Source organism: Mastigoproctus giganteus, chromosome 3 (genome assembly GCF_048544385.1).
Source record: "Mastigoproctus giganteus isolate SK-2022 chromosome 3, ASM4854438v1, whole genome shotgun sequence".
NCBI lineage: Eukaryota > Metazoa > Arthropoda > Arachnida > Uropygi > Thelyphonidae > Mastigoproctus > Mastigoproctus giganteus.
Genome location: NC_143577.1, coordinates 128,349,635 through 128,421,723, shown reverse-complemented (window position 1 = coordinate 128,421,723; position 72,089 = coordinate 128,349,635).

The following is a 72,089-nucleotide window of genomic DNA, read 5'->3' as shown; positions in this document are numbered from 1 at the left end:
GGATCTATCCAGTTATAATAAAGGAGGCAGCAAAGGAAGTAAGCAAACCCTTAGCCATAATTATGAGAGCTTCTTTGGATTCAGGAGAGGTACCCATGGATTGGAGATGTGCAAATGTAATCCCAATTCACAAAGAAGGATCAAAGGCTGACACAAGTAATTATAGACCTGTGAGTTTAACTTCTGTGCAGGGAAAATTAATGGAGGCACTGGTTAAAGAAGCACTGCCGGATCATCTAGACAAAACTTCAGTTATAGCTCGGACACAGCATGGTTTTGTTAAGGGAGAGTCTTGTTTGACCAATTTGATTGGATACTATGATGTGGTCACAAAGGAACTCGATGCATGGAATAAATTTGATATCATATACTGTATTTGGATCTTAAAAAGGCTTTTGATATTGTCGCATGGAAGAATGCTAAATAAATTGGAGCAGTATGGCATTCGAGGCAAATTGCTGCTACGGATAAAGGGATGGTTGAGTGGGAGAAGACAAAGAGTGGTAATCAATGGACACTGCTCATCGTGGACTAATGTTATTAGTGGAGTCCCTCAGGGTTCATTGTTGGGTCCATTCTTATTTTCTGTATTTATAAATGATATTGATGATGGTATATCAAAGTTAATATCCAAGTTTGAAGACGATACGAAGGTTGGCATTGGGTGTTAAGCACACTAATGACAGTATGCTGCTGCAGCAGGGTCTAGAAAAGTTGAGCAGATAGGCTGAGAGGTTGCAAATGAAATTTAACATTGACAAATGTAAAGTACTACATATGGTAAGCAGTAACCCCAGAATAACGTATCAACTGTGGTACTACACTGACAGTGGTAGAGAAAGAGAAGGACCTAGGGGTAATTCTGCAGGCAGATATGAAGTTTTCGGAGCAGTGCAGACGGTGTGCAAGAGTAGCTCACGGTGTCTTCTCAATGATATACAGGAATTTTTCTAGGATAAGGTGGTGATTATCCCCTTGTATAAGGGTATAATCACCACCAGGCCACACCTTGAGTACTGTATACAGGTCTTAGGCCTCATTTTAAGAAGGATGTAGAGCTGTTGGAACGAGTACAGAGCAGAGCAACAAGATTAGTGAATGGAACAAATGGACTTGCTCTTACGAAGAAAGGATTAAGTTTTGCAAATTACAGTGTCTGGAGAGTAGGCACCTGCGAGGTGATCTGATTGAGCTGTATAAAGCCTTGAATGGTTTGAGCATGCTCAATGCTGATGGGACTCGTCCTCTTGCTCAGAATAATCACTTGAGAGGGCATTTATTCAAATTGACGAAAGACAGATGTAGGAAAAATGTGTGGAAGTTTGCCTTTAGCCAGCGGGTGGTGGGTTGGTGGGATAGACTTCCATCCTTTGTGGTGGATGTTGATAGCTTAATAAATTTAAGGCTGAGCTGGACAGGTATTTGGAACGAACGGAGAGGTGAAATGGGAGCAATTTTTTTTTTTTTTTATGGCTGATGCTGCATAAGCTTGCTTTCTTGCATCATATACCTCTACTAATGCTAATGGTCAAGGAACTCTTTGACTGTCCTACAGGTGTTCAGGATTGCGACTTTCTGGAGTTCCTTGTAAGTGTTTTTTTGGACACCTATTGCTGCTAGACTGCTATGTAGGGTCTTTGGCACCATACCGGTGGTTGACACGATGATCGTTACTTCTTGCATATGCCACATCTCCTCCTCGTGTCTCAGTTTCGTGTACTTCCTAATTTTTCCTCATGGGTTTTCTGGACATTGCTAGTGTTGGGCACATCTATGACAATCAGATAGGTAGCCTTTCCCATCTTGTCCACAAGAGTTATGTCTAGTCTGTTGTGCGGGATGGTCTTATCCGTTATTATGGGGCGGTCCCAGTACAGCTTGTGGTGGGGTCTGTAGTACTACCTGGGGTTCGTACTTTTTTTTTTTTTTTATGTAAACCCCAAACACGAGAGGTATTAGAACATATAGTACTTAGTACCGTGCTTGGGTAGGAGGTTGAGAAGACGAAAGAAGATAATTGATGACATTGGACTTGAACTTCTGTAGACTGTAATTTTCAGGAAATACGTATGAAGGAAGGTTTTTCCAGAAAACGGCAGTTGAATGAATAAACGAGGAAGATGAAAAGTTGTTTCTGTGAGTTTGAAGTTGGACAGTAAATGGATGTTGGCTGGTGGCGGCACGTGTTCGGACTGTTTTGAAAGAGAGAGCGGAAATTATAGAAGCCAATTCAGAAGAACAGTGCCCATGGAAGTATCTGTAGAAGAGGCATGCAGCAGAAACAGTATGTCTATGAGAGAGCGAGTGGAGAAACTCTGTTAGAGATGAATCATAAATTAACCTAACTGCCCTCTTCTGAATGGAATCAAGAAACCTGAGAGAGGTTTTGGGGACACCACCCCAGATGTGGGAACAATATTCCATGACAGGGTGGATTTGCGATTTATACAGAGTGAGCAGCTGTTTGGAAGAAAAGTAACGCCGAGAGCGAAAGAGAAAACTAAGCTTTTTAGATGCAGAGGAAGCAATATTTGTAATGTGCTTGTGTCAAGAGAGATTAGAAGTCAGAGTAATCCCCTAAAGGGATATATCATTTTGCCTAGAAATCGCAGTGTCACTAATGATAAGCATAGGAGCAGAAGAATCCTTTTTGCGAGATATAAGACAAGACTGAGTTTTAGAAGGGTTGAAATCAACTAAGTCGTCTTTGCCCCACTGGAGAATTACCTGAAGATCGGCATTTAAGGAATTGGTATCTGGCTGGTGATATTCTGGCTTACGTTACCCATAAATGGGTAACGTAAGCCAGAAATGGGTAACGTAATGGCTTACGTTACCCATAAATGGGTAACGTAAGCCAGAATATCACCAGTGGATCGACACTGATGGAATCCGTACTGGCGATCGTTGATCAGACGGAAGGTTTCTAGGTAGTTTAAGAGTTGGCGGTTAATTGATTTCTCCATTACTTTAGAAAGAGTAGAAGTAATTGCAATGGGACGATAATTGGATGGGAGGGATTTGTCACCCTTTTTAGGAACTGGCTGGCTGGATATGAGCAAATTTCCAAACAGAAGGAAAAACACCTTTGGAATAAGAAAGTGAAAAAAGACGGCAAAGAACAGGAGTAAGTTCAAGTGCACAGGTTTTGAGAACAAGTGGAGAAATACCATGGGGACCTGGAGCTTTCTTAGCATCAAGATTCGTCAAAATCCTTCTGACATCCTTTTGACGGAAGACCACAGGAGGCATTGAATGGAGCGTGTTGGGAATGGTAGGAGGTGTTTTACCAAGATCATTAATACATGAGTTGGAAGAAAAATGGGATGTTAGCAGGACAGCTTTATCATTGGCTGAAGTGACAACAGAACCATCTGGTTTGGACAGAGATGGGAGCAGAGATGGGCAAAAGTTGCGCCCAGTAGCTTTCGCAAGAGACCAGAATGCTAGGCTACCATTAGGGCCAGAAGCAAGTTTTCTACTCTTAGCCTGTTCAAACTCTAGTTTGGACTGATTAATAACTGCTTTACAATTGTTGTGAGCTTTGGTGTAGGCAGAAAATGAAATTGGAAAAATAGAAACACACCATTTACGATATGCAACATTCTTCTCTTGAACAGCCTTAGCAAATTTAGTGGAAAACCAAGGTTTAGATTAAGGACGAGATTTTAAAGTGGAGTGTGGGATAAAGGATTCCATTCCTGCAAGAATAATTTCACTGACACGATCTGAGCAAACGTTGACATCAGAAGTTTTGAAACAGTAATCCGACCAAGAAAAAGAAGAAAAGAAGTCTCTCAGGTCATCCCATTTTGCATTCTTGTAACGCCAAACAACACGAGGTTCGGAATAGCCATCAGATAAAGGTTCCATTGGAGAAGAGACAATCACCAAGTTGTGATCTGAAGTGCCTAAAGGACCTCTCACTTCGACCGTGTAGAAGGATTGTTTGTGAGAAAAAGATCAAGCGTATTGACTGTATGATTAGGATTGTCCGGTATTCTTGTAGATAAATGAAAAATCTGTGCAAGTTCATTAGTAAATGCAAAAGCCTCGGCATCTCTCCCAGCTGGGTCGGTGTGACTAGAAAACGGAAGCCAGCTGGAGTTGTGAACATTAAAATCACCTAGGAAAATTACCTCACTGTTAGGAAAGTTGGACTGGAGAAAGTCAAGTTGCAAAGAGAGGAAGTCAAAGAGCTCCAAGCGATTATGGAATTGGGAAAACGGTAGTGACAAGAGATGAATTTGACACAATGAGGTAGAGAGATTTTAAGCCAGAGAAGATCGAAGAGAGGAGATTCCAAATTGCCAAGTCTCTGACAGGGAATATCAGAACGGAAATATGCACAAGTACCACCTTTGAGGCGAAAGGAATCATAAAGCGAATAATTTGGGCATCTGAGATGAGCAGTAGTTGAATCAACCGATAACTGAGATTCTGTCAGAAAAAGTACATGAGGTTTGGCAGACTGCAAGTGGAAATGGACATCGTTGAGATTAGAATTGAGACCATGTATATTTATGAAATGAATTAAGAAGTGCTTGGAAAGTTTAGATCTTTTCGCAGATAAGCTTGCTCTATTAGTTTGACAATTCATGGTGTATTCAATAGTAAGAAAAAGTGGGTGGGACATGCTGTATGAAGTAATTAAATTTTTGGATATGGCGTACATGTGGTAAGAATATACCCAAATCCTTGACATAACGTGGCGTCGACAATGCTCACCGCATACACACTACTCGGACTCCCTCCAGTCACTCCCTCCTATCTGGCAGAGTAGAGGTAGCAAGATTATACACTAGCTGATCCGGAAGCCTCCTAGAGGGTTACTAATAGGTTCGGTCCGGTGTACTAACTAGTGGCCGGCCTGCGAACACCGTTTGAGCTGTACCCTCGAAATGTAAGGACATTGGATCTCGCCACGATGTTCATTAAAACCTCAAATGTCATCAATCATACTGCATGATGGAAGAGATAGGGAAGGGTTTACCGGAACTTAGCTCTAGAGACTAAACATGGGTTCCACCACTTCAGGCCTCCAATAAGCAAAGTGGTGGTATTGCACCAGTTGATGAGAGTCGTCTACCACCTAGTACTGCCTGGGAACATAGAGGGGCGGCGTTCCTCCATCTGGTGTGGGCACCACACTTCGACCCCTGCTTACGTTGGTTCGCACTTGGGTAGTCACCCACCATGTACTTGTGCATGGAGGTTATACCCAGGATTACTAACAGTCATATCATAAGAACTTTCCCCTCCTACCAATATAGTTTGTAGGAGGGGAAGGTTTTGATGATATGACTATTAAAGCGTGGGTAGAAAAGTTGATAGAATCCCCCTCCACTCCACACCGGGTGGAAAAGACAGTTCGAATCTCCTCGATGACGGGAGGAGCGTGGCTGGGTTAGTCGGGCGAGGGTAGCATGGGTTTTTCTCCCTGAAACTCGGGTTTTTCATCCAGAAAATCGACCTCAGAATACACACAATTTATAAACAATAAACACAGAGTAACTGACCGTAGTCGACGGTGCTCCTAAAAAAAAAAAAAAAAAAAAAAAAAAAAGATATGATTACTGAAGGCGTTTAATAATTGGTAGAAAACTGGTAATAACTGGTAGCAAAAGTGGCTGGCGAACGGATTTGGTAGAAATGGCATCTGAGGTAAACCAACCAAATCAATTCAGAGGATGATAGCGCAGATGAAAATTCTAAATTCCAAATTTACACTAAAAAGCATATGAGAAGGCTCCTTTCTGAAGAAAGAAAGTTAGCCGAGCAATCAGAATCTTATTTTTTTAATGCAGATTCTTGAATGAAAGGAGCTTAAAAAATGCTTAAATTACAATGAAGAATTAAATTACAAAGATTTATCGAACAAAAGCAAACAAACCCAGATTACTGATTTTTTAAAGAGAGCAGAAGATACACAAAATCTAGAATGTTTTGTTAGTTTTTTAGTTAGTTTTTAATTTTTGTTAGTTTTTTAACGAAATAATGTATTTTTGTTAGCTTTTGGAACGTATCCCCCCTTTTTGTACTTTAACTGTTAGGAATGTAACTGAAAATGCAATGAATTATTTTATGCAAGGCAAATTTAAATTACAAATGTGAAAGAGACTTCTTAATGTTTCATAAATAGCTCCAGAGGAAAAAATTCTAAAACAGTGTATAAAAAAGATGAAGGAAAGAGTTGCAGATACCTTGTCAAAACCAGTATGGATACCAGGCAATTTGAAAAGTTCGTGGCCTGAGTATGAAACAGTAGTGGTGCAGTGTTAATCTATAACACTTCAAATAATAATGCAACAAGTTTCATGCAGTCTCAATAAAGCCTTTTCTTTTTTAATTATCTGGCGTGAATGAGGAAAGATAGGTTATTGATCCAATATTTGGGAAAAAAAAGAACCAATGCCAAAGGCAATTCATGGGGATATAGTTACAGTAATGGATGAGGATATCCCTTCCTATTCTACTGTTTATAAAGTGGGCAGCAGAATTTAAAAGAGAAAGGGAGAACCTGAAAGATGACCGACGCTGTGGAAGACTCGCATTGTCGATCACTCCAGAAGTTGTTGACAGTGTGTATGCTTGTGAGTTGAGTGATCGGCGAGTGACAGTTCAGTACATTTCCAGCGTCTTGCGTCTGCACGTGTGTGTACCACAAATAAAAGAGGTTCTCGCTGTGAAAAAATATGTCAGCACGATGTGCCTAAAGTTGTTGAGAGCAGATCAAAAACACAAGAGTTATGAAGTCAAGTGAACATTTGCATTGTTCTCAAGCAGATCCAGCATATTTTCTTGCAAAGTTTACGACCATGGGTCCATTACCTTCGGCTAGCGACGAAGGAGCAGTCCAAACAACCGCAGTTCTCCTCTTCCAACTCGATTCCTTCTGCTAGCAAGTTGATGGCATAGTTTTTTTAGGATGTAGTAGTAGTAGTAGTAGTGGCATGTGATGCAAGAAAGCAAGTGTATGAGCTTATGCAGCATCAGCAAAAAAAAAAAAAAAAAAAAAATCAAACCATTCCCTCCAAATGCCTGTCCAGTTCCTCCTCAAATTTATTCAACCTATCAACTTCCACAACGACAGATGGAAGTTTGTTCCAGCAATTAACCACCCGCTGGCTAAAGGCAAATTTCCGCACATCTATTCTACATCTGTCTTTTCTTAATTTGAATTTATGCCCCCTTAGGTTCGTAATCTGAAAAAGTGGAAGGATCCCATCAGAATTCAACTTGCTCAACCCATTCAAGGCCTTATACACCTCAATCAGATCACGGCGCAGGTTAGGCACCTGCGCCTTGTAGCAACTTACCCTTAATACCATTCTGCTCCAATTTGTACAATAGTCTTCCATGCGCAACAGTGTCAAAAGCTTTCCTGAAATCCAAATATATGATATCAAAATTATGTTTTGCATCCAGTTCCTTTGTAACCACATCATAATAACCAATCAAATTTGTCAGACAAGACTTTCCCTTAACAAACCCATGTATGTCTGAATTATTGCTGCAGTCTTGTGGATGCATTGCAGGATCATAGATGATCCTACAATGCATCTTTAACCAGTGACTCCATTATTTTACCCGGAACAGAAGTTAACTGGTCTGTAATTACTTGTGTCACCCTTCGATTCCCCTTTGTGAATTGGGGATACATTTGCACACCTCCAGTCCGTGGGAGCCTCCCTGAGTCCAAGGATGCTCTCATAATTATGGCTAAGGGTTTGCTTAGTTGCTTTGTCGCCTCCTTTAATATAACTGGATAGATCCCATCCACACCAGGTGTTTTTCTTATGTTTAACTTCTACGATTTCTCCTCCAATTTGTCTCAGTTATTACAAAATCATTAAGTATCCTGCTACAATTTGATAACCTTCTGCCATTTTCAAACCTTAATAATTCCTCATGTGTGAATGTAGATGCAAAATACTCATTCAGTTTGTTTGCTGTCTGAGCAGGATCATCAACAGTCGAACCATCGATGTCATGTGGACCAATCAGATTCATTCCTTTCCTTTTAGAGTTTATGTAAGTAAAGAAATCCTTGCTGTTTTTCTTAGCATCTTTTGCCAAGGATTTCTCGTAATCTGCCTTCGCCTACCTAACCTCCTTTGTGACCTGATTACAGACTAGTGATTGAGTATTTCTAGTGAGATCCTTCAGAAAGATCAGATAGTCATGGGGGCATATTACCCAGACCTTGTGGGACGTTTGCATGAAAACAACAAAGACAAATGCCTAGTAAAACTCAGTAAAGGAGTCTTCTTGCACCAGAATGCGCCTTCTCACAAGTCTGTCACTGCCATGGCTGCACTGCATGAGTGTGGCTTTCAAATCTTGGATCATTCCCCATTTTCACTAGATCTGGTACCATAGGACTTACTTTCACTTATTTACTACTTCAAAAAATTACCTGGCTGAAAAAATCCATTTTCCAACCAACAGTGACGTCATTGCTACAGTGGATGCATTTTCTGCAGTCCTAAGAGAAGACTTTCTTTGCAGCTGGAATCAAAGCATTGCAGCATCGGTGGCAAAAGTGTATTTACCCCAAAAGGGACAATGGTAAAGTGATCAGAAGTCCCGGATTGTGCGGGACAGTCCCGGATTTCAGTCGTTTGTCCCGCATTGCAAACTGTAGCTTCAATACTTAATGGCAAACATAATGCAAGTCATTTGTATTATGTTTGCCGGGAACCAATGGTGCAACGGAGTTTTTTCGATAGTAAATAAGTTGTGTACGTCAACAAAAAAAAAACAACTGACCTTAGAAACGCTGAAAGCGTATTTAATTTCTCTTGTTTATATTGTTAAAAGGAGTATTTATTTTTATTATTATTTCACAGAAAAAACATGACCCCCTCCAATAAGTGTTTTTTTTTTTCTCATTCTAATTACAACTATTTTTCTCAGTTCACGTCCATCACGCAACCTTCTGTTTGTTACGTAGCGTACCACGATGGATACCGTATACGGAATTTCAGCCTTTCTGCGGGGGAGAAAAAAAAAAGCCAAAGGTAAACCTTCTATATATGCGATTAATTCGTGCAACGAGTGTACCGTATATCTCGAAACTGCATATATCGAAGTTAAAAACCAATGGGAAAAATTCTAATTCATCCATGATGTTTTGGAACATTCGCCAGAAGACTTAATTTAGGCCTTTAACAACAAATTATGGATTTAGATCCGAATTTGGAAAGAAGCATGCTAGTTCGCCGAACTAGCATGCTTCTTTCAAAAATGAGTGAAAAAGAAAATGGAATTAGAGGCTATCAAGAAGGCTACAACTATTCAAACGATGCTTGAAATATATTTTTCTAGAAATAGCATATCCATTTTTCACTCATTTTGTAGCCATTTCTTTTAATAAACGTTTTTTTAGCTTACTTGTTTTTCATTATTCTTTATATTTCTATCTATGTACACAGTTAAAACGTATTTTAACAGTTTCCAAATTTCAAAACATCTGCTTGAGATGAAATTTCTTTAGAGAAACACTCCTCTCATTCAGCCGCAATTTCTTCTTTCTCGTTGTAAACACGCTGTTGCTCCAATTCTAGAAGATCCGTGTCAGTGAGTGGCCGTGAATGCGAATCCAGGAATTCTCTGACATTAGGGGAATCAACATCTTCAAAGTCAAGAACCTTTCCAATGACGCCAATTATTTCTTCAATAACAGCGTCACCTTTTCGGGCATCTTTTTTTTTTGCGTTTTTAAAAATGTTTTGTTTCATAATCGACTGCACTATTCGAAATTTTAGAGGGTATATATAGAGGAATGGTATCACTGTTTGTGACCGTATTAACCGAAACTCGCATTGATAGAGGTTTACCTGTGTTATACTGGGTGTGTGTTTATTATACTTCTTGCTTACTTATTAATTACTTACTTTCGTTCGTTCGGACTTCTCTGGACAACACATCTGTATGGCGGGACGTTTTCCTTCCTTAATCATTTGTTCAATGATAACCCCAGTATACTCATGTGATTGTCTAGTGGTTTTCATATTAGGACAATGATCTCGGCCCTCGGTAACCTATTCAAGGGAATAGGAACTGCAGCTTCGATCAGGCGTTGTGAAAATACTCAAACTCTTTCCAATTATAGGTAGAAATTCGAGTACCCGCGGTATCAGTTCTATTATATAATTCTTTACTTACTCATTCGTGTGAATAGAGGATAGGCCTGAGGCATATGTTTAAAACAGAATATGGTTTAATATACTCCACTATAGAATTGATACATGTATGAAAACTACTGCCCTAGCGGCAGTGACAAGCAAATCCTAAATCATTTGGTTACAATAATATAAACTGACTTTATGGAAGTATTTAAGAGTTCTTAGCATTTATTGATGTTTTGGAAATTAATGGGTTCTTCACATAGGTGTTCTTCGTGTGGATACTTCATCTCAGGCAAGGACTAGCATATGACATAGTGGTTGTACAAACATGATGGGGTCAATACTAAATATTCTGCACTATTTAGGATAGCATGCTTAAGATACATCATTTACCTATTGTTAATTTGTGAAACTGACAGTCTAAGTGATGCGCTATTTAAGATAGCAGTATTAAGACATTTTACAATTTATCAATGCTAACATAATTAATTATATTATTGAGGAGTAAGGTTTATGCATAGCTGTGGGATAACTTACCTAAGTAAGGATGACTCATTCTACGGGGGACGGAACTCGGCGAGGGGATTCTGTGCTTTCGCAGTCTTCCTTCGGAGTGTTATACTCCTATCTTCGCTCGCTCATCCTGTATCTTCTTGCGCTGTTCTTCAAGCTTCGCTCTGTACAGTCATTCTGTAACGTAATTCCCGTTTCCAAAAACTTACTGTATTTTTTCACTCTCTCTCATACAGACTAGCTAACCGACTGCTTCTACCAAAAGCCACCACAAAAAAAACTCCCGTCTCTCTCGCTCTGTCGTCCACCGGGTATATCCTGCTTATCGCGTGAACTTTCACCTCCTCCTCCTCAGAGCTTGGTCACGGGTGGGACACTTTACTCACGCGGTTGACATCGGACAGCTGAACAGTGTTTGTCAGAGAGCGAAAGTTCGTATTTTCCTGGACTTGTGAACTTACTTCTGCGTGTAGCGACTGTTATCTTGAGTTAAGAAAATAATGGCAAAGGGAATTTATAACTGAGAAAGCAACTGGGTCGGATAAGAGTCTCACTAGCGAATTTTAACCATCCTATATTTGGCAGGAAACAGATAGCGGTTAGTCATGGTAGACTAGTATTTATATTTTCTGCTGAAACGGCCAAAACAACTCTTTAGCAAGAAGGGGCACAGCAAAGGGGGGGGGAGGGAAATGCATGGGAAATATCTGTAAATTAATATGAAAAATGTGGGCATTTTACACTCCTCGCCACTACCGCTGAGGATTTCAGTCGGGGTACACAACTAAGACTGAAATTCTCAACGTCCCTACTGGGGCTTTGACTTTTGTCAGGGGGGGACAACATAAACATTCCTCCTCTTACAGTATGTAAAAGAAACTTAATTACTAACATATTATATGGATATAATCAAATAAAATACAAGACAAACAAAACAAAGCGTATAGCACTTAGTTCACTGTGTGGACTTAATGTATTCACACTTCTCAATGCTGTTCGCTCTCCACATGGAGGCCATTGTCTGCACCCATCTGTTGAGAAATTGTTTTTTTTTTTTTTTTTTTCTCACCACTAAAGTCCGTGCTTCAGTTAACAGTTTCCCTGGTTTAAATAAGTGAGCATTTTGAAGCACAACAGAAAAACAGATCTGGACTTCCAAGCTGAGGTTGTCAGGTGGTCAAGGAAAAGTTCTTCCGTAGTCCATGATTCGGCGAGGTTATTCTTCAGCAGGCTGGAGACACACTAAGGGAGCTTATCCCTCCAAGGAATGTTCTGGGCGCTGCTTCTGTTCATAGTCCTCACTTGTCTCACAGACACGACATAAAACATAAACAATCATACAATTAGTAACTGTCCTCAGGTCATGGACACAAAGCATCTGAGGTTAATTAAGCAAGTACATTATAATTGTATACATGTATCTAAACATCACAATAATATAAACATGAACTAATAACTAAAATGGATCATTGCAACATACATAAAAGAAATATCATATATGTAAGGTTGTGCAAGAATACTAAAGTTAGGTCTATTTTTGACTATTGTAGACATTAGCAGTATCCTTACACAGAAATGAATGGAATTGCAATCTCTTCTGTCTCCACGCTTCATGTTTTTTTTTTTTTTTCTTATGTTTGGTCTAGTCTTCCTTGGCTGTTACCACACGGCCTGGTGGTAAACCACTTTCACTATTCAGTTCTGAGGAAGAGCTTTTCTTTCCTTTACTAGGCCGATGAATTCCAGCCACTGGGTGCAAAGGTTCACTGTGCGGACTGCACAGTGGTCCGCCAGGTGGTTCCAGGGATAATGAAAGGGATTGTTTCTTGCATCAGGCAAGAATTCTGGATTGGGACAGGAGAAGACTTTAACATCCACCACAGTCCGGAAGGGAAGGGTCTTTTCCAGGCTTCGTGCCTTTCTTTCTTCTATAGCTATCATTGTTTGGTATGGCTTTGTAAGGATGCTTAACCATGATCCGAAATGCCGAGACGCAAATGCTCCTGCCTTTGGGGTTGATGCAATATACTGATGGTCCCAACTTACTAGGGCAATCTCCTCTACTTTGAGTGCACTTCCTTGGTTCCTGGCAAAGAGAAAATCAATGACGATCCACTTCGAGAAAGGAGGAAGTGATCCAAGGGGGCGTGTCGTTGGTGACCGGGGAAGGGCAGGTGTGCTCCAGGTCGGGTGGAAAAGGTGTTCCACCATCCCAAGTCCACGTTTAGAAACCTGCACCTCACCTTTCCAATTTAGGAAACTTCTCATGCCATGGTTCGCATAGTGACAGGGAAAACGCATTTCCAGGGCTGCTTTGAGTTTCCTCTTCATGGGTTGAGTCCGCCTTACTTCCTTTTGTTTCTGCTCTCGCTGGGCAAGCTGCTGTGGGGTTAGAATCAGCTCAGCTCTGGAGGACTCCTGACAAGGAGTTATGGGTTGATTAGGCGCTGGGATCTCCTTTTTTTTTTTTTTGTGGGGGTCGCACTCTGTATCCAACGTAAAGGTGCTAGGAGGAAGGTCAGCATTCTAGCGATGAGGCATCGTATAGACTTGTGAAACACCACCATCGTGACTATGAGCAAGGGGGTGATTAAATAAAACTAGTTAGTGAAGAAATACTTTTATTCCTGCTTTCCTCTCTTCTATACTAAAGATTCGCTCCACTTACACATCTTTTCCTCCTTATACTTTCGAATCCGGGTGAGGGAGTACCACATTTACACCTTTCATTCATCCTTCCTGTTCTCACTCACAACCTCAAATGTCACTTTCTTGATTTCCTTGCATACCTTTTCGAAGACGAATCACTCAATTCATTTGCAAAATCAAACATGCCATGCATGGAAAAATAATAAGATCCTCATCGGAAAAAAAAACTTTAGAAATCATTCTCTTATTTTGAAAATAGCCCTTGATTCTCCTGATTAGCACAATGTTTCATTTATCAGCAGTCTGGATTTTTGAAGGCATGAACATGAGTACACTACTTCAGCAATCTTGTTTCTGTTTTTTTTTCTTAAAATAGTCAATATTACCTATGTGTTTGTTCTATATTGACCTTCTTACATTAATGTAATATCACTCACTACCTACTTTCATACATGATGAAGTTCTGATTAGTAGGCAAACTTCATTCAAAAGAAATTATTGATGGAATTAGAATTCTGATTAATATTGTTTTGAGGATTTCTTTCCACAGTGAAGTTTTTCTTTTCTCTTGTTTTTTTTAAATATTATTTATATAGATATGTAGTAAAAGAAGATGGATCCCAAGTCTAGATCTTGAAATTCAGAGGTTATCTCCTATTCACTTAATTTTCCTTTTCTTCAGGAAAACGATAAAAACAACTAGTAACTGGGTGGAACCAGCCGTTCCCAGGACAATTGCCTCACCTTGTTCCCAAAATAAAAAGACCAAATATGATTTTTTTTTTTTGAATCCATTTGCTTGAACTTAAATTTTTGCTATGCAGTCAGAGAGAGAAAACACAAAGGGACTAGGGGGTTACCGGTCATGCCCCAGACCAAATGCATCCTTCCTCTCTGCATTTTCTTTTTTTTTTTTTTTTTTTTTTTGCATAATTTTATATACTTAAGATATATTTGTGTGAGGAAAGTATTTGCTTTAATAATATTAGTTCAATGGTTATATTTGAATAGAATTCTGATATTAAATCACTGAGGTTTCTTTTCAGATTCATTAAAGTGATTCGTGCTCCTGTGTGAGATTTATAATGATAAGGTGAATTAATTTCTATTTTCCTACCTGTGCCATTTCATAACCTGCACTCATTTAGCCAACCATTTATCCAGCTGTTGATAAAACATACTGCCAGAATCCGACAAAACTGATCAATCTCTTCACCTCTGTGGTCATGTTCTTTGATCCTATGGTAAGCAAAACTTCGCTTATCCCCTCTCTCTCTCTCTCTTTTTTTTTTTCCGAAATAACACAAAAGTTTTATTTTTTTTTTCCACATTAGTACAGGAAGATGATCTTCCTATCTAAAATCTTGATCTCCTGATGTCATAAATTTTTTTTTGTACTGGTAAAGTAATATGTGAATTAAAGAGAAACCTTTTCTCAATTGGTCCTACCACAGTTTAAGCAGAAATGCAAATTAACTTCCCAATCATTCCTCGTTCTCTCCTCAAAAGGACTCATCCTTGCTCTTCAGATCTGCTCCTCTAGTTCTCAGTATTCTTTGCCCCTTTCATCTCATGCGTTTTTATGCAGGGGATGTGTATACATGTGTATATCCCTTCCTCCTCCGATTTAGCTATTAGATACAGATTCGGAATCGAACCCTTTGTACATTGAATGCCTTACAAGAATGCTAAAAAGATTTTTTTTTTTTTTCTCTCCTTTTTTTTTTTATATCTTCTCTCTCCTGTGTTTCCACCTGTGCCATTTATACTTCTCAATCCTTTTTCCCGCTTCCACTTTCTGTCACCAATCTTATTATTATTATTATTTTTTAAATTTACTGGTGCTGGTTCTGAAACTGGTCGTTCGGTGTACACAACTGTCTTGCCAAAGCATTCACTTTGCTAGTAACTGTAATTATGGCTTGTTTCTCCTTGAAATCGATACACTTCGCTATCCTCACTTTAGTCTCTCCAGGCATCTCTCAGAATACCTGCCAGATCAGAACTACTGCCATCGCTTGGTCGAAGGTATCTCTCAGCAAGGTGTGGACCCAATATCCACTGAACTGCTCTTTCTATCCTATCTGGTGGCTCGCTTTGGCTTGTGTTTGCTTGAGTGTTGTTACTCTGATCTGGGATGACACCTCTTTCTGCTTCAGCTACATTGCTGGGAGTGTCAACCACTGTATCTGCTCTTTCCACTGAAGCTGCCTCTGGTACTAATTCCTCAGTTTGTGACTGGGACACCACAATTTCCTTTGGTGGGGCATGAGTTACTCGGTCGCGACTACGTAAATTATATCCATGGGTCTGAGTAGGTGCTTGCACAGCTCCCTCAGGTCTCACTGAATGCTCTGTCCTTGGTTGGCCCTCCTGATTTCTTGGTGGGAGGGATGACAACGGGATTGATATGGGTAAGCTGGTCGGCCTGGTCATTGTTGGACGGGGAGTTATAGGTGGGATAAGATCACAATCCTCCACTAAAGGTTCATCAAAGATCCATGTCTCTTTGGGCACTGATGTAGTGCTTGTTTGGTCTGGTGAATTGCTATCTTCTGATTCCTCTGACTCCTCTACTCTCAGTTCGGGAAACACTTTCCTGTCAATAACCTTTGTCAGTCTGTCCACGTGCACAATTTGTTTATCTTTAGGGTTATACAGGTGCTGTATTTCATAATTCACTAATGATGGCTGACTGATCACACGGTAGGGACCTGTGCTCAATCGAGCCAATTTCTTTGTAGTGCCCGGTTTTATCTTAGGGGTAAAAAGATAAACAAGGCTTCCTACACGGATGTTTTTGTCTACTGCAACAGATGCTCTACGATCCTCTTGCCTCTGCACTGCCTCTTCTAGGTGCTGAGAGACGATTTCATAGGATCTGCGAAGGCGTGCACACAATAGTTCTGCATAGTTCTCCAAAGACGCATATGAATGTCTCTCTTTGGAATGCCATAAGTCAGATGGCAACACCAAATCTCTGCCATACATTAAAAAGTTTGGCGATTCCTGTGTGGAACTATGAGTTGCCGCATGGTATGCAGCGATTGCTAGTGGGGCCATGACATCCCAGTCCGTTTGAGACTCGTTCACACCACATAAGACAGGATGTTTGCCAAGGTGCGGTTTAGACGTTCGACCTTTGCATTGGCTTGGGGGTGGAAGGGGGTCGTATGAAGCTGATGAATATCTAGCTTTTTACACACCTGTCGTAACAGTGATGACATGAAGTTAGTGCCCTGATCGGTTAGGATGTATTTAGGAATCCCATGTCTCGAGATCACATTGTTTATGAAAGCTGTGGCCACTTCCTCAGCCTTCTGGGTATGCAGTGGGATCACTTCTGCGTAACGGGTAAAGTTGTCTATTGCCATCAGTAGATACTTGTGTCCTTTCAAAGTCATTGGAAGGGGTCCCAAAATGTCCAAGGACACCCGGACCCAAGGTGAGTTCTCATTAGGAACTCTCATCAGGGCTGCTTTTGCCTTAGGGTTATACCCTCTACGCTCTAAACACGAGGGACAAGACTCCACATAATTCTTGACGTCGCCAAAAAGGCCTAGCCAGAAAAAGTGTTTTCTAACCTTCTCTAACGTCTTGTGTAGGGCCAGGTGGCCTCCGCTGAGAAAACCGTCGTGACAGGACTTCAACACTTCTGCTTTCAAGCTGGTTGGAACTACTAACTGTTCACAGGGCTCTGAGCGAGTAGCTCCATGGTCAGGTAAAGTGTAGTGATACAGTATCCTGTCCTCACTCAGATAGAAGGAGTCTGGGATTTTACTTGTTGCCTGGAGTGCTCCTTCTAATTGCTCAATTAACTCCTGCAAATTAGGGTCCTCTCTTTGGAGATTCCTAATCAAAGTTCTGGTTTGTTGTTGCGGCATGATCAGTGACTCTATGGTGGGATTTGCTGCTATAGGAGCAACTAATTCAGCAGTTTTGGATTTCTTAAGCCCCTTTTCTCTTTCCTCTTCCTCTAACACTGGCCTTGAAAGGAAATCGGCATTTGAATGAAGTCGACCCAGCCTGTATATGATTTTGAAATTGTATTCTTGTAGAAGCATACTCCAGCGAGCTAATCTGGGGGATGGATTCTTTAAGTGAAGAAGATAGCTTAATGGTTGGTGGTCTGTTATTAGTGTGAAACTGGAGGCTATTAAGAATGGTCTGAACTGTGATACCGCAAAGACTATTGCCAAAGCTTCCTTTTCTGTGGTACTATACATAGTCTCTGCTTTCTTTAGTAGTCTGGAGGCGTAAGCGATTGGCTGTCTTTGATTTTCGTCAACTTGTTGCTCTAGCACAGCCGAGATTGCATAATTAGATGCGTCAGAGGACACAAAAAATGGTTTAGAAAAGTCAGGGTAAATCAATAGGGGTGGTGTGGTCAAAGCGACCTTCAGCTTGTCGAATGCCTCTTGGGCAGCACTGTTCCATAAAAAGGGGGTGTTCTTTTTTGTAAGTTGGGTTAGCGGCCTGACTATCTCTGCGTACTCTGGGACAAACTTTCTGTAAAATCCTGTCATCCCAAGAAACGATCGCACTTGCTTCATTGTTCTTGGCTCTCGACACTCTCGAACGGCCTTCATGTTCGCTGGATCGGGACGGACACCGTCCTTATCAATGAGATGACCTAAGTATTTTATTTGCTGTTTTAGGAACTCACACTTCTTCGGTTTCAACTTCAGATCGTACTTTCTCAGGCGCTGGAAAACTTTCTCAAGCTTCGAAAGGTGTGAGGACCAAGATTTCGACACTATGATTATGTCGTCTAAGTAAGCGAAAATGGAATCTCGTTGTAAATTATCCAAGACAAGCCCCATTGCTCTCACAAAACTAGATGGCGCGTTTTTTAACCCAAAAGGCATGCGCCGGTATTGTAGTAGCGATTCCCCTGTAGTAAAAGCTGTCTTGTGGCGGTCCGCAGGGTGCACTTCAATCTGGTGGAATCCGGCTTCGAGGTCCAAAGAGCTGAAGTAGCGCGCGCCTCCCAGAAGTTCAAGTATCTCACTCATGGAAGGGATCGGGTATGCGTCAGAGATCGTCTTGGCGTTAAGTTTCCTGAAGTCAATACATAACCTGTATCCCCCACCTCGCTTCTTGACCAGAACAATGGGCGCGGCATACGGAGAACAGCTGGGTTCAATGATGTTTGAATCTAGGAGTTCTTGGACCTGGTTGCGAATCTCATCCTTTAGTAAAAAGGGGGTTCTGTAAGCATTCTGTCTAACAGGAATGTTGTCTGTCAATTTAATTCTGTGTTGGATAACTTTTGAGTTGCCTAGTTGGGCTGGTGATTTGGCAAACACATCCCAGTATTTGCGTAACAGGTCTGATAATTGGTGTCTTTGATCGGCAGTCAGGTGATCAAGCTTAAAGTCCTCTATGGTCACTGGAGAAACTTCCCTTTTGCCTCTTTCCTGGCTCTTAGGGTTAATTGATTGAGGATTCAGGTTCTCCAGACACGCAATACCCATGCCTTTTGGAAGATGCAGCGGTTCTGCTGTTAAATTGGCGACGAGCACAGATATTTTCCCACTTTCGTCTACCTGGTCTATCGAATATTTCACTGCTAAATCATCCTGGCTTAAGTTTGAATTTGGCCCTGCTAATACTAGTTGTTTGGGAGGAGCAGCAAGCTGGTCACAAGATACTGTTACCACCTGTTCTGTGCTTGCTGGGAGCACATGTTTACATGTAAGCTTAGCAACTGTGGGTGTGGAATCCACCAATTGTTGCCGAATATCCTCTTCCCTCAGGCAAATCCCTAATGGAACTGATCGTATGATCCCTTTACCTAAGTCTAGGCTGAATGAAAACTTCCTTAATATGTTCAAACCGAGGATGATATCATATTTGCCACTAAAATTTTTTGAAGTAACCAGAATTTTCTCCCTAAAAGTTGCATTATCTAGTTTAATATTAGCAGTTACTGTAGTGTGTATAGGCACAATATTTCCCGAAACTCCGGTTACAGTTAATTCTGGAGGTCTGAAATCTAACGATTTATCATTTTTAATTTTATTAAATAAATCTGCACTCATTAAAGTAACGCCAGCACCTGTGTCCAAAAGAAATCTAGTTTTAATGTTTTGTACAGATCCTAATACCACAGGTAATTTAGTATTATCCTCCAGAATGTAAATGCCATGTTGTGTTCTGATGTCCCTGACCTCTGGCTTACCAACTTTACTAAAGTTAGGGGTTGGCAAATGGGTTTTATTATATCGCGAATCCTTCCTATTAAGTTTAGAACCCCTTTTTAGTCATAAATTTCTATCTCTATCTCGCCTGTAGCTTCCAGTATTTGTATAATTATTTTGTCTGCCCTGAAATGTTTTTGGCCGAATTTGCCCCTGAATATGCTCATTCCTGTATGTTCCTCTCCTTATTCTAGAATAAGAGTCTATATTACCCCTATTTTGATCATCATAATACATTCTACTGGCGACTTGATCTCGATTTTCATTAAAATTACAATATTGATTATTAGCATAGGGCGTCCTAATATTTGGGGATGCAGTGTACATGTCCGTTTCGTAATTCGTGCACGGGCGGTTGCGGAAAAGTTGAGTGGGTTGATGGAAGCTCGGACAGCCGTCAAAAATGCGTCTTTCCCTTCGTTCGCGATTGTTTACCATATTTCTGGCTGCCTGCTGCCGGCCGTAGTATGGCAAGATTATGCGTCTTTCCGGGCGGTCAACGACCTCTGGTCTGAAGGTCACGTTAGCGTCGGTTAGCGGATCTACTGCGCTGTCCAAGTGGAGGTAGGTAGCGCCTAATGCTGCCTGACCGTGGGGAGGGGAAAATTTGCCCACCTTCATAGTTTGCATCTGCTGACTCAGGGCGGCTATCTGTGTCTCTAAATTGTTGATTGTTGCGTGATTTACTGATAATGAACTTAACGATTGTTGTAAGTCGCGTATTTGATCTTGAATGGGTTCAAGAATGTGTTTGGGATTATTTTCCTGTCGCTCCCGTTCACTCTCGACCCTTACAGGACTATTAATAACATGTACAGGGACAGTTTTTGTGTGAGTAAGTTGGTCATTAATTTCCTCTCTTTTCGAAATCTCAATTGCCTGTGAAAAAGTTAAAGGATTGTGTGTGAGCACCATTTTTCTAATTTTTCCCGATATGCCCCTAAGGAATTGGGCCAGCATTGCCTGGTCTAAAATGTTTAATACTTCAGGTGTCTCTCCCTGAATTTTGAAAGCTGCCCTTGCCAAATTCCTCACGCGCGCGCTATAACTCGCAATGGTTTCCGAAGGTGCTTGCACAGCACTGGCGAACTGCTGAAGGGAGGTGATAATTGGTTCCCTTTTTTCGAACTGAGCCAAAAAAGCATTCTTAAATATGTTGTAATTCTTTTCCCCGCGTAATTCAAAGGATTGGGCTAAAAAGTCCGCTGCCGAAGCGCGAAGTTTAGATTTCGAGACTGCTAAAAGTTCTCTGTGCCCCCAGAGCGCTAATTCTCCAACACTCTCCAAAGTTTCGAAAAACAATTGGACTGAAGGGCCTTCATCATTTTTGCCAAAGAATAATGGCACAAGACTTAAAAATCCCGCAATATTCGCTGAATGCGGTCTGTCTGGTTCTGGGGTGGGTGGTGGCTGTAGTGTTTGAGGTAGGGGGGATGATATTCCTGTTGTTTGAGGAATCTGATCCTCCATTTTTTTTTTTTTTAATTTACTAGAAATTGGGAAGTTTAATTGCTAATTTTGGGCCCCTGTTTTCCAAAATAATGTGACTTACCTGTTGCTGAAACAAAATTATGATGTTAGTAATCACTTATTTAAAACAAGAGTGTGTTATAGCATGTAGTCATTTGTTTATTAAATCTAATTATAAAAATAGCAATAATTTATTAATTAGTGTAGATGTCCTGTGTTGTTGCAAAGGAGTAATGCCTCCTACCTATTCTCTTAGTGCACGAAATCAACAATCTTACTACTTATCAGTAATCCCTTTAGATTCTTTCTCTTTGTGACTTCTTCTTCTGTGTAGACAGTTTTTCATCCCGCAAAATATTTAATCCTGGACACAATGGGCACCAGTGTTATACTGGGTGTGTGTTTATTATACTTCTTGCTTACTTATTAATTACTTACTTTCGTTCGTTCGGACTTCTCTGGACAACACATCTGTATGGCGGGACGTTTTCCTTCCTTAATCATTTGTTCAATGATAACCCCAGTATACTCATGTGATTGTCTAGTGGTTTTCATATTAGGACAATGATCTCGGCCCTCGGTAACCTATTCAAGGGAATAGGAACTGCAGCTTCGATCAGGCGTTGTGAAAATACTCAAACTCTTTCCAATTATAGGTAGAAATTCGAGTACCCGCGGTATCAGTTCTATTATATAATTCTTTACTTACTCATTCGTGTGAATAGAGGATAGGCCTGAGGCATATGTTTAAAACAGAATATGGTTTAATATACTCCACTATAGAATTGATACATGTATGAAAACTACTGCCCTAGCGGCAGTGACAAGCAAATCCTAAATCATTTGGTTACAATAATATAAACTGACTTTATGGAAGTATTTAAGAGTTCTTAGCATTTATTGATGATTTGGAAATTAATGGGTTCTTCACATAGGTGTTCTTCGTGTGGATACTTCATCTCAGGCAAGGACTAGCATATGACATAGTGGTTGTACAAACATGATGGGGTCAATACTAAAAATTCTGCACTATTTAGGATAGCATGCTTAAGATACATAATTTACCTATTGTTAATTTGTGAAACTGACAGTCTAAGTGATGCGCTATTTAAGATAGCAGTATTAAGACATTTTACAATTTATCAATGCTAACATAATTAATTATATTATTGAGAAGTAAGGTTTATGCATAGCTGTGGGATAACTTACCTAAGTAAGGATGACTCATTCTACGGAAGGCGGAACTTGGCGAGGGGATTCTGTGCTTTCGCACTCTTCCTTCGGAGTGTTATACTCCTATCTTCGCTCGCTCATCCTGTATCTTCTTGCGCTGTTCTTCAAGCTTCGCTCTGTACAGTCATTCTGTAACGTAATTCCCATTTCCAAAAACTTACTGTATTTTTTCACTCTCTCTCATACAGACTAACTAACCGACTGCTTCTACCAAAAGCCACCACAAAAAAAACTCCCGTCTCTCTCGCTCTGTCGTCCACCGGGTATATCCTGCTTATCGCGTGAACTTTCACCTCCTCCTCCTCAGAGCTTGGTCACGGGTGGGACACTTTACTCACGCGGTTGACATCGGACAGCTGAACAGTGTTTGTCAGAGAGCGAAAGTTCGTATTTTCCTGGACTTGTGAACTTACTTCTGCGTGTAGCGACTGTTATCTTGAGTTAAGAAAATAATGGCAAAGGGAATTCATAACTGAGAAAGCAACTGGGTCGGATAAGAGTCTCACTAGCGAATTTTAACCATCCTATATTTGGCAGGAAACAGATAGCGGTTAGTCATGGTAGACTAGTATTTATATTTTCTGCTGAAACGGCCAAAACAACTCTTTAGCAAGAAGGGGCACAGCAAAGGGGGGGGGAGGGAAATGCATGGAAAATATCTGTAAATTAATATGAAAAATGTGGGCATTTTACACCTGTCTGTATAGGATATATATATATATATATATATATATATATATATGAATATGAGTTAAGTTGATAGTGGTAAGAGTTTTTAAAGGTAAAATATGATATACTGTACTAGCTTATCAGTCAATTAATTTATTTAGTTTATAACATTTTATAACATTTAATATTTGCTTTTTCATACTTGGATATATATATATATATATATATATATATATATTATTATTATTTTATTTTTTTTAAACTAGTGTGATATTTTATTTTATAAGTTTAGTTCAAGAAGTCAATGTATTTAATTTGTATTTTGTATGTGAATATTTTTATATATAAAAAATTAAAAAATATATGTGTATATTGTTTCTAGGGAGTTGAAAAATCCCTTCCCCCTCAGATGTCCCGCATTGTAATGCAAAGGATCTGGTCACTATGTTGAAAAGGTTTGAGGAGTCTAGTATAGCATGTTACTAGACTTCTAAAATGAACCATTTGTACTCAGTTCACGAACTTTTCAAATGCTCCTCGTATATTTGGATTTTATATGGAAGTGATATTGAATCTTTTATTATTTGCACTAAATAAATTAATTGACTGATAAAATTATTATTTTATGTAATATTCAGTTTCGTCTCTGAGAGTTATTTCTGAGTGTGTTTGTCTTACGAGAATTATTTTTCTGGGATTCTACCCTCTAGCCAGCTCTCTACTTGATTTTTTTTTTTTTTTAACCATTCAAAAACATTGATTAAAAACCACTAATTAATATCATTTATCGTAATTTCGTTATCAGTGCAACAACTCTATCTTGAACTTTGAGGAATTTGTCAACAAATGTTTTGTGGACTAATTTATATTAAAATAGGTCCAAATTTAATAAATATGCTTAATATATGGACTTCACTGTTCGTACTGTGCGTGAAACGAATTCCGGAATAAAAAATTTTTGAATTTTAAAGGCTAATTAATTTACTCTTGCACACTTGTAATTTAAATTGAAAAGGCAATCAGTTAAATAAATTAATTGAGTTTGTTTTGAATTTGTTCTTTTTCCGCCCATCTTAGTCTCAGAAAAAATATCCAATTTTATTTTTTTATTTCCAAATAAACTATACTATACATAACCACTTGTTTCTCTAACAAAATTAGTGAGGGGCTTGAACTCCGGTCTATTCAAGGAGCGTATATTACTGCACTTCCGCTCCTGACCACTCGGCTACGGAGGCCGCTGTTGAATAGCTGTGTTATAAACTTCGACAACTGGTGTTAATCTTTGTTTGACACCAGTAACGGATATTTATCACACAGTGTTTTCTTTTTATTACATAATGAAAAGGATATTCCCACCACCCAGATTTTTTTCCCTGTGGGACCTTCACTGCTGTCTGTTAAATCTTTTGCCTCAAGGCTGTATATGGATGTTTTTACACGCTACATAGCTATCAGCAACAATGAAGATGACATAAATGTATCTGATATTTTTGTAGCAGCGTTTCTGCTCTCTTAATTTCTTTTCTTTAAGAGAATATAATTAAAGCAACTAAAGAGCCAATGTAATATACGAGAGAGCCTGTATAAGAAAATATGAAATGTGTGCTATATAGACTGGCGCAGAAATCAGCAGAGACTAACCAACCTAAATGTAATAACTGCAGAGAAGAGATTATGGACATAAGTATGGCGTCCGTGAAGCTACTAAAATTTAGAATAAATTTAAACTTACAGGCAAAAACCGAAAATAACCGATTAATACCTAAAATAGTAAATTTAGTAACCGCCGAGGAGACTGGCTAATTTCCAGATCCGTGAAGATTTGTGAATTAGCACAAAGCACAGAAACGATATGTTACGAAATGCGCGGGAATCCAAATGAACGGGAAGAGATGGTGACATAAAATAGAATTAAACTAAAACGATGATAAATACTTTAAATTTTAGTAGCTTCACTGATGTTTATGTTCACAATCTTCTCTTTGCGGTTATTTGCTTTACTAACACCTCTTTTATGTTTAATATATATGTATATTTACATTTATTATAATGATTTTGACTGGATTGTATAGTAAGTAGTGGTACGAGTTATTGGAACTAGTTGCTAAAGTTGCCGCTAGATGTCTTGTTTAGAAAATGCGATCTAGGAAAAAGTAGATGGAAATTATAGGTTCTGAAGGAAGGCAGTTGAACTGTGGGCTGTTATTACCTCGGCAAACTGGTAATTACGGTGTCAGCAGATACATGATGATATGTTTTATCCTCATATTTACTCAGCGCTACATGCCGTGGACTAGCCTCATACTACAAGCAGCAACTTCTAGAAAACTATCGTCTGGCATTTAGTCTACCTGGCGAAGCGGGTTTTACTCTTGTTGTTTATTCACGGAGAAGGACTTTCTTGTGGCGCGTAAGGAAAACAGAACACTGCCTCTCTCATCGAACAAGTTGTCAGAAATGTAATGAGATGACTGACAGATTGCTGATGGGTAATAAAGAAAACAACATCCTTTTTAAAAAAATTTGCGATTCCTTTCTTTGAGTATTTCTGCATACTTATTACAGTATTTCCAGGAACACATTTATAAATTTGCAGTTCCCGAGATAAAATATTCGTACTCGAGTGTCTCGGCAGTAACACAAATAAAATTGCAGCAGAAAAAATATCCAGGTTAAAAACATCTTTTTATCTTGTAATGAGTTACGTGCAATTATTTAAATATTTATAAATGCGATATATTTGAACAAATTCGAATCTCTTACATTCTTTACCACTGTATATAAGTGTCAGGTTGGAAAATTTTGAATTTCCCCGAAATCAAAGAAGAAACAGTTAAAATTTCATGTGGAGGTAAAAAAAGACAAAGCTGCTTTCATCTATGACTTTTTTTTTTTGTCATGGATGAAAGCAGCTTTAACAAAATCTGCTCCAAAGTTGTTGTGTAACCACCAGTTTTGGAGAAAATTCCAAATGAAAGTTTTCGACACTTTTTTTTTTCGCCGAATAATAACGTTTTACAGTAGACTCTCGATTTTCCGGGATAGATGGTAAAAAACAAATTCCGGATAATCGATTTCCCGGTTAATCCAAAAATACAAAAGTCCTCGACATTCGTAAGAGTAACGTTAGACTTAACTTCTTACTTCGTCGAGTTTACGTAACTCGGGAATGGCTAATAACATATTGCTACTATATTGACAAATCTGAATTCAGCGCGATACTTGTTAATCTTTGACCATTTTCATACATTCTTATTAGTTTAATTTTCCGATCCAAATCGATCGCTTTCCTTTTCTTGGTAGATTTACTAGTACATGTACCGCTCTTAGTCGGCACCATGATAACTTTCAAGATGAAATTTTCTGTAGAGAACTTCAGAGGGTTAAGGCGAAAACTCACTATTATCACCCCGCGCGACCTCACATTTTACTAAAGCACATTTCTGGATTCACTGTCATAAAACAATTTGCACTTTCCCTGTTATTGGGCTTTTCTGTTCTCGCATCTAATTATAAACCGGTAGTAAACTCGACCTTAGAGAGAGAGAGAGAGAGAGAGAGATAATCTTTAATGCCCTTCACGGCCAAAAAGCCAGGGGTTTACATTTTTACAGCCTCCCGAAACTTCCGGGAAAATCGAACAATTATTTACAAAAAAAGGTAATTTTACAAATGAAAACATATTTTGATACAAAGGAGAGAACTCCTTATGAGAGTTAAGTTTGATTGAGCTGACTTAACATCGAGATAAGAGCACCAGCTCAATCAGACAGGAACAGATGAAAGGTACACATCAGTCATTTCTGATTTGCATTTGCGAAAATACCGATAGCTGCAATTCTGTGGGTTTTTACGTTATTATGGTGAAATGTGTGTCCCCTTCGCTGAAATCTTCAATCATAAAAAAAAAAAAAAAAACATAAATAAATAGTAAGAATCTTCTCTTCTTTCCTATTTTTTTGCTTGTTACTCCGTATCTCACTTGTGCAATTTGTGCGTGCCGTGATCGTCGTTATTGATTGCTTATTATTATTATTTTTTGTTTTAAATTTTACAATCCTCAAAAAAAAAAAAAAATTGAGTTAAAAAAATTTACGTAAATCCGTAGTTGGGTAAGTCGGGGACTTACTGTATCGAAAAATGTTCAGCAACCTACGTATGGCGATAGATAAAAAACGAAAAAGCTTACCACGTACTACATTATATTATTACATTATTATTGGCCATAGGGTGCAAGGAAGCCTGAGGCTTATGCTGCACCAGCCAAAAAAAAAAAAAAAAAAAAAAAAAAAAATTCCCCAAATTATCCTGAGAGAGAGAAGAATGATGATATCCAGTTCAGGACCCTGGGTTTGCCGAGCCCATACTCACAGATGTGAGCCCCTGGGGTTAAACTCGCGTTTCTAATACGATGCTTCCCTTTATTTTTTGCGATGTCGATTTTAAATCTAATAGTTTCCCTTTATTTTTTACGATGTTGCGTATGATTTGGTCACCAACATTATAATGGTAACAGATGCACCGTTTTGAAACTTTTGAATAATTTCAAGTTTTTGTTTAACTGAAAGCACAACTCTTTTGCGTTTACCCATCATTTTCGCGATTTCTAAACAAAAAATTTACAAAAAAAAAAAAAAAAATTTTGACATCCCTGACATAAATAACGAAACAAAATTTCTTTTTGCAGCGCAACGCACACAACAATCGACGCGACGCAATAAAACAAACTAAACATTTGTTTCTCTTTTTTTTTTTTTTTTTGAGCGGCGGATGTGACTGAAAACTCACTATTATCACTCCAAGCGAGTTCACATTTTACTAAAGCAGATTTCTGGAGGTCAATGCCATAACGCGGGGTTGCATTAATAGGTACATTAACATCTCCCAATGTCTTATATATAAGACATTGGGAGACCAATCACTTATAACGCCGCTTCTTGTCGCTTAGTTCCGACTTGAAAAACATCTGTTTATACCTATTCTAGTTATTACCGGTACTTGAATTTTATGGTTTTTGGCTTCTTTCTTTTTTTTTTTTTTTATTTGGAGTCTTGAAGTGTCCCGGTTAATCCGATCCCAGTAAAAATATATAACTATTTTTCTTTATTCTTCTGAGGATATGTGGTTTTTGCAATTTTGGCATATCAGGGATATAGCAGCAATATTTTATTAGTCATTCCCGAGTTACGTAAACTCGACTTACGTATGAAGTCTTGGAATATATCTCTTGCGTATGTCGGGAACTTGCTGTATTTTTGGATTAACCAGGAAATCAATTATCCAAGAATATTTTTTTACCATCTATCCCCGAAAATCGAGTCTACTATCCAAAAATACAGCAAGTTCCCGACATACGCAAGAGATACATTCCAAGACTTCATACGTAAGTCGAGTTTTACGTAACTCGGGAATGACTAATAAAATATTGCTGCTATATCCCTGATATGCCAAAATTACAAAAACCACATATCCTCAGAAGAATAAAGAAAAATAGTTATATATTTTTCAATTAATTAGTTATATATTTTTTTTATATATTAGTCATAAATATAGAAAAATAGTTATATTTTTTTAATTAGTTCAATTGAAAACTTTATCTGGGGACAGCGATGAAGTAGCCGGAGTGGCACGTAAGAAAAGAAAACATAAAAGGAAGAAATAACGCATGTTATTGTACTGTGAAAACTGATATGTATTTCGTAGCCTTGGTTATTATAGTTGACCTTTATTGGTGCCGGGCGCCTCCGTAGCCAGGTGGGAAGGAGCAGCAGTGCGTAGCACACGCTTCTTGATTAGACCGGGGTTCGAGCCCGTCACCACCAAATACGGAGGATGCGGAAAGGTCAGGGAATGACCACCGCATATCCCGGAGCAATATGGCCTTAGTTGCTAATGCTCCTAAAAACCAAAAAATAACAAATAACAATAATATTGGTGCCGACTGCTTCTCGTATTCTGTCTTTCTCCTTTATTGTGTTCACTGTTGACACTGACAAATCTGAATTCCGCGCGATACTTGTTAATGTTTGGCCATTTTCACACATCCTTATTATTTTTATTTTCTGATCCAACTCGATCGCTTTCCTTTTCTTGATAGATTTACTAGTACCACTTATTCTCTTAGTCGGCACCATGATAACGGTCAAAATTAAAATTTCTGTAAAGAACTTCACAGGGTTAAGGCGAAAACTCAATATTATCACTCCACGCGAGTTCACATTTTACTAAAGCAGATTTCTGAAGGTCACTGCCATAAAACAATTTGCACTTTCCGGGTTATTGGGCTTTTCTGTTAGTGCAATTAATTATAAACGGGTAGTAAACTCTATCTTTTGCATTGCGATAATACCGATAGCTGGAATTCTGTGGGTATTTACGTTATTATAGTTAAATGTGTGTCCCCGTCACTGAAATCTTCAGTCATATAAAAAATATATATATAAATAACGTAACGTAAGTCCGAAACTACATAAGTCGGGGAGTTACTATATCCAAAAATGTTCAGCAACCTACTTGAAAAGTATGGCGATAGGGGAAAAACTTACCACGCACTACTCGCGTGTCCAATTCAATGCTTACGTTTATTTTTAAGATGTCGATTTTAAATCTAAATCAAAATTTGGCCTTTTGTTGTGCGAAGAAACACAACAATCAACGCGACGCGACCCACTAAAAGCTTCCTTTATTTTTTACAATGTCGTGTATGGTTTGGTCACCAACATTATAATGGTTCTTTAGAGATTTAACAGATGCACCATTTTAAAACTTTGGAATAATTTCAAGTTTTTGTTTAATTTAAAGCACAACTGTTGCGTTTGTCCATCATTTTCGCAATTTCTAAACGAAAAAAAAAAAATGCGACATCACTGACATGCATAAAGAAACAAAATTTGGCCTTTTGTTGTGCGAAGGAACGCAACAATCGACGCGACGCGACGCACTAAAACAAATTAAACATTTGGTCTCTTTTTTTTTTTTTTTTTGAGCGGCAGGTGTGATGACAGCGGGAGTTGCAAGATAATAGGTACATTAATCTCCCAATGATGACTTATAACGCCACTTATTTACGATTTGCAAAACATCTGTTTATACCTGTTATAGTTATTACTTGAATGTTATGATTTTTGGTTGTTGTTTTTTTTTTTTTTTTAATTCCAATTTTTTTTAAAATTTGGAATCTTGAAATGTCTCGGTTAATCGAGAGTCTGCTGTACTTAATTAGCCCCACCCCTTTGCTTGTTATGTATCCCCAGACCATCTGACTGGCGGGGAACTTTACAGTCGATATTATGCAGTCAGGTTGTTATTCCTCCGATTTTTGTTTTCTGACATATCGAGCCATGCAGGTGAATAGTTTTTTTTTTTTTTTTTTTTCCGCTAGTCCTTTAGGGAGGAGGATTCGCTGGTCTCCAGTTTATTAGAGACGAGATTTCAAACTGTTTTCTTCCCAGATTTGGGCTTCCTGGGTATGAGAACTGATGCCATCCATTGCTATTACACTTTCTCCAGTAGATGCCGGATTCTTTGTGGTGTTCACCACCGTAAGTGATTATAGGAGACTGCTGCACCCATAGGACTTGCGCTTATTCCTATGGGTGCTGGAAATGTTACATTTAGTTTAGTACGTGTATAGTTGGGCCGGCAATACCGCCTCGTGGCGTGGACGGGTACTGGGAAGCAGCCTTCCTAGTAGCAAAGCGGCCAGAACCAGCTAAACAACACACACACACACACACACACACACACACACACACACACACACACACACACACTACACAAACATAACACTATACTCATTTCTGGCCATTGTACAGAGAACCATGGCGGAGATGAACTAAACATTTAGGGGTCGCCTTGCGTAAGACACAACACATGTAGGTGAATTTCGATTAGTCAGAAAAGATACCGGTGTCCCATTGCTTTTTTGTCCATGAAACATGCGTTTTAGCCCAACCAAGTCGCTTCTTTAGCATTAGCATTAGTAGAGGCATATAATGCAAGAAAGCAAGTTTATGCAGCATCAACCAAAAAAAAAAAAAAAAATCACTCCCATTTCACCCCTCCGTTTGTTCGTAATACCTGTCCAACTGACCCTTAAATTTATTTAGGCTATCAACTTCCACAACAAGGGATGGAAGTCTGTTACACCAACCAGCTACCCGCTGGCTAAAGGCAAATTTCCGCACATCTATCTTACATCTGTCTTTCCTCAATTTGAATTTATGCTCTCTCAGGTGATTATTCTGAGCAAGAGGAAGAATCCCATCGGCATTGAGCATACTCAAACCATTCAAGGCTTTATACACCTCTATCAGATCACCTCGCCAGTGCCTAGTCTCCAGACACTGTAATTTGCAAAACTTAAGCCTTTCTTCGTAAGAGCAACCCTTTGTTCCATTCAATAATCTTTTTGCCCTTCTCTGTACTCGTTCCAGCAGCTCTACATCCTTCTTGAAATGAGGCCTCCAGACCTGTATACAGTACTCAAGGTGTGGCCTGACCATTGCCTTATACAAGGAAATAATCACCTTCTTATCCCTGCTACAAAAATTCCTGTATATCATGAGCCATGAGCCAAGACAAAACACCATGAGCTACTCAAGACACCATGAGCTACTCTTGCAACCCGTCTGCACTGCTCAGAAAACTTCATATCTGCCTGCACAATTACCCCAGGTCTTTTTCATTCTCTACCACTGTCAGTGAAGTACCACAGAGTTGATACGTTGCTCTGGAATTACTGTTTCCCATATGAAGTACTTTACATTTGTCAATGTTAAACTTCATTTGCCACCTCTCAGCCCACCTGTTCAATCTTTCCAGTTCCTGTTCAGCAGCATACCGTCAGTAGTGTCCTTAACAACCATGCAAACCTTTGTATCGCCTGCAAACTTGGATATTAAGCTTGATATACCATTATCGGTTTCATTTATAAATACAGAAAACAACAATGGACCCAACACTGAACCCTGAGGGACTCCACTAATAACATTAGTCCACGATGAGCAGTATCCATTGATTACCACTCTCTGTCTTCTCCCCCTCAACCATCCCTTTATCCATAGCAACAATTTGCCTCCAATACCACACTGCTCCAATTTGTGCAGCAGTCTTCCATGTGCAACAGTATCAAAAGCCTTTGTAAGATCCAAATATATAATATCAAAGTTATTCCCTGCATCCAGTTCTTTTGTGACTGCATCATAGTATCCAATCAAATTGGTCAGGCAAGACCAATTTGAATAACCTTAACCAAATCATGCTGTGTCCGAGCTGTAACTGAAGTCTTGTCTACATGATCCTGCAGTGCTTTTTTAACCAGTGCCTCCATTAATTTTCCTGGAACAGAAGTTAAACTCACAGGTCTATAATTACTTGTGTCAGCCTTTGATCTTTCTTTGTGAATTGAGGTCACATTTGCACATCTCCAGTCTATGGGTACCTCCCCTGAGTCCAAAGAAGCTCTCATAATTATGGCTAAGGATTTGCTTACTTCCTTTGCTGCCTCCTTTAATATAACTGGATAGATCCCATCCACCCCGGGTGCCTTTTGAATGTTTATCTCAACAATTTTTCCTACACTTTCCTCTCAGTTATTACAAAATTATCTAGCTTACTGCCAGAGTTTACTTCACCTCTGGCATTCCTCTTCCTGAATAACTCCTCATGTGTGAATGTAGATGAAAAATACTCGTTTAGTTTGTAAGCCACCTGAGCGGGATCCTCAACTGTTGAACCATCAATATCCAGTGGACCAATCTGATTCATCCCTTCCCTTCTAGAGTTTACATAGGTAAAGAACTATTTTCTGTTTTCCTTTTCTTGCATCCGTTGCAAAGGATTTCTCATAATCTGCCTTTGCCTGCCTAATCTCCTTTGTGACTTGGTTACAGACCAGCTTATATCTATCATAGGCTTCCATGTCACTCATTAATTTATATGTATCCCATGCATTTTTCTTCTCTGCCATATGTCTCATTAGTTCATCTGACATCTATTTAGGTCTTGTAAGATTTGAAAATTTTACAAAAATAAAATATTTTTTATTAAGACTTTGAAAGTTAGTTTTCCTTTGATTCTTGCCATTAATAGGATAAATGGGTAATATATGCAGTTTCAGAGATAAGAATTATTCTGGTAGGAGGTATAAAAATTAAAAGGTAGTAGGAACGAAAACAGAGCCATTAGCTTTACTTCCGTTAAAACTGGGAACTGATGGAGACAAATCCAGCAGGGGGTCCGGCGCTACAAAAACAACTTAAGGTTTATGAGGGGTCACACACAGGAAATGTATTCTGAACAACACACACTAGTTTCTAAAAATAGACGCTATGGTAGCCAGTGTCACAATTTGTGGATTTTTTTAGTGCAATAGAGACAAGCTGTTATGAGACAGAAAGAGTTGTTTTGAAGTATTCGGCCGACATCAAAGAACACAACGGATGTCAACAGGTTGTAAAGAAAGCGGTATAGAGAATCACGTGCTATGGGGCAGGCTGAACTAGGCTTTCCAACAAATGAAAAGAAAAAAAATGGAAAAGAAAGAGTGATTGGAAGAAAACACTGTGGGGAGACGTGGAAAACTCCGGGAGAAAATTGTGGATGGATACGGACACAAGAGGAGAGAGTGAAAAAGGAAGAGAAGGAGAAGGGAAAAATTTTTTTTGAGCGGTGCTAGTGAAAGGGTGAGTCGGGAAGAGTTGCTTGAAAGATGATGAAGAAATAGCCGACGAAAAAAGTCGAAGTGGGGTTATCAGTAATGTAGTGAGTGAGAAATTAGGACATGAACTGGAAAGGGGTAGTAAAAGGAAGTTCTGCAAACAGTGAGAATGAGAGAAGAAGATTCCCTTAGAACACCCAGTCCACCGAGGAAGGCGATAATATCCTGATATATTCTTGAAAGGCAAAGTAACAACCCTGGAACAGAAGGTAGCCGTCCTGACAGGAAAAGAAGCAGATCCTGAAAGCGGAGTAGCAGTTGCGAATGCCGTATGATAATGCCCTGGAAGCTTTAAGATATTGCCCTGGATAGCAGAAGATAGCAGCTCTGGATAAGGATAGGATAGAAGGCCCTTATGAAGACACCTGATCACAGAAATTAAGTAAGTGAAAGTTAATTTGAGAATACTGTAAGTTAACTGCTAGAGAAAGGACTGTAGAGCGATATTTGGGGAATTCAATGATAAGAGAAAGTTATTTTGAAAATACTGTAAGTTAAATACTAGTGAAAGGACTGTAGTGCGATATTGGGGAATTTAATGATAAAGATAAGATTAGATGGGTGAACCAAATAGGAGTAAATTCTACTCTAAGGCAATTATGGTTGGTTTAGGCAGTAATTTGGAATAAGGAGGATAGTAATGTAGATGAGAAAGTGAACGGAACGAATTGTAGTAAAAAAATAGAAATATTAAATGTGTGGAGATAAAATTTATGTATATTGCCAACCCTTAAAGGTGTGTTTGAATGTGACATTGTATTTTGGTGATCAAGTTCTGTAACTTGACAATGGCTAAAGAAATATATAGAAAGAGGAATAGGGAATTAAAGAATAAATTGGTAGTTATGATGATACATAAAAGTAATATGATCAATGATATATTTAACTTTAATGATAAAAAATGTTATTGACACCTATGAGGTATGATTTGATTGTGTTGTAATAGGAGCAGAAATAAGGTGAGCATATAAAGAGTGTAACTATTTAACCTGTGTATGCGTAATGAGAAAGGTGAGATAAAAAAAAAAGTCAAGTCTGTAAAGGAGCCTGTTAGATAGGAAGAGACTGGATATGTTGTAAGTACCTTGGTGTTGAAACAGTGAAATTCTAAATTCTATTCTTAATGAGATTTGTTATGATTTAACTGTAAATATGCATAATAAACTTGTTTTTATGTATAACATTTGTGTAATTATTTGTTGTACTGGACACAAGCCCATCCGAAGGGAATAATATACATCTAGAAGTTCCCCCCCCCAAAAAAACCTGAAGTCTTCTGTGAAGTTGAATAGTCAGATGCGCAAGTGGGGAGATATTATAAAGGGGAGTTGTTTAAATAGGGGAATAAATTAAAATAATATAAGTAATATATAGATAACACACATTTTAAACCCCCCCCCCCAGTCTAAACCTTGAACAATATTTCTTAGTTGGTATGTAAAGCCTAGTAGCTTCCAAGATTAATTCTTTGAATGCTTCCCATTTTGAATTTGCTGTTGGTAACATCATCAGTTGGTCCCACTGTATAGAATTTAAATACTGTCTCAGACCACTCTAGTCGCCTTTACGAAAGCAAAATCCCTTCCCTTTACCCCCGATGGTAGTTACCTCTTTGAGTAAATCTCACTTCAGCATACTGTGATCACTGCCACCTAGTGGTTCCTTTATCTGCAGATTCTTAATGCATGAAGAATCACTACTGATAATCAGGTCAAGAGTATTACTCCCTCTAGTTGCCTCCCGAACATGCTGATGTAGAAAACAATCATCCAATAAATCCACAAAAGCCTTGCTAGTGTGTGAGTGACCAACCCACAAATTCCAGTCAATATCTGGGAAATTAAAATCCCCCATTATAAGACTCTCTGATTTACTGGCCCACTCTATTTCCCTGTACAGTTTCTTATTATACTCATCAGAGTCATTAGGCCTATAGCACACTCCTACTCTCAATTTTGATTTCCCAATGCTTATGTCACGCCAAACAGATTCGACACTGCACTGTCCAGGGATGGCGACTGGCTTCACTTCCTTGGATTTTATGTGTTTCTTAACTAATAGCATAACCCCTCGTCCCTTCCTATCACGTCTATCCTTTCTGTACACATTGTACTCCCCAAATTCCAGTTCTACATTCCTTATATTTGTGTGACACGTCTCAGATATCCCAAGAATATCTGCCTTTGATGTTTTGAGCAATACCTCAAATTTATTTACCAAACTCCTAGCATTGGTGTACACACAAGTGTACACCAATGCTAGGAGTTTGGTAAATAAATACCTGCTACATGCACCTGTTCCTATTCTTAGCTACCCTAACACAACCCATGTGTTTACTTGTACCGCAATGACTCCCAGCAGTCTCTGAAATACCCTGCATCTTGTTTTCCAGGCTGCTAGTCATTTCAATAGAAGCAGTGCAAGAACCACTTTCACCTCTGCCAGTTTCTACTGTTAATCTATTAGTCCATGTTTCCTCCCCAAGCTAGCAGTTTTCCGACCCACCTAACACTGCCTCTATAGCATCAGCAAATATTCTTGCACCCTTTCTATTTAAGTGTATCCCATCCCTGTAGAAGCAGTCTCTCCTGTTAACAATTACAGACCAGGCTGAAAAAAATTCTACCCCTTGAGCCTTGCACAATCTTTCCAGGGCCGAATTGATTGACAAGGCTCTCATTATATACTCTCTCCTATCGTGTCTGGGCAGAATTGCAGACTTCTTCCTCATTTGTTGGGTCGACAAAGGCTTCTTCTTGAGCCGATAGGCATGCAGACCACATTCCGAAAACCGGCTTTGAATAGTTCGTGCACTTGTTCAACACTAGAGGCCATCTCAAAGTTCAGTTTTAGATCAAGAGCACTAGTATGGCGATTACGAAGGCATAGCCGTTTGAAATATCGGCCTGATCCAGGTCTTCTCTTCTCTTCGTATCACCGGTTTCGTGCTTTAATTTCAGAAACCGGGCTCCTGTTGTCTGGTCGCAGCCTATTTTATCAGCGATAGCACGCGTAGAAAGTCCTTCCTGGAACAGAGCAATAGCTACACTTGTTTTTTTCTTGGTGTCAACTTAACATATGAAGCCATGCTTATATCTCCACACAACAGGATACTAATGAGCGTGTATACTAATGAGCCTTATTGAAGAATAGAAATGTCTACCTCACTTTGAAGAAAACCCACTTTACAAGAAAAATTAATGCAGAAGTCCCACAAGGTGGTGTCCTGTCTGGCCTTTTCTTCTCAGCGATTCTGATTCCTTTCATGAGTCCTCGTGATGATGCTCTAATATATGCCGACTATATAAAGTTTCTTACCTTAATCCCACCGTCTACAAACCCAATGGCAATTACGTCTTCCATCACAGAGAACTTGACCACTCTTTCAACTTACTTGAAGATGTTTGTATTAAACCTTAACCCGTCAAAATCTGCAATAATGACTTACTCATTGAAACAGCAACCAACAATAATTCAACCTTTAGTTTTAGGTACTCTAATTCCAGTGGTTACCTGCCATAAAGATCTCGGTGTCTATTTTGATCCGAAGCTGAAATTTAATGTTCACACAGAATACCTCCAGAAGCGTTTTAACACCCTACGCTGGAGAGCGAAACAACACTTACTTCATTCCAACGATGCCGCAACCACTACCAGATATCTTCAAGCCACTGGTTATCCGGCTATTTTATACGCTGCTGAAATTTGGGCATCTCCGTCACCCTCACTTCAAAAACCGGTGTTCTCGTGTGAATACTGGACCCTGAAATGGGCCACAAATAAGCATCGCCGACCCCCTCAGTTGAGAACAACTGACATGGCTGAGTAGCTAAATGTACCCAGGCTCCCGAGGTTAATTGACAGCAGGCGTATTAAGACTTCAGTAAAAATGTACACAGGAGTAATAAATGCCCCAAACATCTGGGATTTCTGTCAGTGGCACAATCCTACGGCATCCTTGAGGTCAGAGCCCACACTAATCCTCAAATACAACCGGTTGAAACTGTGTAGTCGGTTCCTACCTGCCCAGGCACTCCCCAAAATTCAGGCACTGCTCCATCTTGGAGTCGACCTTCAGAAATTAGCTACCGACTACAAATACCGTCACATGCTCCTCGAGTGGATTCCATCTGTGGAACTGGGATAATTTCCTCCATATGACGTTTAGTCCTCATTTTTCATTATTATAATTTACATGTTTGTAACTCATAAGTTCCATGTAACGGTATTTTTTCCTTTTTGCCAATTAATTTCATTTATAATTTTATTTATAATGTAAAACTCCTGGCCATGTCGCCGTGTTGAGTATTATTTTCTCTAGTACATGTCCTGTACTTATTAGCAATAAAGAATTTATTTATTTACGTATACTCTTCCAATGCCGTATTTATAGAAACGGCTAATAGAAACCTTGCAATTGCTGTCTGATGCAATAGAAGCGTTATCTGACGCAATACCTTTGCTTTGCGACAAACGAAATGACTGTAATCAAACCAATATCTTATATGTTTCACTACAAATGTTACTTTTTTAAAAGTGATGCATTTTTTTTTTTTTTTTTTTTTTTTGTGTGTGTGCCAGGGAAAAAGGATAGAAATAAATTAGACCTAAAGGATGTTGAAGGAGAACTGTTGGTGAAAACCAATCACAATATGTCATGCAAAGAATTTTACGCATATGCACTAAAAAATGAAAAACTGTTAAAGAAAATTCACTCAAATGTATTGCTAGGCAAATATTGATAAAATAAATACAGGCATACCTCGAATAACGAATAGGATGCGTTCCACGAAATTACTTCGTTAAGCGAAACTTCGTTTTCAGAGGTAAAAATACTATGGCCAGAATAGGGATACGTTCCTACGTAAAGAAAATGAAAAGCTTTTTTTTCGAACAAAGAAACGTTTTATTAAATAAACAGTCAACTTACATACAAAGTGAAACCACATTTTAAAATACGAGTCTAAAGTTGATTGTTTATGCTCTTTTTCTCTTTCATTTAACAATTGCCTATACGGAGTTATTGCATTTAACACAGATCGCTTAACAATAACACTTCTTCCTAAATCGGGATCATTTTCACTAAAAAAAATTTAAAACGTTTTCAATGTCATTTAAGCACCTTTTTAAATCTTTGGTTGTTACACTTTTTTGGCAGGAACTTCTTTAACTTCGTCATCATTATCTTTGTATTCGTTGCTAACAAGGTTTTCTAAATCTCCACTGAAAAACCATCATCTTCTGCATTCAATAAATTTCTAACATCCTCTTCATCGACATTTTCGAAACCTATTGATTGAGCCATCTGGATAACTTCATTTCTAATTTCTTGGATGATGTTATTTTCTTCTTCTAGTACAACGTCTGGCCATATTTTGCGCCAAACTCGATTTAAGCATTTCTTAGTGACTTCTTCCAAGAACTATCAATGTTTTCAATTGCGTTTTTAATGGTGTAGTTTTTCCAAAACGTTTTAACTGTCATTTCCTCTTTATCCTCTAGTTCAGTTAAATTGCTTAATGTTCGACGCAGATAATAAGCTTTAAATGATGCTATTACTCCCTGATCCAATTTAATCAGGGAGTTGTGTTTGCTGGAAGAAACACAACTTTGACAGGAATGCATGTGTCCAACGTGTTAAGATCAGTAGGATGTCCCGGAGCAACAACAAAAGAGCTTTTTCTTCAAAGTTGTTTTTTTGACAATACCGTTTTACTTCAGGACAAAAGTGGTTAACAAACCAATCAATAAATAACCCCTTGGTAACCCACGCTTTTCTATTTGCTTTCCATATTACAGGTAAATTCATTTTTATGTTACCTATTAATGCCCTTGGATTTTCTGAATGGTAAACTAATAACAATTTTAATTTATAATCGCCAGAGGCATTTGATCCAAAGAGTAACGTTAAACGGTCTCTGGCTGCTTTGAACCCAGCAGCTGATTTTTCTTCAATAGAAATGAAGCTTTTTGTTGGTAGCCGTTTCCAGAACAAACCGCTTTCATCAACACTGAACACCAAATTTGGAAAATTTTCACGTTCAATTGTTTCCTTTAGTTTTTTTGGAAACTTATTTGCAGCTTCTCCTGTTAATTTTACACTATGAATCCTGGCCCGTTTTTTAAATTTCTCGAACCAACCACGAGAAGCCCCAAAGGTTTCCGTAATTTCTTCAGTTTGTTTAGATTTCAGGTGATTAAACTGGAATATATATTTTTTATGTTAAATGGGGCTTGAAATTGCCGACTTCGTTATATCGAAGCTTCGTTATCAGAGGTTACGTTAAGCGAGGTATGCCTGTATTTACTTATTTATCAGGTATATTGAATATGTATTGTAAACAGTTATGTAAAACGTTTGATGTTAATATTTATAAAAGTTTCCTTTAGTGTTTATAACTCTTGCAATAAAAAAATTTCAAATTAAACGAATTAAAGCGCAGGCTAATTCAGTTCGAATTAAAGCACAGGCTATAATTCAGTTAATTTTATTAAAATTTGACTAATTTTGAATTCCATGAACTTGTAAAAATGAACAAAATATGGAAATAAAATATTTGTTATTAAAATTTCGGTTTTTTTTAAAAGATATAATGCGAGTACACCAACACGAGGAATGAATATCCCAAATATAAGTACCCCCGAGATCAAATTTTTAATCTGGTTACTCTACACCAGGGGGCTCCAACCTACGGCCCGCGGGCCGGATCCGATTCGCCAGATGATTTCATCCGGCCCGAAAGACTATTTCATCCGTCTTGTGAAATTTATTCTATAGAAATCTTTTTTGGTTGCTACGTATCGTATATAAGATATTTTTAATCAAAATATAATGTAAATGCGTCCAAATATAATTTTGTAACATTGTTGCAACTCTGTGCGCTTCCACTTGGCAGCAGTGTTTCTGGCGATGTCGTAAATCCCAACAGTGCCAGTGCCGAAGGCTATAAGTTTATAGCCTCGAGTATTTCCGGCGATGTCGTAAATCCCAACAGTGCCAGTGCCGAAGGCTATAAGTTTATAGCCTCGAGTATTTCCGGCGAACACGAGTTGTCAAAAAGTGAAATAGTAAAGTTAAAATAAGCGACTGTTAAAACAATTGCTAACCACTAATCTAAATATTAATCGAGTAAGTATTAGTGAAAGAATTGTATGCAATGCGTTCTTTGCAGTTTGCAATGTAAAGACGAGTACGCGTATTAATCTTTCTCTTGGTCAGCTATTCTCATTCCGACCGTAGTCGTCTGGCCGCTGCACCGATTATCACGCGCAACAATTTATTAGCGCTATTTGTATAAATGCATATTATTTTTAATTTTATTTAACTTTGAATTTTTAATTTTAATTTTAGCGAATCAAGATGTCAAGGAAAAGAAAAATTGATTCTGAATGTCGTGTCTTCGATGAACTTTGGTCGATTAATTATTTTTTTATAAGGGACAATAATCGATGTACCTGCCTTATATGTAAGAAAGCAGTTTCTGTGTTGAAAGAATATAATTTGAAACGGCATTATACGATAAAACATGCCTCAACTTACGATAAACTTCAAGGAGGGTTGCGAAACAAGAAATTACAAGAGCTGAGCTTTGATTTCAAGAGGCAACAACAACAGATGACACATTTCACTAATCAGAATTTAAATTTAATTAGAGCTAGTTTGCGAGCATCTCAAATCATTGCTGAAGAAGGGAGGACTTTTACTGATGGCGGGTTTGTGAAAAGAATGTGCCTATCAATTGCAGAAGAAATATGCCCTGATATAGCACTTCGCTGCTATAAGTTTATCAGCGTCAACTTTAGCGAGAAGAATCGAAGACTTGTCTGCTAATGTTAAAGATCAGCTGAAACAAAAAGTTACAGATTTTATAAATTTTTCGATTGCAATTGATGAAAGTGAAGATATTACCAACACAGCACAGTACTCATTTACATACGCGGTATAAATCAAAATTTTGAAGTCACAGAAGAACTGGCTGCACTTGAAAGCTTGAAGAATAGAACCTCTGGTGAAAACATATTTTATAGCGTATCAAAAGTGTTTTAAGACCTGCAGCTTGATTGGGAATTGTTGACAGTAATTACGACCGATGGTGCAAAGAATATGGTTGGAAAAAATATTGGTTTCATCGATGGTGATGAAACCAATAATAAATATTTTGATTCCAAAAACATCGAAATACCTATGCAATTTCATTGTGTTATTCACCAGCAATCGTTGTGCGGTAAATTTTTGTCTTCGAACTCAATCATGTCGACTATAATTAGCATTGTGAATTTTATACGAAAAAATGGCCTGAACCATTGTCAGTTTAAAATTTTCTTGGAGGAAATCGAAAGCGAATATGGTGATTTGTTGTATCATACGGAGGTGCGATTGGTTGAGTCGCGGTAATGTGTTAAAAAGATTTTTTCAACTCAGAACCGAAATAGACATATTCATGAACGAAAAATTAAAACCAGTCCCAGAATTAACAGACTCTAAATTGGTATGGGAACCTGCATTTGCAGATATTTGTGAACATTTGAATACATTGAATAAAAAACTTCAAAGTCGCGATCTACTTGTAAATGACTTGTTCTACAATATTAAAACATTTCAGACCAAATTAGAATTATTTAAAAATCAAACTGAACAAAATAATTTTTCCCATTTTTTTGTGTTGTGAAAGTTTATATAATAATATGCCCAATTGTGAATTTTCTATTGACAATTTTGTTCGAAATCTTGAATTATCGATGGAAGCATTTGTTGATTTCGAAAACAATAGAAAATTATTTACATTATTTCAGAATCCATTTGCTGTAAATGTTTCATAGATAGATAAAGATTTACAATTAGAAATTATAGATCTTCAAAGTAACGATAACCTGTAAACATTATTGAAAAATGAAACATTAATTAACTTTTATAAAACTTTGACAGAAAATGAATTTCCAGAATTAAAAAAATTAGTAAGAAGAATAATTTCTATTTTTGGTAGCACCTACCTATGTGAACAAACATATTCAAAAATGAAATATATAAAATCCAAACATCGATCAAGAATGACAGATGAACATTTGCAAGACTTTTTAAGATTGGGAACTTCTACTATTAAACCTAACATTTCAATTATTGCTAAATCAAAACAACTACAAACATCTCATTGATTTGCTATTTCTGTAATATCAAATGTGATTATAATAATAAAAATTGTGATTTATAATAAATATCCCTTGTTTATAATTTTTTATAATTTTTCTATCTTGTACCTCCCGTTTGACCTGGTGAAGTCGATAAAATTGCGGTTTTTGGTTTACAGTGTTTTTAGTCGTCAAAATTGCACTGACTCCAGCCCGCCATTTGTTATGAATTTTTTATGTGGCCCTCCGGTGAAAAAGGTCGGGACCCCTGCTCTACACGACCACCAGGTCAGTGGAGTTTACAATAAATCAATCAATACAAACGTTAATCGTATTTAGCTATGACGGGCTTGAACCCCGGTCCACTCAACAGAGCGTATGCTACTGCACTCGCGCCCCTGACCACTCGGCTATGTCAGGCTTAAGCTACTATTAACACTATTACTGGTCGCGCGAGACCTGTCAGATGCCCCGAAAAAATATATATATTTTTATCTTTTTTTGATTCTTCAAGTTTATTGACTGAAACTTTTTCTAGTTACCTAAATATATTTAATTTGAGCTATTTTTGAAGGCGATATTTCATTATTTTCACAGAGTAATTAGGTAAAAGGAACTGAGACGTACCAGACCACCTTTTATGCAACATTTTGGCCTCAGGCGCGAGGTACCTCACAGGTCCTGCTCAGGTATTTCGATTATGTCGAATGAATGCCCTTCAAGTTCAATGCACCAGTTCTACCTTTCACTTTCTTACTAGTAGCCGACCGGGCTAGCCTGATTGGTAAAGTGCCTGCAGGGCACCCTAAAGGTTCAAAGTATGTTGAGGGCCAAACGGCACCAGGAATTTCTCCCATCTCCGCGAGTGTTCGCTGTATCAAGGACAGTACTCTGTCAAGGCCAGAGATTTAAAAGTGTGTGGATCATGTGTTGTGTAGTATGTTGTGCCCATTGTTCTTCTGGCCTATTGGCCGTCGAGCCCGTGATGGGACCCGGCGTTGTCCGTACTATGCCAACGAGGAGGCTCGCCAGGTGTACCTTAAAATTTATTATACTCTGGCAGGTCCTGCCGCCTATCTTCCTGGGATTTCAGCGGCTGGGTCCTATAGAAAAAAAAAAAAAAATGATCGCAGTCGTATAGTTGCAAAATCGCTATTACGAGATAGTATGTGGGGTTTGTTCCCCGAAATTACCATGGGGTTGTACGCTAAAATGGCAAGTTCTAGATGCCTAATGGGGCGGGCAATAATTTTGGTGCTAATTTAAATTTGGATGCTTGGGGCTTTCGCGGTGTGTAGTGAAAGAGAAGGGTAGGGAGCCTGAAGGCTGGGGGGAAGAAAGAGAAGTAAGGGGCCGATAGGGTAGATGGCCCCTGCAGTCAGTGGGGCATGCCCATGCCCCACCAGAGGAAAAGGGGGATGGCAGGAGGAGGAGAAGACAGCGAGCCATCTCCGCCCCTACCAAGGAATAGGAGTGAAAGCAGGCTGGTCAAGGCTACCAGCCCAGATCGCCATATGGCTAGGTGGCAGCAATGTGCTGCAGTCATTTCTCTGAGCCCTTGCATGGTAGTCTTGTTGTCTTGATCAGGTTGTCAAATGCCTGTGCTGGATGAGGTTGTCAATTCGGGTTGTCACGTCAGGTGGGTACATCTGTCGGTAGTCATAGAGATTGTGACTTCAGGTAGACTCAGTTGTGAGGTTTAATTCCTTGGTTGTCATCATCTGGGAAGGTTTCCGTGGTTGTGTAGGCTTTCTGCTGGTCTGCATAGCATGGTTGTTTACTGCAGTGGTTGAGGCTGTGGGAGCGTCCTTCTCCTTGTGAAGAGGTCCTGGGCTAGCTGCGCGAATGCCTTGTATGTGTCAACTTCAGTTATGCCAAGGCCTTCTTGATTACGGAGGTTAAGCTGTGTTCTAGTAATGAGTTTGTCTCTAATGGCCCCGTGTCCCGTCAGCAGGTAGGTTGTGTAGAGTCCTGGTGAGAGCCACGCTGGATAATCCGGGTATACCAGCTGTATGTTGGGTAGAAATTTTCTAGTTATTGCACCTTTGGTAGAGGTCTCCCAGCGGGCCTGCCAAGTTTGTTGGAGGTAAGCGGAGAGACGGTTCCTTTCTACTTTGGGATCATTTGACAGATCTATGGTGTAGTCGAGGCATGTTGCCGTTCTGCCTTTGGTCAGTTGATAGAGTAGCCCATGCTTAACAATCTCCAGGTCCAGAGGGAGGGATCCCATTAGGGCCTGGAGTGCGTGGGTACTTACAGTGTTACATGCTCTCGAGATGGTTATGAGTATGTGTCGCTGCGTAGTCTTCAATTTTTTCCGGTTCACTGCAGTAGTCGCCTTGTGATACCATATTCCAGCAGCATATGTAATCGCTGGCAGGAAAATAGCTTTATAGTAGAGGCTGAGAATTTTCCTCCTCAAACCCCATTCCTTGCGTGTGATTCGCGCAAAAAGTGCGGAGTATTCTCTAATTTTCTTCCGTAAGTGCACTATATGTGGTGTAAAGCTCAGGTTCTTGTCTAGTACGACTCTAAGGTGCTTTAATTCGGTGGTAAGTTTAATTGTGTTACCTTGTATCTTGATTTGAGGGGGTCGTCTGGTCTCTAGGGCTCCTTTTAATAATATAGATCTTGTCTTCGAGTATGATATCTTCAAGTTATTGTTGTTAGCTCAGTCCTCTAGAGTTTCTATTGCTCTGTTAGCGGTGTTCTCCAGTTGCGTCCTAGATCCCCCAGGCAGCATCGAACCACATCATCCGCATAGGCTAGGGGAACGACGTCGCCGAGTTCCAGGTTCAAAAAGCCATCTAGAACCAAGTTCCATAGGAGTGGACCCAGGATTGAGCCCTGTGGACATCCTCTGAATACTTCTCTTGTTACTGAACAGTATGGTGCTCTGACTGCCACGAACCTATTCGACAGGTAGGATTTGATGATTTGATACAGATTTGATGGTAGGTTGGCCTTCCAGAAGCGGGAGTGCAGTAGCACACGCTCTTTGAGTAGACCAGGGTTCAAGCCCCTGACTGCTGAATACGGTCGATCTGCCAACCCGCACTGGACCAACATGGCAGATTATGGTCCATTTCCCTCAGCATGAATTGTTGAGGAGGCTTCCATCCTGCAGTGGGTTGATAATGGCTGCACTTTACTTTACTTTTACTTTGGCCTTCCGGAGTCGGGCCAGGACGCTTGGCCACCATAAAGTATCAAAAGCCCCAGCAAAGTCTATTGCTATGACCAGAAAGTATTTCTGATCTGAGGTAGTTGCAGCATTAGTAATATTTTCCAGGACATCCAAGGTTGAGCATCCCTTCCTAAATCCATATTGTCGGGGTGACTGTAGGCCAGCTGCAGTGTAGTGAATCCCTATTCTGTTTCTTAATAAGCGCTCACAGAGCTTGCTCAGGACTGATAACAGTGCTATGGGTGTATGATCCTGGAAGGTCCAGTTGTTTGTTGGGACTTTTGGGAATGAGGCACAAGTTTGTAGTTTTCCAGGCCTGGGGGAACAGGTCTTCTTTGAGGCAGTGGTTGAATAGGTTAAGAAGCATCTCTGGAATGGTTTTGACGGCTTTCTTGACAATCTCTGGCTCCAAAAGATCAGAACCAGGAGACTTCTTGTTTCTAATCCTCATGGCAGCTGTTTCCAGTTCAAGTTTGGTGAAAGGGTCTTCTGTTGCAGTCGTGCAGCAGGTTTCATTGTCCGCACAGAGGGTTATCTGCTCTGGGGTAGAGGGGGCAAGATGGTCTTGAAACATGGTATCCATGATGTTAATAATTGTTTCCTGCCAGGTCCGGGTATAAGTACCCTGACGTGTCTTCGTCGCTGGTATGGTCTCACCCCTGGGGAGTTTGTTTGTGGTTACTTTGTACTTTTGTACAAGGTGGTCCCAACTGCGCATCTTACGCTGGCGTATGGTTGCCGTGTACAGGTTCCTTGCATCTCGGAAGTTCTGTCTTAGTGCCTCCACTTCTGCTGCTGGCTGAGAGTGCCTTGCCCGCTGGAAGAGTTTCCTTCTCTTGTGCACCTCCTGCCTAAGCCTCTGTAGCTCTGGAGACCACCAGGGTACAGCCCCCGGGGTTGGGTTTTTCTTTTTAATAGAGGTGTTGGCAGCTTCAGTGATGAGACCAGCTGGTGCTGATCCGGGCTGAGTCCAATGATGTTCAGCGATTGGGCTGCTGTGGTCAGTGTGGCTTGGAAGAGTGGCCAATCTGCCTTCTCTATGGCATATCTTGGCTGTGCCTGCCTCACTGCTTGGTATCGACTAAGGGAGCACTGGAGCTCAAACGTGATGGCCCTGTGGTCCAACGTGGTCCAGCTTTCTTGGACGGTCCACGATGTTAGGTGGCCAGCAAGGGATCTGGTAGCCAGAGAGACATCGATTGTGGCCTCCCCCCATCGAACTAGAGAACGTTGCCAGATTGTTTGGCCGGTTGAGGACTGTGTACGGACTATTCGCTAAGTAGTCTTCAAGTTGTTGCCCGTTCTGTACTCCACGTTTATCCGTGGTCTCGCTGAACCACGCTGGGGACCTGCAATTCACATCCGCTCCCACGACAATTTTACTGTTTGGGAAGTCTGTCTGGAGGCTCCTCAGATATCTGGTTACTGGTAGTATATCTTCACCTGGGTGACAGTATAGCGATACCGCATAAAATTCACCCAGGGGCGTGATAATATGGGCACATGCAGCCCAGGATGTGCAGTAGTTGGTTAGTTTTGTTGCTGTTGTATTTGGATTCTGAATCAATATGCAGGCCCAGGGTGTTTCTCTGTTATCCTGCACTATCTTATAGGCCAGGGGGTAACCCCTGACCTCCTTGCGATATGCATATGGCTCCTGGATGAGGAATATGTCGAGATTTGCCTCGTTCGCCTTCTTTGTGAGCTGCGCCGCTACTATTTTGGACCGTTGTGCATTCAGTTGTATGAATTTTACCCTGTTGATGTTATAGGATTTAGGGCGTGTGGCCATAATCTAGTCGCATTTGAAAAGTGCTCTTTGCTTTACAGTACACTGGACATTCGCTGTCCCTAACTGAGTGCTCTGCTGGTAGTTTATGGAATTTGCAATTTACACAGGTCGGCGGCTTTTCTTTATTCGGACAAGTGTTCCAGTCGTGGCCACGTTCTGCACAGTGGCCACAAGTGGGTTGGGTTTGGGCACAGGTATGCCCAAAACCGGCAACATCTGAAACACTTAGGGACAACAACGTGTTCCCTAAAGCGGTGACTGCCCCAGTTTATAAACACTCTGTCGGTCTGGCTAAGCGTGACGTAGGCCGCTGGTGACAACTCAACAACCCAGTGGTAAGTATTTCCTGTTCTGGCTTTCGTCTTGAACTTGGGAATAATCAAGTTGGTGGGTTCTTCTTCCGGATGTGCATGCTGGAGGTTTCTGTAATACAGTTCCTACTGGAGAGCAGTTGGTGTCAGATCATTGTCGAGGTTATACAGGGTGTTTCAGTTAAACGTTTCAGAACTTCTAAGAGGGGTAGGGTACATCCTGACAACTCGAAATCATATAGCAATGTGGGGTCGGAAATGCTTTCCTGAAGCGGTGTTGTACACAGAAGCACCATAAAAAGAAAAGAGACCGTAAGTGAGAAATCGTTTTAATAATACATGAAAAGAAGCAAAAGGTACATGGATTAAAGTAAGTGTTCGAAGTTTCTTCCACGGGCTACAATGCACGCCTCACATCTCCGACGCATGGACATCCGAACATTCTGGAATACTCCAGGCGAATTTCGAATTTCTTCGGCAGCTACTGCGATTCTTGCAACCAGCTCCTCAGCATTGTCAACAGGGGTGTCATAAACGCGATTTCATATGACCCCAGAAATAAAAATCAAGACATGATAGGTCGGGTGACCGAGCAGGCCAACGCACGGGACCACCACGTCCGATCCACTGTTGACCAAATGTGACATCCAGGTAGTTACGAACATCTCCGCTATAATGGGCAGGGGCTCCATCGTGTTGGAACCACATTGTCTGTTGCTTCGATGCAGAAATCTGTTCATCTCTCAAAAGTTGTGGCAATACTTGCTGCAGAAAGATCAAGTAGATAGGTCCGGTTAGACGACACGGTAACAGGTGAGGTCCGATGAGGTGATCTCCCATAATACCGGCCCATACACTGACCGAAAATCGAATCTGTGCTGCACGACGTCGTATGGTCGTTATGCGTGTTGAAAATTTCTTCCCTTGTGAAGGATGCCTCATCGGAAAACAACACTTCAGCAGGAAAAAGGGGATTTGTAGCACATTTTCCAAGGTACCACTGTGCGAAAGCAATACGAGGTTGAAGAAACTTCGAACACTTACTTTAATCCATGTACCTTTTACTTCTTTTCATGTATTATTAAAACGATTTCTCACTTACGGTCTCTTTTCTTTTTATGGTGCTTCTGTGTACAACACCGTTTCAGGAAAGCATTTTCGACCCCACATTGCTATATGATTTCGAGTTGTCAGGATGTACCCTACCCCTCTTAGAAGTTCTGAAACGTTTAACTGAAACACCCTGTATATTGTGCGCTGTGGGCTGCTACACCAACATTCGAAAGGAAGAACCACAACTTATCTAGGTTACACAACAGATCCACAAAAAAGCAAATCCACAGAAAAAAAGAGGTTAACGGAACACCCGCAATCTATCTGGCAAAATAGATGGAATCTTACCACAAAAGGGCAAGTCACCAAAAAATTTATACCCGATGTCAGCAGGGTATATCCTATTTCCCCGTCCTGGTTTTCCCCTGGCTTGCACACCACCTTCCTTCTTACGGGACATGGCTCCTTCAGAGGAAAACTCCACGAGCTGGGAATCTCTGACAACCCGAGCTGTAACTGCGGTCAGGAGGAAACATGGGAACATCTTATCCATGACTGTGACAACTACGAGGACCTCAGATGTCAGCTATATACACGCATCAACTCCTTGCTAAAAAACCGAGAGGAAATAATATTGCAAGAAGAAGATAATTACCGGGCTTTCACCGTCTTTGCTCGCGAACTCTTTGAAAGACAAAGATCCCTGCCACATATCACTAACCTATGAAAGACTGCGAAACTCTGAACTAGTGACCACCTGAGGCAGATACAACACATGAGCGTGACGAACTGGACCTGACTTCTGGACTTGGACCACCACTGAACCAATGCAAAGACGAAGATTGCAACTTGGACTCGGACCTTGAAGATTACATCTTATGATGCCATACAGCCATATAGTGCCCTGGCTCTGTCTAGCCTGCTTTTTACTCCTCTTTCCCTAGCAAGGGGGGAGTGGACGGCCTGCTGTCTCCTCCCCCTCCTGCCACCCCTCTTTCTCCTCTGGTGGGGCATGGGCATGCCCCACTATTTCAACAGGGGTCATCTTCCCTATATACCCCTTACTTCCAATTTCCAACCCCCAGTCTTCCACCTCCCCTCCCATCTCTTTCTCTTTACAACAGCGCTTGCCCCACACGTACAAATTTAAAACACCAAAATTCATGCCCGACCCATTAGGAAATATTATTACCTCCAGCGCTTATCCCGTATAGCCCCTCTAAGTTGCGTATAATGTACCATCTGTGCCCAAAAGAAAAGAAGAATTATTATTTTAATGATTTTTTTTTTAAATTTTATTATTATTATTATTAGTAAATTACAGCTCTGATTCATACTATATTATTATTATTATTATTATTTATTTTTTTTTTTTTATTAGGTCCTAGCCACTGAAATCTCAGGAAAATAGGTGGTAGGACCTGCCAGAGCAAACTATAAGGGGACACCTGGCTGGCCTCCACGTGGCGGAGTACGTAAACGACAGGTCCCATCTGGGGCCTGGCGGCTAACAAGCCAGAGGAACAAGGGGCATAACATATTACAGAATACATGATCCACACACTTTTAAACCTCTGGCCTTGACAGCGTACTGTCCTCGATACAAAGAACATACGCGGAGATGGGATAAATCCCTGGTGCCGTTAGACCCAAAAAATACTCTGTACTCTGTACTCTGTTATATATTCTGATGCTAGGTCCTTTGCGTCTAGGGGGTAGAGCTTCAAGTCCGAGTGTTTGAATCTTCTCATTTTGTAGGATTTTTGCTGCGTCCTCTTTTGTTTGAGTCTCGATGATAATCCCTACGTTTCGGGTCTTCCTTACCGATTTTATTTTGGCATCTCTGAAGTCGTCTGCCAACTTTGTGACCACTAGATTTTTGACCTGTTCGCTGCTACTGTTTTCGTCTGTGGAGGTCGGGCCCAGTATTACCAAATGTGGTGTTGGCAGGAGGGTCCTGCGTTTCATCGCTGTAGTCACAGTTGCAGTTGGGTCAGCAATCGGTCTGGTTCTCAGCGCTTGCACATACGAGGGAGCACGCTGTGGCATTTGGTCTGCTCCCACAGATTGGAAGGCCTCCAGTTTCGCTTTAGCTGTTTCGCACTCTAGGTTGGTTTGTAGTAGGACTGTCTCCAGCTTTGTCCAGATGGACACTATTTTTCCTCGAAGTCCAGTAGTTATTCTGTTGCTGGTATCTTTCAGGAGGTTCTCTAACGTTGTTCTTAGGGAGAGGGTCTTTTCCAGTACCGTCCCCTCTGGAAGAGTCGGATCTAGCGACTCTATGTTTTCGTCCTGCTTTACATTGTCGGCATTTTCTGCTTGAGAGCAGAGGATGTTCTGACTTCCTCTTGTTCCTTGCTGGCTTCTTGTCTCTCTGTCGCTCTGTTCGACGACCTGTTTTTTATTATTTTTCCGCTTGGGTGCGGAGTTCGTTTCCTCTGTATACTCAAGCTGCACAGTTTCCAATAGAGTACTGCCTGCTGTTTTCTGCGGAGCAGTGTTTATTTGGGCGGTGTTGCTATCAGTATCTTGTGGCATCTTGAACCAAAATTCGGATTACCGAGCTATTCCAGATAAACGAATGTAATGCGTACCGTTGTGGAAAGTGATTCACAAGATTGCAAATGGTGTTGACTACAAGTTCGTAGCACAAGTCCAAGCCGAGATATGGCGTGTCAAAGTTTCAACTCACCCTCACAGGTCACTGAGGAGGGGGGGGGGAGAACACCAGGGAGCTGGGACTACCTTTAGTAGGTTTTGGGTCAACAAATACGACGGTGATGTTATTTCTGTCTATGGTGCATGGTTATCAATCGCGTCTTTAACATTTTTGGTTCCACGTGGGGTGGATAGTGGGGGAAGCACATTAGAAATTTAGAAATCATTGTTCAGTAACTGTAGTGGTAGTGAACTTCTTCCGTTCGGTGACTAGGGGAGAAAGTATGCAGCAGTGGGTGGGAGTGGGGGAGAAACAATCTAACCCTGTCACCACTTGACCTTGCCCAAGTGATGTGTTGCCTTAAGCAGAATATCACTGGGTTCGGCTGCGTTGAATGAACATTAAGCTTGCTGTTTGTTTCGACTCTTAATTAACTGGAATATATGAATGCTTAAAATTTAGATTAAACATATTTTCCTTAGCAGACACTACAGGTTCTAGTTCTCATGAGCTTTCTGTTAAATTGTGATTCAATATATAACACAGGGGGTCACCCTCCCCAGTCAAGAGTGCAGTTCAACCGCGGTGGCAGGGAAATAAGTGGAATGCCACTCTCTCCAACGCTAGAACAATGCCGCCATGGTGAGCTGACACATTGTTGCCAGCGTTGAATCAAAAACGAGTTGAAATGCACTACTCACCCAATAAAACTGAAAACAAATCTCACCACTGTGATCCATTGATGTAGGTAAATCCTTCAGTACACAATTTAATAACCATACTAAACTTAAAACGCATAATCCAGACACATTTTCACGGAGGGATAAACAGCACGTGTGAGTATGAAGGCGGCCATTTTCACATCCCACCCTAAAGGTGTAAGGTAAGGTGTAAGGTATATTGATGTCATGCGGCACCGGGGGTTTCCCCCATCTCCGCGTTGCTTTCATTGTGGGTGTACCAGCTTGCTGGGAATGCCAGAGATTTCAAAGTGTGTGGGTATTGTACATGTGTAATGTCGTGTACCGTTGTTCATCTGGTCATTTAGCCGCTGGGCCCCTGTTGGAGCCCAACGTTGCCCCACCTTCGCCCCGTGGAGGCAGACCAGGAACCCAGTAGACTTAGTTACTCTGGCAGGTCCTGCCGCTTAGTTTCCTGAGATTTCGGCGGCTAGGACCTTAAAAAAAAAAAAAAAAAAAATCATAATATGTATGTACGTATATGCACATGTATATACTCATTTCACTTGTCTGCATACACCATATGTTGTATGCCTATACACACCGCTGGGGGGTTTGATATTACATAGATGGATAGGCCGAGACTGGGCGAAGATTATTTTGAGTGTTGCTAAATTTAGTGTGTGGGGCGTTCGCATTGTATATAGATAGAGTAGGAGGGGAGACAGAAGACTGGGGGGTAAAGATAGAAATATGGGAGCGATAGAGAAGATGCCCCCAGTTGGTCAGTGAGGAAAGAGGGGGGGGTTCGGCGAGGTGACACAAGGAGTCTCCGCCCCGCCGTGGTAGGTTTGGAAAGGAATCGAGTCAGGTGCTCGATTCTGGTCCACAACGAGTCTTGATGGCAGTGAAGCTGCATGGTTCAGGTCCATGTGGGCTTTTGCAGATTCAGGGTTCAGTCAGTCGCAGAGTTATAGGCCATGTCCTTTTATTCTCATTGGAGGTATTGAATTTGTTGTGGGAATGGCTTGTTCCATTTAGGTTCCAGTTGTGTTGTTATTTGCTTGTTGGGCTAGTGTGGCTCGGCGTCTGTTAAACAGTTTCTGTGCAAATTCGGTGAATGCCATGTATGGCCCTTTATCGTCCAGAATGAATTGCTCCTGATCCTTGGGTGAATGTTGTAGTCTTGTCACCAGCTGGCAGCGGATGTCGTCGTATTGGTGGCAGTCATACATTAGATGCGACCAAGTTTCTGGAATGCCACAAGTGCAGTTTGGATTTTCAATTATTCCCAGAGTTGTTAGTTTGGCGTTTAAGGCACCATGTCCTGTGAGTAGGTACGTCACAAACAGACCAGGTGCGTACCAGGTTGGTAATTTAGGTTGGAATCTATGTATATTTGGAAAGAATTTATTTGTTATCCGACCTTTAATGGAGACATCCCATCGTGCCTGCCACGCCTGCAGCAAGTGGGTCTGGAGTCTTTTTTCCGCAATGCGGTTATTTCCTGGATCTCCATTGAAGTCAAGGTGTGTACAAGCATTGCCTCCCACCCTAAAGGTCGCGGGTTCGAATCCCGCTTCGGGCTTGGATCAGAGTAAAATGCAAAAACTTTGGGAGGTGCATTATGGCCACAGAAGCTGATGCGCCAATAACTAACAAAAAAAAAAAAAAAGAAAAACATTTCTTAGTAATGCATTGTCTCGGCCTTGGGAGGACTATTTTACGGCTTCCTTGTAATCTTCTTTCCTCGAATTCCTTTTCTGCAATCGTAGAAAAGGAAAGGAAAGGAACTTTCTGCAACTACAGTAGTCATTATTTCCTCTAAATCTTTTTGTCTTCAAGCATTATTTGTAATCCTCAAGTTAATCTAGTTCCCTAATCTCAATCAGTTGAACTGCCTTAGGCAATTCCTGCTGATCTCCAATACCCTTGTTCCTAGGAGCTGTATTCATCTTTCTTCCCATTGGTTTCACACTGGTATAATCTAGACTTTAATTCAATTAGTCCATGAACTTTCTGGAACTTCAGGAATCATTATTTCGTTCTAAACACGATTTTAAATTTTTATGCTTGAGCCATGTAGAAATGTCGTGCTTTAACTGCTTCAATAAATCTGATGAAGAACGAAAATAATACTTCGATTGTATATCTTTATTGTTTATGTATATATTTTTTTATGTTCAGCCGAATAGACTGTTTCTTTTATGTTCAGCCGAATAGACTGTTTCTTTTTTTTTTTTTTTAGAAAATTATGAGTATTTTTAGAGTCATAGATCAAAACATTTTTAAATTCTATCTGAATACACATCGTAATCCATTTCCATCTTCTCCTCCTCCGAGCAGTATACGGAACAGAATTCTAAGCCACAAAAAGTGATATGCATAATTTTGAAAATTCGCGCTCAAAGTTTTTCTGCACTGATTAATGGAAAAGACTAGGATTATGTCTATATTTCATGATTTAGCGTTTTTTTTTTTTTTTTTTATTTTCAGCAGAATTAATAAAATTTGGCTGCAAATTTCCGCTTCATACTTTCGTCTTCTTATCTTATCTTCCTTCATGGATTAGGCAATCCGCCTGTTCCAACCTTGAAGACGTCTGCCCATCTTTTCTTTGGTCTTCCTCTGTCTCTTTTTCCTTTTGCTCTATATGTATAAGCTAATTTAGGGAATCTATTATCTTCCATTATTCCTACATGTTCTTTCCATCTTTGTCTATATTCTATAATTTTTCCATTAATTGAGTAAATCTTTAATTCCTTTCTAATATTTACGTTTGGTATTTTATCTAATTTTGTACATCTTTAACATATCTTAAAAATTTCATTTCATTTCTGCAGCTTGTATTCTATTAATGTCTCTTTGTTTCGGTATCCATGTTTCAGAACCGTAAAGTGTTGGTATTGCCATTACTTTGTAAAATTTCAATTGTTTTTTCCACTTCATACGTAATATAATGTTCACAAAAGTCGTTTTAAAATTTCACGCTCTTAACAGTTTTCTGAACTTAAAAATGCTTATATTTTATGCATATTACTCCTATTTTTTTTTTTCATTTTTATCCGAAATGATCTTTGTTTTTTTTTAAATAACGTGTAAAAAAAGTATTTTTAAACATTTAACTACTTTTTATCAAAATTAAAAACTTACACAAAATAAGTATTGAAATGTATAAAGAAAAGATAAAATATATTGGTATGCTGCAAGCAGAATTCAAAAGCTTAAAAACTTTCTCCATAAATAATAAACAAAATTTGATATCTGTCAGGTACAGCGCGACTTCCACTGTAACTTTTTGGGAGCGACCACAACCGGATTAAGAAGATACGAAAGAATAACAACTGCTAATCCGCAACCAGTGACTCACCAGGATATATTCTCGGCAGGGTCTGTCAGGTGGCACAAAACTATAAACCGAATGTGTGTGTGTGTATGCCCTTCATGAGTCACGACACATCACTTATTCAGTTTGACGAGTATAGGCATCAGCAGTACCGAATGTGTTAATATTGTCTATAGTTTGAGGATTGTTGTTTAGGCCATTTTTTTATATGGAACTTTTTAAGTTCAACAAAGGAAAAGGTAAACTGTGTTTAAACTGACTTTATTATGTTGTTGTTCAGAGTTGCAAAACACACATTCGTTATTCGGACGTAAATTTCAGTATTAAAAGGTTCGAAATTTTCAGTATTAAAATTGGATTCTGTTGTTACTTGTGAAAATAACCATACTTCTGGCTATGAAGAAGTCAGTCTTGAAATGTGTTACTAATATGAAAGCGAAAGCCTTAAGTAGTGAATGTAGTCCTCTGAAAATTTTTGTAGAAGCTGTATCACAGCTTCCAAATTCCATAAAATCTTGTACGCCTGTTGAAGTAACTGCAAAGAGGATAATTCTCTTCGATATTAGTAGTAGGAAAATGGGGATTCTGAGACAACGTGGGATAACTTTTACAAACGTAAAAAAAAAAACAAAAAAAAAAAAAACCACCTCCCCTTAGAAACACGTCCTTCCCTTAAAATCGTTCATTCTCCTAAAATAATTACAAAGACTGAAAAATTAAAATTACTTACAGAGAAAGAGTTTCCTTAGTTAATATGCTATGAAAAAAATCAAACGAAAAAGTGCAAAACTTTTCCTATGCACTTTCGTTTAACTCAACTATAGAGGCGATTTACTACAAGACGGGTTATATTGACCAGTTACCATGTCAGAATCTCCTGACAAATCCTCTTTTAGCATAGTTGAGCAAGCATTACACTGAGTGGACAGAAATCATGGGACATCTACCTACACGGCGGGCCATTGAGTCCACTAGTTCACGAAAGCGTTCCATAGGTATTTCCATCCATGCTTGCTGCACCGCTATCCATAATTCCGTCGCATTCCTGGTTGGAGGATTCAAAGCTCGGACGGACCTTTCCACAGCATCCCAAAGATGCTCCACAGAGTTCATGTCCGATGAACGTGGAGGACATTCTATGTTAGTAAAATCTGCAGAATGCTCATCGAACCATGTTCTAGTCACCACGGCTCTATGGGGAGGCGCATTGTCCTGCTGGAAGAGTCCATTGCCCTGTGGGTGCACGATGACAATGTAGTGATGCAGATGGTCTGCAAGGATGGACACGTAACCTGGACCGTTCAGAGATGCATTTAGACGTACCAGTGGTCCAAACATATGCTAGTTGAACACCCCCAGACTACACCGGTGTGCAAAACTTAAGGACCAATACTATTTCTAAAGGTTACAACCACAAAATTAAACGAAACAGCCTGTGGCGATTTGCATAACTGTAGCCGTTCAGTAGAAAGCTGGTGCACATGAAAAATATGAATCGTGATTAGAGGGCTCACATAAACAGATAAAAGAAGCAGTTATGTGCAAATTACGATTGTAAGATTTGAAAATCTTACAAAAAAAATAAAATATATTTTTTTTTACTTTGAAAGTTAGTTTTCTTTTGATTCTTGCCGTTAATAGGATAAATGGGTAATATATGCAGTTTCAGAAATAAGAATTATTCTGGTAAGAGGTATAAAAATTAAAAGAGTAGCGGAACGAAAACAGAGCCATTAGCTTTACTTCCGTTAAACCAGGGAACAGATGGAGGATACTATGTCAAACCCAGCAGGGGGTCCGGCGCTACAAAAACAACTTAAGGTTTATGAGTGGTCACACACCGGAAACGTATTCTGTACAACACACACTAGTTTCTAAAAATAGACGCTATAGTAGCCAGTGTCACAATTTGTGGTTTTTTTTGAGTGCAATAGAGACAAGCTGTTATGAGACAGGAAGAGTTGTTTTGGAATATTCGGCCGACATCAAAGAACACATGTTAACAAGTTGAAAATAATAAAAGAGAGGGATATAGGGAATCACGTGCTAGTGCTACGGGGCAGGCTGAATTAGGCCTTCCAACAAATAAAAAGAAAGAAAAAATGAAAAAGAAAGAGTGATTGGAAGAAAACACTGTGGGAAGTTGTGGAAAACTCCTGGAGAAAATTGTGGATGGATATGGACACAAGGGGAGAGAGTGAAAAAAGAGGAAGAGAAGGGGAGAGGAGAATTTTTTGAGCGGTGCTAGTGAAAGGGTGAGTCGGGAGGAGTTGCTTGAAAGATGATGAAGAAATAGCCGACGAAAAAAGTCGAAGTGGGGTTATCAGTAATGTAGTGAGTGAGAAATTAGGAGATGAACTGGAAAGGGGTAGTAAAAGGAAGTTCTGCAAACAGTGAGAATGAGAGAAGAAGATTCCCTTAGAACACCCAGTCCACCGAGGAAGGCGATAATATCCTGAAAGCGGAGTAGCAGTTGTGATGCCATATGATGATGCCCTGGAAGCTGTAAGATGTTGCCCTGGAAGCTGTAAGATGTTGCCCTGGATAGCAGAAGATAACAGCTCTGGATAAGGATAGGATAGAAGGCCCTTATGAAGACATCTGATCACAGAAATTAAGTAAGTGAAAGTTAATTTGAGAATACTGTAAGTTAAAAGCTAGAGAAAGGACTGTGGAGCGATATTTGGGGAATTCGATGATAAGAGAAAGTTATTTTTGAAAATACTGTAAGTTAACTGCTAGAGAAAGGACTGTAGTGCGATAATTGGGGAAATTAATGATAAAGATAAGATTAGATGGGTGAACCAAATAGGAGTAAATTCTACTCTAAGGCAATTATGGTTGGTTTAGGCAGTAATTTGGAATAAGGAGGATAGTAATGTAGATGAGAAAGTTAACGGAAGGAATTGTAGAAAAAATAGAAATACTAAATGTGTGGAGATAAAATTTATGTATATTGCCAACCCTTAAAGGTGTGTTTGAATGTAATATTGTATTTTGGTAATCAAGTTCTGTAACTGATAATGGTTAAAGAAATATATATAAGAAAGAGGAATAGGGAATTAAAGAATAAATTGGTAGTTATGATGATACATAAAAGTAATATGATCAATGATATGTTTAACTTTAATGATTAAAAAATGTTAATGACACCTATGAGGTATGATTTGATTGTGTTGTAATAGGAGCAGAAATAAGGTGAGCATATAAAGAGTGTAACTATTTAACCTGTGTATGCATAATGAGAAAGGTGAGATAAAAAAAAAGTCAAGTCTGTAAAGGAACCTGTTAGATAGGAAGAGACTGGATATGTTGGAAGTACCTTGGTGTTGAAACAGTGAAATTTTATTCTTAATGAGATTTGTTATGATTTAACTGTAAATATGCATAATAAACTTATTTTTTTTGTATAACATTTGTGTAATTATTTGTTGTACTGGACACAAGCCTAACCAAAGGGAATTAAACATATAAGAGTTTCTCCCCTATGAACTTAGAATTTTCTGAGAAGTAAAGTCAGATGCGCTAGTGGGGAGATATTATAAAGGGGAGTTGTTTAAATAGGGGAACAAAAAAAAAAAAAAACAATAAAAAATATAATATAAAATAAATATACACATATTATTAACCCCCCCCCCCACACGATGTTACCAACAGTAAATTCTAAGTGGGAAGCATTTAAGGAATTAATCGTGAATACTACTAAAAGTTTCATACCTATTAAGAAATATTGTTCAAGGTTTAGGCCTAAATGGTTATCAAATGAACTAATGAGACTCGCGACAGAGAAGAAAAATGCATGGGATGCATATAAATTATCAAGCGACTTAGAAGCCTATGACAGATATAAGCTAGTCCGTAATCGGGTCACAAAGGAGGTTAGGCAGGCGAAGGCAGATTACGAGAAATCTTTGGCAAAAGATGCTAAGAAAAACAGCAAGGATTTCTTTATTTATATAAACTCTAAAAGGAAGGGGAAAATCTGATTGGTCCACTTGACATCGATGGTTCGACTGTTGATGATCCTGCTCAGACAGCAAACAAACTGAATGAGTATTTTGCATCTACATACACACATGAGGAGTTATTAAGGTTTGAAAATGGCAGAAGGTTATCAAATTGTAGCAGGGTGCTTAATGATTTTATAATAACTGAGAGCAAAGTGGAGGAGAAATTGTTAAAGTTAATCATAAAAAAGCCACCTAGGTGGATGGGATCTATCCAGTTATATTAAAGGAGGCGGCAAAGCAACTAAGCAAACCCTTAGCCATAATAATGAGAGCATCCGTGGACTCAGGAGAGGTCCCCACGGACTGGAGATGTGCAAATGTATCCCCGATTCACAAATGGGGATCGAAGGGTGACACAAGTAATTACAGACCAGTTAGTTTAACTTCTGTTCCGGGTAAAATAATGGAGTCGCTGGTTAAAGATGCATTGCAGGATCATCTAGACAAGACTGCAGCAATAATTCAGACACAGCATGGGTTTTTTAAGGGAAAGTCTTGTCTGACAAATTTGATAGGATATTATGATGTGGTTACAAATAAACTGGATGTAAAAAATAATTTTGATATCATATATTTGGATTTCAGGAAAACTTTTGACACTGTTGCACATGGAAGACTATTGTACAAATTGGAACAGAATGGTATTAAGAGTAAGTTGCTACAATGGATAAAAGGATGGTTGAGTGGGAGAAGACAGAGGGTGGTAATTAATGGGTGCTGCTCTTCGTGGAATAATTTTATTAGTGGAGTCTCACAGGATTCGGTGTTGGGTCCTCTGTTGTTTTGTATATTTATCAATGATATTGATGAAGGTATATCAGGCTTAGTGTCGAAGTGTGCAGATGATACAAAGGTTGGCAGGGTTATTAATGACAGTAATGTCAGTGTGCTACTGCAACAGGATCTAGATAATTTGGGCAGATGGGCTAAGAAGTGGCAACTGAAGTTTAACTTTGACAAATGCAAAGTACTGCACATGGGTAGAAGTAACCCCAGAGAAACGTGCCAACTGTGGGGTACTACACTTAAGGTGGTAGAAAATTAAAAAGACCTGGGAGTAATTGTGCAGTCAGATATGAAGTTTTCTAAGCAATGCAGACAGGCTGCCAGGGCAGGTCATGGGGTTTTGTTAATGATTTATAGGAATTTTGCTAGCAGGGAAAAGGTGGTGATTGTCCCTCTGTATAAGGCAATGGTCAGGCCACGCTTTGAGTACTGCGTACAGGTCTGGAGGCCTCATTTTAGGAAGGATGTAGATTTGTTTGAGCGTGTACAGAGAAGGGCAACAAGATTGGTGAGGGGAATGAAGGGATCCTCTTACCAAGAGAGGCTTAAGTTCTGCAAATTGCAGTGGCTGGAGACTAGGCACCTGCGCGGTGATCTGATTGAGGTCTATAAGGCCTTGAATGGGTTGAGCACGCTGAATTCTGATGGGATCCTTCCACTTGTTCAGATTACGAACCTAAGGGGGTATAAATTCAAATTAAGAAAAGACAGATGTAGAATAGATGTGCGGAAATTTGCCTTTAGCCAGCGGGTGGTTAATTGCTGGAACAAACTTCCATCTGTCGTTGTGGAAGTTGATATGTTAAATAAATTTAAGGAGGAACTGGACAGGCATTTGGAGGGAATGGTGTGATTTTTCTTTTCTTTTTTTTTTTTTTTTTTTTTGGCTGATGCTGCATAAGCTCATACACTTGCTTTCTTGCATCACATGCCACCACTACTACTACTACTGCTATTACCGAATGGTTTGCACGATTGTTACAAACGTTCGATTGCTTTCATACAAATGCTACAGGCAACGAAATGGCCAGCAGACAACTTCTGGATGACTTCACCCTTGGTCGAATAATTGGGAAGGTCGAAGAGAGTGGCTGCAGAGTTTGGTATCGTCTCACGTGCGTGGTCGGCCTTCACAATGACAGGCACAGCTGTTCAAAGGACCAGTGGTGGTCGTCCACGAAAAACAACGCCCAATGACTGGAGCGGTTTAAGGCCGGTTGAGGCCCCGGGCGCAGAAGAAAATATTGGGTCCCTTAAAAAAAAGAGAGAGACGGGGAAAATAAAAATACATGTTAACCATTTTTTAAAATTAAATAAAAAATATTATGTACTATTAATGTTTTATTTCCAATAAAATTTGAATATAATATATGTATAATATAATTAATAATAGCCGCAAAGTTTTGAACTAATATTTGAACATAGTAGTTCAACTATTAGTTGAACTAATATGTTCAACTAATTTGTTGGGGTTTTGCGTGGGCATTTCAGAACTCGGGCCCAGGGCGCGCCCGCCGTTAAATCCGCCTCTGCCCAATGATGACCGTTATATACAGGCAGTTCTCGCTTTACGAGTTCCCGGGTTTACGAGTTTTGGTAGATATTCAGAAACGGGTACCCCTTTCAAAATGGGGCGAGGAGAGGAGAGGGAAAGCAATGAGTGACGGGTAGTGACTCCGCTCACTCACTGCATTCCCTCTCCTCTCCTTGCCCGGTGGATGTCAAGTGACACGCGGACCCCACTTGGCACAGCAAGAAATATGGTGACTGAAAACAAAGGATAAATCCAATAAATTTAAAAGTTCAAGATACAAAAATGCAAGTTTTTTCGCGATCACAAAATGTCACGTGACATTTGAATAAGTCGGATATAGCTGAAAAGGGGAGAAGGTAATTTAAAAGGAAATTTCGCGAAAGAAAAGGAACGGCAAATCAACAATTTTTAAAAATAAAACAAACGAAAGCTGAAAAGGAAATATATTCGGGGATCGCAGTATGTCACGAGACATCACAAAAGCGGAGCTGAAATGAAGAAATAGAAAAGGGAATTTTTTAAAAAACCAAGAAATAAAAATTTACACGAAATGCAATCATTGATTCTTCTCGCCCGTACATAACTAGACTATATCGCGAGCATTAACAACGATAATTTCTGATACGAGTGAACACATAAATGCTTTTTTTTTTTTTGGTGGGGGCTGCCGCCCTCTAACCCCCGCTGTTTTTCCCCCACAAAATTGGAGCTTAATAGAACGAACGAAAAGCAAAGTTTGAAAAAACATATAAATGCACGTATTTCTATGCTTTTTTACGAGCATTAACAATGAGAAAGGCTGAAATGAAGAAAAAAGAAAAGGTAATTTTAGGGGAAATTTTACGAAACAGAAATGCACGTTTTTCTACGCTATTTCTATGAAAAGCAATCAGATTGAACTAAGACAAAGGAAAACCACTCACCTCATCGGTCTGGCGTCCTCGTTCAATCCTCGGTTTCAGGTTTATACACTAAACTCACAGCTTTTAAAAATTCCATAGTTAAATCGCTGCTGCCGGAGTGTTTCCTTCGCTACATATACTTTGCAAGGTAAGAGTCGAACTGATCATTTACTTTGCTTAATGACAGTTGCCGTTTAATCGCACTCCATGTTCCCTCGATTTTGTTAGTGTTTGCCCCTGTTTCATGTGAAAACAGTTGCGGATTAAGGTCGGTTGAGGCCCCGGGCGGAGAAGAAAATATTGGGCCCCTTAAAAAAAAGAGAGAGACAGGGAAAATAAAAATACACGTTAACCATTTTTTAAAATAAATAAAAAATATTATGTACTATTAATGTTTTATTTACAATAAAATTTGAATATAATATATGTATAATATAATTAATAATAGTATAATAATAATCACAAAGTTTTGAACTAATAGTCGAACATATTAGTTCAACTAATAGTTGGGGTTTTGCGTATAAAGTTGGGGTTGTGCGTGGGCCCTTCAGAAGTCGGGGCCCAGGGCGCGCGCCCGGTGCGCCCGCCGTTAAATCCGCCTCTGTGTGAAAAATACCTGTGACAAAGGAGATTTCACGGCAGCAAGCAACAGACACCCGCACAAATCAAGAAATGACCAAAATGTGATTACACAATCTTAATCAGCCAATCATAGAGCTAAGTTACTTTATTTTTTTAAAAAACTTTAATTTTTATTATTTTTTTACTTATTTTTCTGGGAGCTACCGCCCCCAGTCTATGTGGGGGCTTCTGCCCCCACACCCCCGGAATTATTCAACCTAGAACAATACCAATAAACAATAGTTCATTTTTTAGATCGTATGTATAGCTTAGCTTAATTTTCAGCACTCACCTCATGAAAATTAAGCTAAGCTATACATACGATCTAGTTATTACATTACAGCACATAAGGACTCCTTAAAAAATCTAGTTCATTTTTTTTAATTTTTCGGTTCCGTAACCCAGAAAAACCTCACTGTGCCTCGTGTTTCCAGTGCCGTTAGGTACGTGGCACGAGTGACACGCACTGCGTGTCAACCATGCCAGCTGTTTCCGTCTGTTAAGATCACTTAACAGACGTCAAAGGACGGAGTCAGTACCCGTCAATCACGGCCGTATCGCTAGCAGTCTGGAAGGGGTACCCGTTTCTGAATCTCGACCCGAGTTTTTCCCCCAAGTATCAATAAAATATGAACATTTTGTATATATATGTATTTTTTTTTTTTTTTTTTTTTTGGTAGTTGTTGGCGCATAGGCTTCTGTGGCCATAATGCACCTCCCAAGGTTTTTGCAGTACTTTGATCCAAGCCCGAGGCGGGAATCGATCCCGCGACCTTTGGGTTGCCAGGCAGGCACTTTACCCACATATGTATGTATGTATGTGTATGTATATATATAATTATAATTATTGATAAAAAATAAAGTAACTGTAAATAATATTTATGAGTCAATGCAGTTGCAAGCAATCATGCAATGCACCCATAATGTCTATAATATTACGGATAATATAAAGAAAATAAATCCAACAATAATACCATCAGGGACCTAAGACAACGCAAAAAAAATAATTATTATCGCTTTTTTACGACAATCTAGATGACGTCAACTGGGGCCAACCACCCAGAATGAAGGCAAAAAACGACAAGGTTCTCTGTTTCTGTGATGATCAATATATGCTAAGTAATTTAAATCTAAACCAAATATAAACCAGTATAGGCCGAAAATAAATCGAATTTAAATAAATCGAAAGATGATAATAAAATTTAGAAATATTAGAATCAAAGGTAAGAAATATAAGTAAAATATAAATGTAAGCATATATTAATCATCGTTGACCCGACAGAGAACGTAATTTAATGATTAAAATAAGATTAAATGTATAATACATACTACATATTGACCGTATCTAGGACGTAATGTAATAGTTGTCAAAATAATATGTGGTGCCCCCTATGTGATGGATACGGTAAAAATAAATAATTAAATTAAATTAACGCATAGAGAAACATGCAAGATAGTAAGAAGAAAAACTAAAGGAGTAGGAATAATAGAACCTGAACTCCACAAAGGCGAAAAATAGTGGTATAGATAAGAAATAGTTTCTCCTACATCCTCGGATTGCCCTAATAATTTCGGAGAAATAAAAATAAAGAGTGTAGGACAGTTTAAAGACATTACAAGATATAAGTTGTGGCTCGGGTATGCCCGGGATCGCAAACTCGTTCCTATAGTAGGACCCTGAGCTGAATTTGCATGTTATCTCAGCCTGAATTTAAGTAAATTTAAATGAATTTAACTATATATTAACTATATATTTAAAAAAAAAAAAAATGATACACTGTAATTTGCAAGCCGGTGGGTAATTATTATAGACGTAAACGTATATAATAAAAGAGATGCATTCAATTTTAACGTAGTAAGCCTTACAAATTGGAAATCTAATATATCAAAATCAGTGCATGCTAATACAATTTTATCACAATGTCTAAGGATTGCTTATATCTGCAATAGTAATAAAAATTGTTCAGCGGGCTTAACAGTGTTGTACGGCAGGTTTATTATTATTATTATTATTATTATTAGCCATATGGTACAAGGAAGCCTGAGGCTTATGCTGCACCAGCCAAAAAAAAAAAAAAATTCCCGAGTTACCCCCCTGTGTGTGTGTGTGTGTGTGTGAGAGAGAGAGAGAGAGAGAGAGAGAGAGAGAGAGAGAGAAGTAGAAAGGCATCACCAAGAAAGAGAAGAATGATGATATCCAGCTCAGGACCCTGGGTTTGCCAAGCCCATACTCACCAGATGTGAGCCCCCGGGAAAGATGTGAGCCCCCGGGGAATATCTGATCAATAATAATTTCCCTATCGCTTACCTGAAATATCATTTCAGGAAAGATATTTACAACTGTGACGAAACAGGGTTGTTTTTTTAAAGCTCTTCCTGAAAACACGAGTCTAAAAAACGAAAAGTGCCAGGGCGGAAAAATTTCTAAGGAACGCTTGACTGTACTATTGTGTACAAATATGCTGGGAGACTTTGAACAACTTCTTGTTATAGGAAACCCACAAAATCCTCGTTGTTTCAAGGGCATAAAGTTGACTCTTTTGGATGTTGACTGGAAGTCTAATAAAAAAGCGTGGATGACACGAGATATCATGAGCGAATGGATAAGTCACCTTAACCAAAACCAAGGCGAATGGATAAGTCACCTTAACCAAGGTGATGTGTAATAGAGCCACAGAAAAGGTTCGACAGGCAAAGGCAGTTTATGAGAAATCACTAGCAAACAGAGCAAAGAGGGGGGATAAAGAATTCTTCACATATATAAATGCCAAGAAGAGCAGGACAAACCAGATCGGACCTTTACGTAAGGGAAAGGGGACAGTAATAAATACACCAGCTGCCGTTGCAGATGAACTCAACAGTTATTTTGCATCGATATTTACAAATGAAAAGCCTTTTGTGGCAATGGGAAATTGTGGGAGCGAAGTTAAAAAATATGTAATTAATGATATTGAAATTTCGCAAGATTATTTAATGAAAAAACTTTCAAGCCTACAGACCAGTAAGGCTCCTGTAGTTGATGGAATATACCCTATAATCTTGAGAGAGGCGGCAAGCGAGTGCATTGAACCCCTGAGGCTGGTTATGCGAGCATCACTAGACTATGGGGAGATTCCCTTGGATTGGAAAAGTGCAAATGTATCTCCCATACATAAGGGTGGCTCAAAAAGTGAAGTGGGAAATTATCGACCTGTCAGTCTGACTTCAGTAGTAGGGAAAATCATGGAGGCAATGATCAAGGGTGGAATTCAGGATCATTTGGATCGAATTGAAATTCTCAAGGATACTCAGCATGGTTTTGTAAAGGGAAAAATCATGTTTAACAAATCTGGTTCGCTATTTCGAAAGGGTCACTCACGAGCTGGATTTAGGGAATAATTTCGACATTGTTTATTTAGATTTCAGCAAAGCTTTTGACTCAGTCCCACATGAGCGGTTGCTTTATAAGCTGGAACAGGTTGGAATCACTGGGAAAATCCTTAGATGGATAGAAGGATGGCTTCAGGGCAGGAGGCAGAGGGTTGTGATAAATGGCTATTCCTCAGATTGGGTTGATGTAAGAAGTGGGGTTCCCCAAGGATCAGTATTAGGACCACTGTTGTTTTTAATTTTCATAAACGACATTGATGAAGGGATAGAGGGCGTGATGTCTAAATTTGCAGATGATGTTAAAATTGGTAGAGTAGTTAATGATCACTGTCAAGCTGAGCTTCTTCAGAGAGACCTAGATAGACTTCAAGAATGGTCAGAAAAATGGAAGTTGTGCTTTAATCCAACAAAGTGTAAGGTATTACATCTGGGAAACAGTAACCCCAAAATAACTTATTCACTTGGTGGAGTTCAACTAAACCCAGTACTGGAGGAAAGGGACTTGGGTGTTATGATATGGTCAGACATGAAATTCTCTGAGCATTGTAAACAGGTTGCAAGGAAGGCCCATGGTGTCCTATCGATGATCTATCGAAATTTTGCAAGTAGAGATAGGGACGTGATAATCCCATTATATAAGGCTTATGTTAGACCACACTTGGAATACTGTGTTCAAGTATGGAGACCGCACCTAAAGAAAGACATCAAGCTTCTTGAAAGGGTGCAAAGAAGGGTAACTCGCCTGGTGAGATCAGCAAAAGGGCGTCCTTATGAAGAAAGACTTCGAATATGTGGGTTGCAGAGTTTGGAAACTAGACACCTTAGAGGAGATTTGATTGAGGTGTTTAAGGCTCTGAGAGGCATCAGTAAAATGAATGAGGATAAAATTTTCAAGATTATAAATGATGCTAGAACTAGGGGACATAAATTCAAGTTATGGGGGGGAAATGTTTAGATTGGACTGCAGGAAGTTTTATTTTAGCCAGCGAGTTATAAATTACTGGAATAAGTTGCCTTCATGGGTGGTAGAGGCCGACAGTTTGGGGAAATTCAAAGGTCATCTGGATAGTACTTTCGGGTAAGGGAAGCGCATAGGATGATAGGATTAATTTCCTTTTTATTTATTTTTATTTCATTTTATTATTTTTATTTATTTCATTTTATTATTTTTATTTATTTATTAATTATTATTATTTATTTAATTTTTGTTTTTATCATTGTTTTGTTCGGATTTTTTTTTTTTTTTTTTGGTTGGTGCAGCATAAGCCATAGGCTTTCTTGCACCATACGGCCGTTACTAATACTAATACTAATACTAATACTAAAACATGATTCGTCAAAACAGAAAAATTATTCTTTTCATGGATAATGCTGCATCTCACCCGCACATTGATTGTCCAACATTCAAATAATTTTTCTGCCACCAAACACATCTGCAGAGTGTCAGCCCTTGGATCAAGGGATAATAAAAAATTTTAAACTTCACTACAGAAAACGTGTTTTAAGACATCTCATTGCAAACATGAACGATGTAACATGTGCGAGTGACCTTGCAAAGAAAATCAGCATCCTAGATGCGATTCAATTGATTTCCTCTTCAGTAAACGCAATTAGAAAACAAACTGTCGTGAACTGTTTTGTAAAGTCTGGCTTCTCAAACGCAAAAATTGAAGTTGTGAACAGCAATGTGGAGCACCAAGAAGAACAAGAACTTCAACATCTATTGATAATGTACGATACTTCCGCTACAAGTGATCCTGGCTACAAAGACTCAAATCTCTCTACAGAAGATGGTGCTCTAGATATCAACGACATTATCATCGATATTTTTCAAGAAGTTCCTCATGAGGATGAAGAAATGGAAGGAGGTCATTCTGTCGAAGAACATATTAACGACGAACCACCGATGAAAATAGAAGAAGCGCTCATACAAATCAATCGTTTAAAAAATGTTTTTCGCCGCTGAAGAAGATACTGAAGGACTTTCGATGGTTTCTTCACCCCAAACAAATGTTGAAAACAAAATTATCAGCCGGAAGAAGGTGCAGAAGAAAATAAGTGATTACTGTATGCATTTTTCTTAAGATAAAGTCATAATATGCATAGCACAATTGTATGTATATTATTTACAAAAATATTGTGCAAAATCTGTATATAATTTAATTTAATTTTACATTAAACGTTTAACGATTTTTCTTTATCTCTTGTGTATGTAATTGTATATTATTTACAAAAATATTGTCCAAAATCTGTATATATTTTAATTTAATTTTACATTAAACGTTTAACGATTTTTCTTTCTTTTCTCCCTCAGACTTCTTGTTAGCGGACACTTCTCTCTAACGGACACATTTTGGTTCCCCCGTGGCTGTCCGTTAAAGGGAAGTTTCACTGTACACACACACATATATATATATATATATATATATATATATATATATATATATATATATATATATGTATGTATTCCATTCGTTTTATTTTAGCGACCGATCGCTAAAATAAAACGAATCTGGTGGTTTTCTATTCCGACCATGTACTCAAATCAGGAGCAAGCGGATATGCAGTTTATGTACGGTTTGTCGGACGGCAATGTCAGTCTTAGAATGCACACCGTTGTCTACAGCTTGCAAAATCCTAATTTTATCTGTGGCTGGCAAAGCTATCTATTTTCTTGGAGCCATACCAGTAAACATACACTCTAATGAAATGAACTGCTAGCTGATGTTCATTCTATTACCGCATTGCAAGAAAAGAGTGTGGGAAATCTTAATAAATGATTTGTCACGATCAGGGTCCAAGCTCGTCAATTACTTCAATATATTTGAAGCTTTCGGTCAATTTTAAACACGAATATTGTAATAGAAAAGTAAAAATTCAGATTTAAGAGGTGGAAATTTCTATAACGTGTTAGGACATTAAAAGGAGGGTTGCTATAAAGAGCTTCGATTAAGTACAGTTTAGATTATAAAAGATATTAAGTACAGTTTAGATTATATAAAAAAAAAAACCTCAAAATTATTTCAAAAACCTACTATGAAGAGTTTTGGTCCTTGATAATGTTGCAGACATTCTTTCAGATATGCTAAGCTGTGCTTGCTACCTGGGAGTCTAAAACGCTAAACTGATATATTTGGTTGACTAAATATATCAGTTTGACTAAACTGATATATCAAGTCAAGTGGACCTAATTTCAGTGAAGTCCATTTGGTCTGTGACAGTTTGCACCTTCATTATGGTGGGACTGTTAGTAACCCTGGTATAACCCCCATGTGCAAGTCCTGAAATATGGCACCCAGTACACTGTGGGCAACCACCCAGGTGCAAACTAATGCAAGCAGGAGTCGAGGTGTGGTGCCACACCACATGGAAAAATGCCGCCCCTCTGTGTTACCAGGCAATACTAGGTGGTAGCTGACTCCCATCAAGCAGCATTAAAACCAATTTGCTTATTGAAAGCGTGAAGTGGTGGAAGTGTTTGGTCACCAGAGCAAACTTTCGGTCAACCATTCCCCATCTCTTCCATCATGCAGTATGATTGATATTTTCTGGATCTCGACATCATGGAATGGCAAGATTTAATCTTCCTTACATTTCAAGGGTACAACTCTAAAAGTATTTGCTAAAACACTAGACCAAACATATTGGTAACTCTCTAGGAGGCTTCCGGATCAGCTAGTGTATATGAGGGGGGGACAGAATTGTAAAGGAACTGGGTATATTCTTACCATGTGTATGCCATATCCAAAAATTTCATTACATCGTACAGCATGTCCCAACCCCCCATCTTTTCTCATTACTGAATACACCATGAATTGTCAAAGAAACAGAGCAAACTTATCTGCAAAAAGATCTAAATCTCCCAAACACTTCCTCGTTCATGTCACAAATATATATGGTCTCAGTTCTAATCTCAATGATGCCCATTTCCACTTATAGTCTGCCAAACCCCATGTACGTTTTCTGACAGATCTGTTATTGGCTGATTCCACCACTGCTCATTTCACTATATGAATCCTTTTGTTTAAAAGGTGGTACTTGTGCATATATTACCCCTCAGATAATCCCTGTTAGAGACTTAGTAATTCAGAATCTCCTCTTTTCAAATGTCTCTGGCTTAAAATCTCTCATTTTGAAACTTGACTTTCTCCAGTCCAACTTTCCTAATAGTGATGTAATTTTCTCTGGTGATTTTAATGTTCACAACTCCAACTGGCTTCCATTTCCTAGTCACATGGACCCAGTTGGTCGAGATGCTGAGACTTTTGCAATTGCTAATGACCTTACACAGATTCATTTACCTACCAGAATACTGGACAATCCTAACCACACAGCCAACACATTTGATCTTTTTCTCACAAACAACCCTTCTAAGTACACAGTTGAGGTGAGTGGTCTTCTAGGCTTCAGATCACAACTTGGTGATGGTCTCTTCTTCAGTGGTGCCTTTCCCTCATGGCCATTCCCAACCCCATGTTGTTTGGCATTACAAGAATACAAAATAGGATGATCTGCATGATTTCTTTTCTTTTCCCTGGTTGGTTTACTGTTTCAAAACTCAGACCGTTAAGTGAAATTATTCTTGTAAGGATACAATCCTTTATTCTGCATTCCACTTTAAAATCTCGCCCTTTATCTAGACCTTGGTTTTCCAATAAACGTGCTAAGGCTGGTCAAGAGAAGAATGTTACATATTGGCTTCTTTCAAAAAATCTCCAGTTTTATTTTCCGCCTACGTCAAAGCTTGCAACAATTGCAAAGAAGTTGATAATCAGTCCAAACTAGATTTCGAACACGCTAAGAGTAGAAAGCTTACTACTAGTCCAAATGGTAGCTGACCATTCTGGTCACTTGCCAAAGCTACTGGCTGCAACTTTTGTCCATCTTTGTCAAAGCCAGATGGCTCTATTGCCACTTCAAAGATAAAGCTGACCTGCTCTCATCCTATTTTTCTTCCAACTCATGTATATATAATCTTGGTAAACTACCTCCCACCATTCCAGTATGCTCAATTCAATGCCTCGTGTGGTCTTCTGTCAAAAGGATTTTGATGAATCTTGATGCATAGCTCCAGGTCCTGATAGTATTTCTTCACTTGTTCTTTAAAAACCTGTGCTCCT